The following is a 69,611-nucleotide window of genomic DNA, read 5'->3' as shown; positions in this document are numbered from 1 at the left end:
GCTGACAATCTAACCAGTCAACTTACAAACAGAGAGAAGAGGACACAACAAAAGCCATGTACATGGCTGGGGTGGCCTAGCGTGTGCCTCCAGGGCACCATGACTTAAGAAGGATGCTGGAGAAGATTTTCTAAAATCAAAGGCCAGAATCTACCTCTTACAAGGTGCAGTATCACCAAACCTAGGTGTTCAAAAATAATGAGTCAGGTGCCCAAAAATTCATGAGCTGGCACTCAGAAATGTGGAAATCTCAGCAAAGACACCAGAAATTAAACATAAGTTGTCCTGGCCACAGGGGAGAGACAGGACTTGGTTGTAATCAGTGCTTGAAGTGGTAGACAAAACAATTTAAAAAAACGGGGGGTCTCATCACCAGCAATTAATTCTCCTCCCCAAACCAATTATATCCCCCCTGTTTCACACACACACCCCCATCAATTTTGTCTTCACATCTGTTCTGCCCCCAGCCTCACCTCTGCCCCTCCTGGCTGGGGGAGAGCTCTGCTTGCCTCCTGCAGTAACCCTGATTCTCTTCCCCGGGAAGTGGGGAAAGCAACCAATCAGAAGGGGATTCTCCCCACTGCCCCAGTGAGACTGAAATGTGTGCCCATCTTCGAAATTTTATTTGTTGGATCTGTGCTCCTTCGTGACCCAACACACTTTACTCACTGGCTGTAACAGATAACAAGGGGATTCCTGCATGAGACAGGCCTCACTGTTTGCTCTGGTCCTCCAGCTCCCAGACTGACTAACAGCCCGTACTATCTAGTGTCACCAAACATTGTCTCCCTACGCCCTAGCCTGGGGTAGGCAATCATAGGAGTAATTGAGGACTCCACCTTATAAAACCCAAAGAGAGGTAGAAGAAGAGGGGGTGTGTATGATGATAGGTAGACATAGATGAGAGAGAGAGGAGTGTATGGAGATAGGTAGCAGGGGTGTAGATAGATAGAGACACAGGAGGATTGGGGGAGAGCAGCCCAAGGTTTGCTTAATTCACTTATTCGCAGCAATGGTAAATAATAATACCACTCCCAAGGGCCTGGGGGGGAATGCCGGAGGAGCAGGAAGATGACCCCCGGAAGCCGTTTGAAGGAAGACTTGCAGGAGGCAGGGGATCACCTCAGGACAGGGGGCCCCGGAGAAGGGCAGGACGAAGTAACCTTGGGGTGGGGTAACTGAGCGAAGGGCTTGGGGTGCGTGAACTCTGCCCATGCTGCAGCAGAGCGGCAGGGGAGCGTGGCACAGGGTGGGGGTCCCCAGGGTGCGAGGCCTCCTGGCAGTGCCCAGCGGCCCCCACAGGGACCCCAGCCCAGGGGTGGACGATGGGACCCAGGGCCCTTGGCCGGGCAGCTCTGCCCTTCGGGGGAGCAGGGCTCTGGTGCCCGCCCCGGTCTTGTGGAGGTTTTGTGCCCCAGCTGGTGAGGCTGCCCACAGAGCTGGGGCAAAGCAGTGGCGTTGTAAAGCTGGGCCTGTCAGTAGGGAGGCCTCCCCCAGCCCTCAGTGCTCCGGAAATGGGAGAGGAAAGAGACACGGGCCCTTTAAGAGGCCACAGGAAGGGAATGAGACACTGTCCCTTTAAGACACCCCCCCAGGCGCTGTTTCTTTAATGGCAGGGGCGGGGCCGCTAGACGTATTGCGCCTGCGCACCGGGTCTTTCAGGCCCCACGGATGGGGGGGCTTGCGCGATGACGTCATGTGCGTGTCCCTTGACGCGACGCGACGGGCGCGTATCGGGGGGCGGGGGCTCGGAGCCGGAGCGGGGGCCGCGCTGGGCCTCCCTGGCGGTGGGAGTCTCCGCGCCGCTCACCATGTTCCGCTACCAGGTGAGGGGGCCGCGCAGGCTGCGACCTTTGACCTCTGACTCCTGACCTCAGTCCCTTGGTCACTTCTACCCCCGCCCAGAGCCCCAACTTCCTCCTCGGTCACGGGGGGTGTGGCGGGCACGGGCTGGGGGGGCACGAGGTGCTGGCGGGGCTCGGGCCGGAGGGGGGTCTGGGGAGGTACGGGCCGGAGGGGGGCCTTTGTGTGGGGCATGGGGTGGGGTATGTCTTTAGGGGAGATGGGGCCGTGGTGTGTGTCTGCGGGACACAGAGTTCTCGGGTAGGGGCCCGGGTGTCTGTCGGGTGGCATAGGGCTCGCAGGGGCACAGGGTTTTGGGGGCAGGGGCTGGGTGTGTGTCTGGGCGGGCTCGGGTTGGGGGGAGTCAGAGGGGGTGCAAGGTTGGGGGGGTATGGGCCGGGAGGGTGTCTGGGGGGGTGCAGGGTTCGGGGGGTACGGGCAGGGGAAGTGTGGGGGGACATGGGCTGGGGTGTGTGTTGCGGGGGGCATAGGTGGGGGGGATGTGCTGGGGAGGGTATAGGCTGGCATGTGTGTGTCATGGGGGGAAGGGGTTCAGGGTGTGTGACTGGGGGGGTGCATAAGCTCGGTGTTTGGGGGGCATGGAGTGCTAGGGGGTCTCTGGGAGGCATGGGATGGGAGGAATTTTTGGGGAAGTATGGGCTGGAGGATCTTTGTAGGGAGGGGTGTGCAGGAGGCATGACTTAGGGATGGGTTTAGTTGTGGGGGCGATGGGCTACAGGTCCAGAGGAGCCTCTGTTGCAGGGTGCATGGTCAGTATGTGACAATGGGGGTTCTGTGTATGTGGAGAGGGTAAGGGAATGCCAAGGGCATGGGTCAGAAAGGGATGTGGGGTAGGGAGTTCTCTCTCTCAGGCTGGGGACTGTGGGATGCTTGTCTGAGGGGGACGCCCTCCCCCCTTGGAGTGGGGGTGAGTGGCTGAGAAGGTCACACTCAGTGGGTGCCCAGGAGGCCTCCCTGCGCAGGAGCTGTTTGGCGATGGAGGCTGTTTCAGAGGGGCAGAGCTAGGTATGCACTTAGCAGGCTGGTGCTTGGAATGCTTGGCTAAGGTGACTGCTTGGTATATGGGCTCTGCAGGCTAGGGGTGGGGGGCACACACATGGAGTAGGAGGCTCTGAAGTTAAATGTAAAGGATGTAGGCTGGGGAATCTCTCAGAAGGGGGCAGCATGTCGGACTGGCTGAGGCTGCCTCTATTAGATGGGGCTGCACAGAGCGTGGGCTGGAGTCAGAGACTCTGTGGTATAGGCTGGGGATGCCATGTAGGGTATGAGCCACAGCACATCCCGGATTTGATCTGTGGCTCCTTTCTTAGGGAGGTAGATATAGGATATGGCGGGGACATGTCTCTCGGAGCAGGAACTACCAGGATACGGGCCCAGGGGCAGCCTTTCTGAGTATAGTGTGCATGTGGGGTATGTGTGCCCCAGAACTAGATTCAGATGGCTACTCTGGATATGGGTGCACCAGGTTGGGATCAGACATTAGTTCGGGAGGATGCCCAGGATGTTGGCCCATCAGATTGGGCTTGATGATGGTCGATTTTATTCTGTTACATGCTATGTTATTTGAAGAGTTATGTGCCTGGCTGGTGGGGTCCTGAGAGTGGAACAGCTTGAGGGAGAACGTGATTGAATGGAAGGTATGGATGGGGTAGCCATTACGAGTTTGGGAGCTCAGGCAAGGGGCACACTTGTTTGAGGAGGGTGCATGGGAGGACTATGGGGTGTGCTTGGTCTGTCGTGGGTGGGTAGGGGAAGAAGGTTCCTTCTATCCCTTGTATTTATCTGGCTCCCATCACTCTCACAATCTTTAGTGTATTTATCCTTGTAGCACCTGTGTGAGGCAGGGCTATGCTATTATCCCCTTTGCACAGATGGTGAACAGGCCCCGAGAGACTAAGTGACTTGCCCAAGATGTTATAGTAGCAGAGCAGGGAAATTGATCCCAGACTGGCTCCCTAATCACTGGACTATTGTCCTTCCGCTCATGCTGTCAGAGGAGGTGTGCTTGAAATGGGATGTTTATATGTGGGGTGGCATTGCCTCATCTAAGGAGGCATGCTTAGTAAAGAAGGTGTGTGTAATGGGTATGTGGGAGGTGAGTGATGCCTTAGTCTATGCTTGGGCAGAAGTACCTTGTCTGATGGTCATGGGTGCAATTTGGATGTGTGGGGGTGTCCTGGGACACACTTGCTAAGGGATGACATGCCTTGTCTGAGGAGTTACATTTAGTGTGTGCTGGAGGTGATGTCTCTCTTTTTCCTCTGAAGGGCCACATTTGTGATGTGCTGGTATAGGGAAATGAGACAATCTCCAGGAACGGGTTCAGACAGACAAACTCGGCGCCCCAGCTTTGGGCATGAGGTGACTGAGAGGAGCCCACACTAGTGATGCTGGGAGGGCAACTAAAACTGGCATATCTGAAGGCCTGCTCATTGTTCTCTCTTTGCTCCTTTCCAAGTCCCTGGAGGAGTGTCCTCTGGATGAAGATGAAGATGCCTTTCAGACCCTGGGCGAGGAGGATGAAGATATCGACCAGTTCAATGACGACACGTTTGGAGCTGGTGCTATTGGTGAGAGCTGCATCTCCCATTCACTCCCCTTTCCTCCTCTCTGTGCCCAGCTCTCCTTCAGGGAATGCCATATCTGAATGGAAATCCCTTCAGTCCTGCCCTTAGCCACCCCACCCTGCAGCTCCAGTTCCGGGTTGCTCCACCCATAGCTTTGCTGATGTCCCTCAGTCCTGAGCCCCAGCTTTCCCTGCTGTTCCAGTCCAGTGGTGCCTGGGAAATGTAATTGTCTGTGGAATAAATAAGTGGCACTAAGGTACCAGCCCTGCTTCCTTTCTGTGGTTCCTTTGCAGATGACGACTGGCAGGAGGCACATGAGCGGCTCGCAGAACTGGAAGACAAGCCTGCGACAGCTAGAGAGCTGGAAGATGGGGCGGTCAGTGATGAGATGGACCTGCTGGGGCACCATGAGGAGAACCTGGCTGAGAGGCTGAGCAAGCTGGTCATCGAGAACGAGCTCGAAGATCCAGCCATCATGCAGGCTGTGCAAACCCAGCCTCCAATGCAGGTGAGTGCAATATTTGTGGGGGTGGGGGGGCAGAGCCTGGCTTCATGGAATGGATGGAAAGACAGGAGAGCCCTCTCCATGATAGTTCATCATACTCTCTTTTACAGCAGCCAGGAGGCCTCAACTCCAGCATCTGGGATGGATCTGCAGTTCTGAGGCGCATCCGAGGACCGCTTCTCACTCAGGTGCCGTGTCCTGTCTCATTATTAATCCTGCAAAGGGAGCTCAGAGTCTTTCGTGGAGCCATTTTCCTCCCATCTCAGGAATCCCTTTCCAGTGCAGAGCAGAAGCTTTTGCCATCTCCAGGAGCATAAGATTTGCCAGTTCTGTGTCCCATTGCACTGAATCAGGCCACCAGCCCTTTTGGTCTGGTGTGCTGCCTCCTATTACTCAGATGAGGCTGTTGCCCGGGGGTGCTGGTTGCAGATGCATCAGAGAAAATTGCAGTTTTCCATAATGTACTTCTTAGCTTATTGTATTGCACCCCATGCCAGGTGGGCGATTCCTTCTTGAGTTCTGTGAAAGCCAGCTTAGACCCTGAAGTATGAGACTTTATTTACTCCTGAAGAGCCATTTTGCTCTGTAAAGTGACTCTAAGATAGTATTGTGGAGGGTGGGCCAGCACTTGCTTCTTGCTGACTCTAGATCAAACGTGATCTATTCACGAGAAAGTCTTTTAGCTGCCAGCTCTGCCAATTTCATCTTGGATCTGCGAGCCAAGCTGGGTTGTTTCCTGCTTGTGTATTATCCCCAGTAACCCTGCCCCATTTGAGAGATGTTACAGGAGTAGTTAAGTTGATGTGAACTCCTCAAGATAAAAGAATCTGCCATCACAACTTGGCTAAGAATGCTGCTGCTTGAACCAGAATAGAGTCCAACTAATTCGTCTGCATCTGGGCTGGCTCTGCAGGGCTAGTCAGGCTAAAAAGTATCAACAATGTCTCTATTGCCATGAAAGGCAGCAGATGGAACAATAATACGTAGCACACAGTTCTGTTCTCCCTGAGTCTCTCAGTACTTTGCAGAGCTTGCTAGTGACAGATGTGGTGACTTGTTCTTTGCTTTGCAGTGAATCCTTGGCAGAATCCCAGATAGAACTCAGTCCAGCGTAGGGTTTCATACTCTAGGCCAGGACTCCTGCCCACTAGATTATAGCTGCAGGTGACACATTGAAGCTCCCCAGAGAGCATTTGCTTTCCTGACCATCCTCCCCCTGTTTCTCATTAGGCAGATTTCCTTGCTGTAGCTGTGCCGCGAGTGCCTCTGTTCTCACTGAGCCTCAGTGCGTGCTGGGCTTGCCACTGGCAAGCTGGTAAACTACACACAATTCAAAGTAGCTAACCACTGGCTGTTTTTTCCCCTCCTCCCGTGTGCAGGAGGTGCCCTCGGTGTCTGTGCTGGAATATGCTCTGCCTCAGAGACCACCACAGGGCCAGGAGGATGAGCGGGACCTCTCGGAGCGGGCACTGCCCAGGCGTTCGTCCTCCCCAGTCATTGGAAGCCCCCCTGTCAGGGCTGTCCCCATCGGCACCCCACCAAAGCAGGCCACCGTGCCCAACTTCAACCAGCAGGTACCTCTGCCCCTCACATTTCTCTGGCAGGAGGTGGATCTGGTCACCATGGTTTCAGGAAAGGGTGGTGTTTCCAGGAAGAAGCAGGGTAGAAATGGGAGAGAGAGACCCCAGAAGGTGAAGACCCTGAAATTTTTAGGGCAGCTTAAGGGAGCCTGCCACTAGCTTTTGCCACCACACAATCTTTAGAGTAGCAACACAGCTGAGTGCGTGCCTGGATGCTGATAGGTGGAGAAGAGATTAATGGTAGGGTGGGTAGGCTTGTCCTCTTAGCCGCTTTGTCCTTTAGGTGCCACTACTGTGCCTGGAGCCTACATGATCCTCCTTCATACGCTGCTTTCACATGCCAGCAATTGGCAGACGGGGAGGGACGTGGCATTGCTGCCTGAAACCAGATGCTATCCAGCCAGAGTCTCCTCCAGAAGAAACAGTCTGAAGATGCTGCTGCTGCTCTGTGTACTGGGGGGTTCCCCCCCTACCACAAGATGGGGGAATTCGGGGAGGTGGAGGGGCTCTACCATATGGCACACTGCAGGCTGGTCTGATAACTCTGTGGGAGGAGCTGCCTGGCAGATGTTGGCAAGGAAAGGGGAAGCTAGTTTCTAGGACTAAGACTAGTTCCCTTGTTTTGGTTTCCCCCTCCTGATAGATCCTGTGTCCGAAGCCTGTTCACATCCGGGCCCCGATGCAACAGCGTTATCCTTCCCCCTACAGCGAGAGGATGTCTCCAAACCAGCTCTGCAATGTCCCGGTACGGAGTGTCTCATGCTCTGTGTATTCCCAGCCTGACCCCTCACTCTCTAGGTCCCCCGGCCCCAATAACTGTCCCTTCTATCATCCCAAAAGTCTGTTTTCCATCAACTTCACCCCGAGCCTCTTACTCTGTCTCAATAATCCTGAAGTCCTTTCCCATAACCATCACACTTGTCCTCTGATCCCTCCTGTAATGCCATTCCCTTCCACAGATCCAGGCTTCTGGGTCTAAACTAACTTTTTCTTAAAGGGGAATCATCTGGTGTTCAATGTTCTGACCTCCATGTGTCGACTAGAGATCCCCCTTTCTGTATCTCAGCACCTCTTTCCTTTTCCCCGTTCCTCTCAGGCCCAGGTGTATCCCACGTGCTGGAAGCTCATGTGCCTATCTCTTGGCCTCCCTGTCACTGATCTGGGTGTAACTGTGGTCTCTCGTTTTCTCTCTGATCCGAATGTATCTGGAGCATGCACCTGCTGAATGTCCATGTTGGGTTGATTGGTTCTTTCTTTAGAATTAGTGTTTCCTTTTTGCTCTTCCATTTTCTTTCCCCAGAATTCCTCCCTGCTGGGCCACCCGTTCCCTCCCAGCGTCACTCCCGTTTTCACCCACCTTCAGAGAGCGCAGCTTCTAGGAGGAGCACAGGTAAAGCTCTGACTATTCCCTCTTGTTCTCAGTCTTTCCTCAACAGCATCTTGTGTGCGCTGCATTGTCCTCTGGTGTCTGTGTCGTCTATTCTGCCTTTGCATGGCTCTCTCTGTGCTGCTCCTTCTCAGACAGTTGGTGGTGGTTCCCATTGCCTGCTCCCCGGATGACTAGAGCTGTGCCACTCAGTCTTGTCTGTCCCACTCTCTCTGTCACAGTGGTAATGTTTGTGGTGGTCTCTCTCCCCCCACCGCCCCTTCACCCTCATCTCTGCAGGCTGGACGAATGTCTCCCAGCCAGTTTGCTCGTGTCTCTGGACTCGTTGGCAGCCCCCTCACATCCATGAACCCCAAGTTGCTTCAAGGCAGAGTTGGGCAGATGATGTCTCCAGCCAGTGGGTTCCGTGCCTTTTTTGGAGCGCCACCGCCCCCTGCGCCACCCCCATCCCAGCAGCAGCACCCCCCATGTCCTGGGTCCCACTTGCAGAACCTAAGGTACGACACTTATCCTCTGTCTCCCATCATTGAGCTCACCGCACCGAGTTTGAGAGTCTCTGTTGACTTTCTCCAGAGATGACAGACCTGAGGTTACAACTCTCTTCTTTAGGCCTCACCCTCAGATGTTCAGACCAGATACAACTCACCTTCACCCGCAGCATCGGCGGCTCTTACATCAGAGACAGCAGCAGAACAGGAAGTGAGTACTGGAATCGCCTGCATTCGGGGGGGGGTGTGTGTGGGGGGGGTAATGAACTCCACTGCGGGAAGAGAAGATTCACCTGGGTTCTAGTGCCAGAGAAAGAGGGTATCTCACACACACCCCCTTGGGGGTCTCCTAGGAGTTCATGCTCCCCACAGTCGGGCGTGGCCTCTCAAGAGCCATCCTGCAGTGCAGGCCATTATCAATGTGTCCTCTCCACTGTGCCCTTTCTGTATCTTCTGAATTTTTATGGATCCTCCCACCAGCCAGCACCGTAGTCTGAATGGCTCGGCAGGGGACCGAGTGGGCCACCGGAGCAGCCATCAGGAGCAGCTGCGGAAGGACCCCTATGCCAATCTCATGTTGCAGCGGGAAAAGGACTGGGTATCAAAGATCCAGATGATGCAGTTGCAAAGCACTGACCCTTACCTGGATGACTTCTACTATCAGGTAAATGCTTTGCACTCACTAATTGAGCCATCCTAACCTAGCTTCCACCTAGGGATGAGCTTGGCTGTCCCAGGGGCTGCTGGCCTAGTGTGCTAATCCCCTGTCTGCAATACCCGCACCCACCCAATAAGTGACTGCTGGGAGGGTGGCTGCAGCTGAGCTCCCAGTATGATGCTGTTAGCTGGCTTTGTAACTGCTTCAACACTCCCCCTTCACCCCCTACACCTGTGCCCCTACACTGTCTTCATCCACTCAGGCTGGCTTGTCAGCCCTATCAGCTGCGGGACCTTGTGTGATGGCACATTGGTTCTGGGGACCAAGCTGCCCCTGGTCTCTCTGTGCTGGGATCCTAACCACCACCACCTCCTCCTCCTCCTCCTCCCTTTTGTCTCAGAATTACTTCCAGAAGCTGGAGAAAGTGTCAGCGGCAGAGGAGATGCACGGCGATGGCCCCAAGAAAGAACGTACTAAACTCATCACACCCCAGGTGGCCAAGTTAGAGCATACCTACAAGCCAGGTAAATGTCCCCTCCCTCAAACCGCATCCTGGGTTGGGGAAAGGTAGGGGGGTACATGGGCCAATAGGGAATTGACAGACCTGTGGTGACGTATTGGTCGTGAAATAGTATCTCATTCCCTAACCGTAGTGCTCTTTTAATGGTTACCTGTCATGGGGCTGGAGGCAGAAGAACCGCTGTCGACTCGATCTGGAGACGGCTGGCATTGGGGACAGCTGCAGGGATTCCTTGGGGAGGACAGGGAGAGATCAAGGTTCTCTGGGGCATTGATGTGGAGGCAGGGTGAAGCTGGAGGAGACTGAGTGTAAGATTTCTCTGGGGTAGATAGAGGAGCAGAGGCTTGGGGCAATGACTCCATCCACATTCCTCTGTCCTTGCAGTGCAGTTTGAGGGCTCGCTGGGGAAGCTCACAGTCTCCAGTGTAAATAACCCCCGGAAAATGATTGACGCGGTGGTGACCTCCCGCAGTGAGGACGATGTGAGTAACAGCAGACATGGCTGCCCTGCGTAGTCTGGGCTCTTTCTTTCTACCCGGGGTTTGGTCCTCCTCTCTTCGCTCACTCCACTCCCCATCCTCTCCTTTCTGACACTGTTTTTTGTTCTGTGCTCCACCTGGGCCCGCCTTGCTCTCTTTCCCTAGGAGACGAAGGAGAAGCAGGTTCGAGACAAGAGACGTCAGACCCTTGTCACCATTGAGAAGGTGAGTGTGAGATGAGGTCCCCCCCCCCCCCGCTAGAATCAGAATATCAGGGTTGGACGGGACCTCAGGAGGTCATCTAGTCCAACCCCCTGCTCAAAGCAGGACCAATACACAATTTTTGCCCCAGATCCCTAAATGGCCCCCTCAAGGATTGAACTCTCAACCTGGGGTTTAGTAAGCCAATGCTCAAACCATTGATCTGTCCCTCCCCATCTTTGCTCCACAGCAAGAGTGAACCAAGCCAGTGCTCCAAGGGAGCTACCAAACCCACGTGCAGCGGCTACCCCTTGGGGCTGGGGATATGTTCCCAGTAAGCCATGGGAAAAGTGATTCCCTACACACCCCCTTCCCAGATCCCTGCGCTGAGTCAGGCACTGCCTTATTTCTTGCTCTAATCAAAGCTCATAATAAACAATGGAAAACCTTCCCTCTTCATTGCCTGCTTCAGCAGCCAGCCAAGGAGAGAATGGTGGCTTCTCTAGGCTGGGGCTGAGGCACACTGGCAGCTTGCTGCTGCCCTTGCTGTACCCACTCTCTACAGGGCTTGCTGATCCAGCAGCACTCTCTGGTTCCGAGTCCACTCGGAAGGCAGCGGCTTCCTGTCCTGACTAGCTGTGGGGGATAGCGGGGGTACCTGTGGCTGGCTCTGATCCGGCTGCGTGTCATGCAGACATACAGCCTCCTCCTGGATGTGGAAGACTATGAGAGGCGCTACCTCCTGAGCCTGGAGGGGGAGCGGCCAGCCCTGATGGAGGAGAGAAAGCAGAAGATCTGTGACATGTATGACAATCTGAGGGGGAAAATGCCCGGCCAAGAGAGGTGAGGAACGTGAGTCTGCTACTGCACAAATCTGTGCCACCCCCAGACTTGTTGCCCCACCCATGTGTACAGAAGGTAGAGGACTGGAATTCTTCTCTCATTTGCTTTGGGATGGGGTGAATGTCTACAGTCCATTCCCCATATCCACATGTGTGGGGCCGCCCCCGTTCTAGTAACAGGCTCACTGAAACAGCAAGGGAACTCTCCTTTGGGTGCTGCCCCCCTTCAGTTGGAAAGGTGGAGTAGGAAGAGACCGAGACACTTGGGGAGGCTTGTGCCCAGTCCTGCCTGGAATAAGGCCTCTTCCCCAGTTCATATGTGGGTCCGGTTCTCTCCCAGGAAACATGGGAGAAACTAGGGAGGAGACCAACAGGCCTGGGCTGAGGAGGAAAGTGTGACCATGGCAGCCCTCAGATCAAGGATTTTATTGCCGTGGGGCCTGCACCTTTAGTGTTTGGGGATAGTGAGCAAAGCTTTTCCTATGCAGAGAAGTTAGACATGTATTTCATGGGCATGGAGGGGTGATGCTGCACGGGCCCTGGGTGCAGGGGGGTGGGGCGGGGGGCAGTGCTGCACAGGCCCTGGGTGCAGGGGGTGGGGCGGGGGGCAGTGCTGCACGGGCCCTGGGTGCAGGGGGGTGGGGCGGGGGGCAGTGCTGCACGGGCCCTGGGTGCAGGGGGATTGGGGTGGTGCTGTGGGCCAGGGGTGTGGGGGCAGTTGCGGTGCTGCATGGGCCCAGGCTGAGTTATAACTCCTAGCAAACCATTGAAAAGTTTTCCCCCCTTGGTTGCTTCCCAGCTGTAACTAGCTCTGTAACAGGGCAGTATGGTTCTCTTCTCCTGCCTCCCTTACAAAAAACAAAGTTCACTTCTCCCCAAGCCTGGAAAACTTCAGCCTTGTAAATGATGAGCAGCTAACACATACAGGGAGGACTCAGCATGGAAGCTGTTATGCGACTTTAGCTACAGCTGTCATTATTTTGCCCGTTATTATAATCTACTGAAAGGAAGCTTGAAGGCAGGAAGAAGCTTTGTGTGATGACTTTTTTTTTTCTTTTCTCTTTCTCCCCCTCTCCTCCATGTGCTTCCCTTCAGGCCAGATCAGTGATGCTTTTGGGAAGGTGTCCTTTCTGGCTGGGGAGAGGTCACAATTAAATGCAGGCCCATGTTACAGGGGTGTGGGATTTCCTGTGAGTCCCTTGCATATACCCACTGTGAACTAGGGGGTCATTCCTATATCTGGCTATTGACAGTCCGAACGTTCTCTTGGCAGGCCGAGTGACGACCACTTTGTGCAAATCATGTGTATCCGGAAAGGGAAGCGTATGGTTGCCCGGATCCTGCCCTTTCTGTCCACGGAGCAAGCGGCCGACATACTCATGGCAACAGCCAGAAACCTGCCCTTCCTGATCAAGAAGGATGCTCAGGATGAGGTAACCAAGGAGGCTGTGGCAAAAATAACTTCCCCCTCAGGTTGTTGGTATGAGTTGTGTGTCTCTGCATCTCAGAGGTAGCGTTGTCCAACGATCAGAGTAGGGGACTGAGAATCTGAACTCATACCTTCACTCTCTGGCTCACTGTGTGAACATGGGGAAGTTTGCTTTGCATATCTGCAACTCCATGAATGGGGGTAATAACTGACTGGTCTATATGTAGTATTCCTGGCCTCATATGGGTTTGTGAGGATTTAATATTTAATTTTTGGGAAAGTGCTTTGAGATCCTTGGACAGGATGGTCCAGTTAGATATGTAGATGTCCATTGTGCGCCCATTTTCATCACACACTTAACTCCAAGAAATTCTCCCTCTAGATTGAAACTGGCCATGATTGCCCAAAGCTAGAAAGTGAAAGCTTGAGAAAAGTCCATTCAGACAGTTAGCCTATTTCTTTCCCTACTTTCTTAGGCTATGTCTATACTAGAAACAATACAGCAACATAGGTATGGTGTTGTCACTTACTATGACAAAAAGAAAAGGAGTACTTGTGGCACCTTAGAGACTAATCAATTTATTTGAGCGTGAGCTACAGCTCACTTCATAGCTCACGAAAACTCATGCTCAAATAAATTGGTTAGTCTCTAAGGTGCCACAAGTCCTCCTTTTCTTTTTGCGAATACAGACTAACACGGCTGTTACTCTGAAACCTTACTATGACACTTACTGTGGCAACAGAAGGGGTTCTTCTGTGCTGTAATTAATCAGTGAGAGCTTAGAGGTGGGAACTGAGGTAATGAAAGAATTCTTCCATTGACCTAGCAGTGCCTATGCCAGGCCTTAGGCTGGCTTATCAATGTCACACAGAGCATGACATTTTTCACAGCCCTGAGCAACGTAGTGAAACTGGTCTAACTTTGAAGTATAGACCAACCCTAATAACTATTTACCTCTTCTTGCTTTAAAGGAGATGATGGGGGAAGGAGGGATGGTGGTGGACTCGTTTCCTTGGTTACTGCTTTGTGATGTGTACAGGCAGCCTGACTATTATTTGTATTACATTAGCACTGTTAGGTTTGTTGGTCCTGTCTTTTTCTGGAAAACTCTATGGACTATAGAGAACTAGTAGGGTTATGACATAACTGGAAGGTCTTTTGGGCAGCAATCATCCTGTTTTTATGTTTATACATCTCCTAGCACAATGACCTCTGTGCTACCATGATACAGATAATAATCCTCAGTATCAAGGAAGAGGGAAAGAATTTTTGTTAAACTGAGCATTTTGTTTTAATCAATGCAAACACTTGTCAAATAATTGAGAGAGAGAGAAGTTTTTGAAAGACTCAACACCCTCATTCCCTCAACTGAGGAATGAGAGCACTCCCACTTCAGTTTTCTAGTCCTCTAAGGAGACATCTAGCAGAAACAGGAAAGACCAATATTTCTAAGGTAAAAAGACGAGCTGGAAAATTTTTTTAAAAGTAAACAAGAAGTCTTTCAGACCTTCTTCAGACTTTTTTTTTAAATAAACGAAAAAGGCATTATTCCAATCTTCATTTTCTTTTAAAATACAGTTTAATATGGAGAGATTCTCAAAAATGGCTGAACTTAAAAGGCCAGAGTTTTTTCCACCCTCTGAAGAAGTGTCAGCTGTTTTACAGGACACATGGAAAGTAGTGGAATTGAAAATTCACTTCTACTTATGCAAAGTTCACAGTTTGATCTTGGAGTTTGTTGTTTATGTGGCTGTGACGGAGAGTAAATACATAATATCACTTGATACCCTTTCTGAGGGGCTAGAGGGAGTCTCAATTTCCAGGTACCTGGTTGAAACCCTATGGAATTAATAATAGTACAGGGCTTTAATAAAGTAATAGAGACCAGAGTGAAATCACCAGTGAGGCCAGTTGTTTGTTTTTTTGCTGATTTTTTTAAAAAGGGAAATGAAAAGATCTCAAACTTTAACTTCAGTGTTGCATTTACAAGCACTCAAACGTCTGGAACTGTCAAAAAAAACAGGTCTTGGAGTAACGTTAGCCACGCTGTATGTGAGGTGCATTTCAGAGTGCTAGCAGGATCAGGTATTGAGGGCGCGTGCTGTGCTATAACCCGCTGAAAGATTCAGAGGCCAGGCTTCAGTGCAAAGAACAAAGATCAGGAAATAAATCAGAATCGGATAAAATAAGAATCCTCCCTGGACGTTGACCCAAACCCATACTGAACCAACTCTTTTTCTGAGGCTGCCTCAGAACAAAACGTCAGCAACAAATGGAATGAGGGAATATTAGTAGCATGACTCCTTTTGTATTGCAGCAGCAGCATGTAGAAGCCTTTGGTGTGATTGGGGCCCTATTGTGCTGGGTGCTGCACAAACACATAGACAGCTCCTTTCTTCAAATGGAGACAATCTACATAGACAGGATTGGGTGGGAGAACTTAATAATATGTAGCCATCCCTGTCTCATCCTGGAGGTGATGCTGTCACTTCATTCCATGCAGGCAAACATCCCATTATTACTTTCCCTTCAGTTCCTGCCTGTCTTTTCTCTCTCCTGTTTTGTTAAGCATCTCCACTCTGTGTCACCTGGATAACTGGATTTACTCAAAAAGGGAACGCCCTTGAGAGCCCTTGCCCTGCTCACCAATAGGAAATGATACCTGGATTCGGTCCGATGGCCCCTCCTGGAGTGTGGGGAGCTGCCTGCCTAGTCAGGTGTCTGTGACTCATGTTGCTCTTCTCTCCCTCAGGTGCTGCTGTGCCTGTTGAGGCCGTTCTCTCTCGTTCTCTATCATCTTCCGTCGGGGACGGTCACCAGCCTTCTGCAGCAGCTAGCGAACCTACCTCAGAGCGCCACGGCGCCAGCACCTGCCAACCTGCACCTCGCAGCTGTGCTCCAGAACAAGGTGCCTACGCCTGAGCTATTGCTGAGCACTGTGAGAGGCTGCAGCATCTGCCTACTCAGTCCCTTCACTGCTGGGACCCAATTAGGGTATAGACCCATCTGGTACCCTCAGAACGTGAGAGATGCTAGAGACACTTCCCTTGAGTCTGTCCTTTCTATTTTTAACTGGAGGGTACCCTCATTAGTCCAAACACCCCCCACCCAATAGGAGAACGAGAGAGCTGGTCCCCTTCTCCACCCAGGCGGTGTGGAACCCCCATAAATGTGATTCCTGAACCCAGGGACAGGCCAACAACTCGTTGAGAGGCCGCCCTTTCTGACCAGCAGTTTCCTTGGCAGGAGAGGTAGCGTTGAGCTAACTGGCACTGAAGTCTCCTGCGTTGAATTGCAGCAACAGGGGTGGATGAGCAAGGCGCTAAAGGAATGGGACTGACTTGGGGAAAGGGAGTAAAATCTTCCTGCAGAGCACTTCCATTATCTCCCCTCTCCTTGCACTGCACAGCCAGCTGCGGGGTGAGTAGCTTTAAATGAGCTGAGAATTGCATATCGGAGTGAAAGACACCTTAGAAGTACCACCAGTTAGACGTGCAGATGATAGGAGTCTTTCTCCTTGTGCATCTCGTCCTCACAGTAGGGTCTGTTTCTCTGGTCTTCACTGCTTTTGCTTTAATGGTAGATAAGGCTGTATAGCACTCCTGGGGCCTGCAACATATCAGTTACTTTCTTTAGGATTCATTTGGATCCAGAGGAGAATTAATGTAAAAGAATGAATCCTGGAATTATATAAGCTCAGCACCTCCAAAAGCATGCTAAACAGATTCTAGTGGCTCTCCAACCAAGGCAATTAATGTGCCAAAGCATGATGGTGCTGGCTGGCACAAAGGGTGCTGGGCAGGTTTGGGAGCAGCATGCTGTTCTGGGGCAGTGTGCTGCAAAGGAGGAACAGTGCTATGGGAATTGTAATTCAACGCAGGGGCTGTACAATCCTTGCTGAATCTGGGAATAGGCTGCTTCTGGGCAATGGGAGTGTCTGCTTTGATAAACCCAGCACAGCAAAGGAACCAGAAAAGTATAATGGGGCTATTACAGACAGGAAACCAAGAAGCACATGTCCAAAAAGCTGAAGGGAAAGAAGACATGCTGTTGTAGCAAAGCAACACCTCACGTTTCCAGTCCTACCCAGTGTCGCTCTTGCACCGTCTAAGGCTAAACATGCTAGGCAGATGGTTTGTGTCTTAATCTGACTTTTCCCTCTCTGTTATTACTAAATCTTGTATATAGGGGTCCTGGTCTATTATTAGGGCTCCCAGGTGCTGTGGTAATACAAATAATAAATGAGACTGTTGGGCTCTGGAAACAGTGCCTGTGCTGGAGTAGGTCTCGCAGATACTGGCTGCAGTCAATGGGCACAGGGAAAGTCAGAGGGCCATGAGCAGAGGCCAGAAAAGGGGAAGTGAAGGCTTCAGACCTAGGAGTGGGAACTGTGGTCGTATAGCAGCACCAGGAAGAGAGAAGAGTCTGCCTGCTGTGGGTCAGGCCCACAATCGTCCCCTCCTCCATCCACACGCTGTCTTACTACTTCTCTCTCTGCAGTTTGGCCTGTCCCTGCTGTACTTGGTCCTGAGTCGTGGGGAGGAATTGCAGAATTCCAGTGCTGCTACGGAGCTAATGCAGGACAACCAGTGGTGAGTTCCAGCTGCATCCCTTAGCTGCGTCCCCCCCCAATTTGCTGACAATGCATGTTGACCAGTGGTGAGCAGAGCATACCCTGGATCAATGTAGACACTGAGTAATATGGCCTCCTAACAACAGATGCGGTTTGGTCTAGTAGTCAGAGCATAAGATTAGGAATTGGAACAGAACCCACAACTCTCCAGCTGGAGGAGGGATCACGCTGTGAGTTGGCAGCCTGCTACAGTAATTCCAGGCTTCTTATTGGTGTCTTGCTGATGTCTGTTACTACAAAGCTCCTGTGTATCCAGGAACTGATATTCAGTGGTTCTTTCTGGGCCTTCTTTGGAGTTAGTTGTGGAGAAGGTGAGCCCCACTGAAGGAGTCTAACTTCCTCCTAGGAAGGGGGACACTTCCTGGCCGCCAGGGGAATGTTCTGCATTAGAGTCCAGAGAGCCACAGAGGCACCCCAGTGACGGTGCATAGTTTTGCTGAATGCAGTCTCCGCCTGAAACATGGGACTCCAATGGCTGAAAAGGATTTAATTTCATAGAGGGAAAACAACTGAACATGAGCTTCTAGTGTGATGCAGGAGCAAAACGGGCTAATATGATTCTTGGATATAGAAACAGCCGGGAGGTGATTTTTCCATCTTTATAAGGCATTGGTGAGACAGATAGTGGAACACTTTCTGCTCTTCTGATATCCACATTTGTAAAAAGGATGTTGAAAAATTAGAGAGTGCTAAGAAGAACCACAAAGAACTGGAGAAAATGCCTGATAGTGAGACACCTGAGGAGTTGAATCTGCTTACTTCAATCCAAAAAAGTTCAAGAGGTGACTTGATTACAGTGTATCTGCACCTTCAAGGGGAGAAGATACTGGGTGTTACAGGAGTCTGTCATCTAGTGGAGAAAGGCAGAACAAGAACCTGTGGCTAGAAGTTAAAGCCAGAAAAATTCAACTTAAGTCACAATTTTTAACAGTGCCAGTGATTAACCATTGTAACAGATGACCCAGGGAAGTGGTGGATTCTCCATCTCTTGATGTCTGTCTTCAAATCAAGACGGAAGACCTTTCTGGAAGATGCTTTAGCCAAACACAAGTTACTGAGCTCAGTACAGGGGTAACTGGGTGACATTTTTTGGTTTGTGTTATGCAGGAGGTCAGACTAGATGATCAGACTAGGGAACGGATGGCCAGGATCCCCTGGGGGACTAACTTGAAGGGGAAAGGAGTCCAGGAGAGCTGGCTGTATTTCAAGGAATCCCTGTTGAGGTTACAGGGACAAACCATCCCGATGAGTCGAAAGAATAGTAAATATGGCAGGCGACCAGCTTGGCTTAATGGTGAAATCCTAGCGGATCTTAAACATAAAAAAGAAGCTTACAAGAAGTGGAAGGTTGGACATATGACCAGGGAAGAGTATAAAAATATTGCTCGGGCATGTAGGAATGTTATCAGGAGGGCCAAATCGCACCTGGAGCTGCAGCTAGCCAGAGATGTCAAGAGTAACAAGAAGGGTTTCTTCAGGTATGTTGGCAACAAGAAGAAAGCCAAGGAATGTGTGGGCCCCTTACTGAATGAGGGAGGCAACCTAGTGACAGAGGATGTGGAAAAAGCTAATGTACTCAATGCTTTTTTTGCCTCTGTTTTCACTAACAAGGTCAGCTCTCAGACTGCTGCGCTGGGCATCACAAAATGCGGAAGAGATGGCCAGCCCTCTGTGGAGATAGAGGCGGTTAGGGACTATTTAGAAAAGCTGGACGTGCACAAGTCCATGGGGCCGGACGAGTTGCATCCGAGAGTGCTGAAGGAATTGGCGGCTGTGATTGCAGAGCCACTGGCCATTATCTTTGAAAACTCGTGGCGAACCGGGGAAGTCCCGGATGACTGGAAAAAGGCTAATGTAGTGCCAATCTTTAAAAAAGGGAAGAAGGAAGATCCTGGGAACTACAGGCCAGTCAGCCTCACCTCAGTCCCTGGAAAAATCATGGAGCAGGTCCTCAAAGAATCAATCCTGAAGCACTTGCATGAGAGGAAAGTGATCAGGAACAGCCAGCATGGATTCACCAAGGGAAGGTCATGCCTGACTAATCTAATCGCCTTTTATGATGAGATTACTGGTTCTGTGGATGAAGGGAAAGCAGTGGATGTATTGTTTCTTGACTTTAGCAAAGCTTTTGACATGGTCTCCCATAGTATTCTTGTCACCAAGTTAAGGAAGTATGGGCTGGATGAATGCACTGTAAGGTGGGTAGAAAGCTGGCTAGATTGTCGGGCTCAACGGGTAGTGATCAATGGCTCCATGTCTAGTTGGCAGCCGGTATCAAGTGGAGTGCCCCAAGGGTCGGTCCTGGGGCCGGTTTTATTCAATATCTTCATAAATGATCTGGAGGATGGTGTGGATTGCACTCTCAGCAAATTTGCGGATGATACTAAACTGGGAGGAGTGGTAGATACGCTGGAGGGGAGGGATAGGATACAGAAGGACCTAGACCAATTGGAAGATTGGGCCAAAAGGAATCTGATGAGGTTCAATAAGGATAAGTGCAGGGTCCTGCACTTAGGACAGAAGAACCCAATGCACAGCTACAGACTAGGGACCGAATGGCTAGGCAGCAGTTCTGCGGAAAAGGACCTAGGGGTGACAGTGGACGAGAAGCTGGCTATGAGTCAGCAGTGTGCCCTTGTTGCCAAGAAGGCCAATGGCTTTTTGGGATGTATAAGTAGGGGCATAGCGAGCAGATCGAGGGACGTGATCGTTCCCCTCTATTCGACATTGGTGAGGCCTCATCTGGAGTACTGTGTCCAGTTTTGGGCCCCACACTTCAAGAAGGATGTGGATAAATTGGAGAGAGTCCAGCGAAGGGCAACAAAAATGATAAGGGGACTGGAACACATGAGTTATGAGGAGAGGCTGAGGGAGCTGGGATTGTTTAGCCTGCAGAAGAGAAGAATGAGGGGGGATTTGATAGCTGCTTTCAACTACCTGAAAGGGGGTTCCAAAGAGGATGGCTCTAGACTGTTCTCAATGGTAGCAGATGACAGAACGAGGAGTAATGGTCTCAAGTTGCAGTGGGGGAGGTTTAGATTGGATATTAGGAAAAACTTTTTCACTAAGAGGGTAGTGAAACACTGGAATGCGTTACCTAGGGAGGTGGTAGAATCTCCTTCCTTAGAGGTTTTTAAGGTCAGGCTTGACAAAGCCCTGGCTGGGATGATTTAACTAGGAATTGGTCCTGCTTTGAGCAGGGGGTTGGACTAGATGACCTTCTGGGGTCCCTTCCAACCCTGATATTCTATGATTCTATGATCTCCTAGTCCCTTCTGGCCTTATCTATAAAGGGCTTCACCCACCCACCAGCCCCTGGGGTTCAGTCTGGAAATGAGAGATTGGTGGTCAATTGTTAAGGCACTGGGTGTGGCCAAAGTGGTGACCAGTCTGGACTCAGATGATTCCTAGAGTTCTTCAGAGTCAGCCACTATTCATTAGCTGACTTCTTATAGGCCAGCTAAGCTGTCTCTGGGAACTGAACTGTGGCCTGCATACCCTATTGGATCCTCATATGGGAGCATGACTGAGTGATTGCTACTTCTCAAACAGTCTCCCAGTGGCATTTCAGCCAAGTTGGTGGAGGCTTTTTGAGCTTTTTCTAGTAGGAACCATTGCTTAGGGTTTCACTATCACATGATGGTGCTTCCTTCCTGCTTCTTGACACTTACCCTCTTTCACTTTTTGTTTGGCTTTGGTTTCATTAATGGCTACGTGGCAAAAAGTTTCTTTCTGGTCTCGTTGAGTGCGTTTTACATGTCTTGGGGTAGAATGTCACCCTTCTTCCATGCTTAGACTAGGCCCTGGGCTATAGCACACTGTGTATCCGCTGTGCTAACCCAGCAGGTCCAGCTGCTTTGGACACTTGCAGTTTCTTGTCTTGGGGGCATCTGACTAGAGGTGAATAAACTGACCATCAAGCTTCCTTAAGCCAAAGTTAACAGGAGGAGATTTTAACAGGAGGAACAAAGCTTGCAGTAATTGCATCGCTTGTGTGCGTCCACATCTTTGCTACTTGTGTCGGCGGTGCACGTCCTCGCCAGGAGCACTTGCACCGATTGAAGATGGCTCCTGAAAGCCAGCAACAGCCAATGTAAGCAAGACAGTGTCTACACTGATGCTGTGTCAACCTAACTTCATTCACATTTCAGAGTAACAGCCGTGTTAGTCTGTATTTGCAAAAAGAAAAGGAGTACTTGTGGCACCTTAGAGACTAACCAATTTATTTGAGCATAAGCTTTCGTGACCTACAGCTCACTTCATCGGATGCATACCGTGGAAACTGCAGAAGACATTATATACACACAGAGACCATGAAACAATACCTCCTCCCACCCCACTGTCCTGCTGGTAATAGCTTATCTCCCCCCCCCCCCCCCCAAACTCACTCTCCTGCTGGTAAAAGCTGTAGCTCACGAAAGCTCATGCTCAAATAAATTTCCTTTTCTTTTTCATTCACATTGATTCTATGCTGCTCATGGAGGGGGAGTTATTAAGTTGTTATAGCAGACAAATTATGTTGGCGGGAGCAAAATTTTAGTGTGGACTCTTAGTTAGGTCAACATGAGCTGCCTTGTGTGGACCTCACTCTGTAGTGTAGACCACAGCTTAGTCTGGTTCCCCTGAGCAACTTTCCCTCTTTACCTCTCTTATCCTTCTTGAGAGAATCCCTTTCTAAATAGCTATAGTCCTTTTGATCTGCCATGTGCATGGGCCTCTTCCTGGTCATGATGATGTCTCTTAATGACCCTCAGTTGTTTGCAGAGGAATGGCTTATCTGGAGCCATTCTGTTTCCTTCCTGCTTGTTTTGCCTTGTCTTCTCTCTTAAACTAAACCAATATAGTCCTATAGCAAACATCCCAATAACCAGGTCAACATACAGAATTAATAAATTATTGCAGAGCGTCTTCAATTTGGTCACAACTGGATTCCTCAGTGAAACAGACCCTATATACCGTCAAAACCTTGTTGAAACTGCCAGTCTCTATCTGCTGATAGGAGGTCATCTCACAGAATCTAGCTGGGTTTAGGAGAAGCCAATTAGGCTATCAGTAGAACTCCCATTCCTGTGCTTCTTGTCATCCACCTTGACCGCTAAATCCTGCCTGGGGTTGATGCAGGGAAGCTCTGTCATCTTGCCACCTACTCACACCTTCATCTGTGCCCTTCTCCTTGGCAGGACGGAGCTGATGTTCATGGCAACCCGAGAGCTTCTGCGGATCCCTGAAGCAGCACTGGCAAAGCCAGTATCCACCCCCTCTAACCTGCTGTCCCTTTTTTCTCGCTATGTTGATCAGCAGAAGCTGAACGTGCTGGAGACAAAGTTGCAGTAAGTCCCTGTTTCTCATCTGGTTTAGTGCTGTGTTTGCTGTCCTGCTTCCCATGTGTAATAACAGGGAGGGGGGCAGGGAGTTGTGCAGTGGCAGTGAGGATTTGAGTGACACTCAGCAAGTGAGGAACAGGGAGTCAGGCTCTGTTGTCTGGAGCTGGGTGGATGTCAGATGCTTGAGGGTGGGGAGGAAGGAGTATGGCTGGGGAAGAGGTGACCAGGAGATGTGTAGAGTTAGAAGGGTGTGGAGGGGGAGATTCAGGAGTTCAGCCCTGCTCTCCACAGTTAAACCATCAGGGATTTTAGGAGAACAGAAAAGTGGGAATTGCCAATGCTGGACAGGCAGCGATGAAGACAAGTGAAGGTGGCGGGGATCTCAGTGGTGTTAGATGAGGCTTGAATGTCTGCATGTGCTCCAGCCAAGGAGGGGACACCGATCTCCATCACACCCTAGTACTGCGGCTATCTAACTCTCTCTTGTTCTTGTTTCCTCTGCCCTGCCAGGTTAGTGCAGGGGATACGGTAGGAGGTCTTGACAGGTCCTCAATGCCGGCTGCCATCCTTGCCGCCGCCGCCGCCACCACCACCAGAGGATTGCAGTGGAGGAGGGGAGGCAGTTGCTCCCCTGAAGCAAAGCCTTGTGGGATTTTTCTCTTGGATATCTGGCATGGAAGACCTCTCTTATGCTCTGTGAACTTGGTTGGGTGTGTGTTTGGTTTGTCCTCCCACCCTTCGCTGCTAGGTTGCAATTCGGCATGTCCTTGCTGTGTTCCCATTTCCCTCTGCATCTTCACAACAGCTGCTGCTTTCTCCCAACACAGCCCTGTCTTCCCCCACCTACCACATTCAGGCTACTGAGGGAGTGGTGAGGAACCCACCCTCTCCTCCTTCCTGCCCCCCTGTCAATGCAGAATCCAGATAGCCAGGGAGACCACTAGTTGTGGGGAGAATCCCCATGTGCTCTGGAAGGTGGAGTTGGGGGCCTAGAGAGACATCTGTTGCCCAATGTCTCCTAAATGTTTGGAGGGTGTGACTTTTAGATGACAGTCTCTTTCTTCAATTTTTGCTCATTGGCTAAAACGTGAGAATCTGCTGGCTACTCCCCACCCCCATCCAAGCACTGAGATTTGGTCCCACCCCTCATACTGCACAGGGTGGGCTCTCCTGTCCCAGCTTGTCTTGGGCCTCTCATTCTTTCTGAAGTTGCACAAGCTGGGCTCCCCTCTGTCACCCCTCCTAGTCCTGTGACACAGTGAACACACATCTTTGCACACTTGCCTTGTCTTCCTGAGAATCATTTTGCACCCCTCTCTCTCACACCTGCCCCTTGGGTCAGGCCCATGCTGTTAAGAGCCCTCCAAGACAATAACCAAGGGGCCTGGCTTTGATCCCTAGTGGATAGAGCCGCTAATCTGAATGAATTTTCCATACCCAACCACTGCTAGATCCTGCTGTTTTGCTCCTTTTGGAATGTGGTGGGGTTTTTAATCTTACTTTGCTTTTAACAACAAAAATATTTGCACATGTAGGTATTCTACAACCAGTAAACTCCTCCCTATTAATAACCAGCTGCCCCTCCCTCCTAAATCCGCTGCTTTCTCCTAATCCCTCTCCCCAAAGAATTCTCCCCTCCAACCAAAACCACCTCCCCATAACTACTCTCCATACCCACAGTCGCCCCCCACCCCACACCCTCCATTTCCCTCACAACCAATCGAGTGGACCGTTCTTTTATTATATTATTCCTTTTTTGTGCTTTCCCCCTCCCTCCCTCCCTGTTTTTGGTTCTGATGAAAATAAGTTTCTAAATTTACATTTTTATAGGGTATTGTAAATAAAAATGAATTGTATACTTGGGGGAGAGTAGAGTGCTTCCTTCCACTTGGTGGTCTTGTGCCTCTTCGAGCTTTTTCCATCATCCCAAAGTGCCTTCCAGACAGGCTATCAGCAAATATCTCTTACCTCTAAAGCCTGAGGTGCAGAAAAGATTTTGATAGAGGGCTCTTTAATCTAGTGGACAAAAGTATAGCAGTATCCAAGACCTGGCACTTGAAGCTAGACATTTTCTGACCTGAAAATAAAAACTTGTGCCTCAAAAATGAGGGTAATCAGCCATTGGAATCACTAGCCGAGGGCTGTGGGGGAATTCTCCATCTCTTTGTTGTTGAATCAGAATTGGACATCTTCCTAAAACAATATGCACTAGTTCAACCAAACATGGGCTTAGTGCAGGAATTGCCAGGTGCCATTCTCTGGCCAAACTGTGCAGGAGGGCAGACTAGCTGATCATAATGGTCCCTTGTTATACTCTGTCTTGATCATAGTCTTGGGAGTGGAGTGGGGGAGCTGTTTAACAGGGCATAGCACCACTACTGAAAGTTACGGCAGGATGTTAAGAACATCTCCACTGGAAATTGCAGGACTTGTCAAATCAATGTGAATCTTCAAGGCAGAACCTGACCAGGACCCCACTGTTACCATCTTGTGAACTTGCCAACTTTTGTGAAAAGTGCCAGGGAGGTTTTAACAACCAAGAAGTCTGCACTTCTGTTTCACGTCTCATTTGGAAAAGGGGACGTGTGGGCTCTTGCTACTGATTCAGAGGAAAGAACATATCCTGAATCATCAATGCTGCTCCCCTTAATAGCAGCCAACTTAACCTTTGAGGTCTCCCATCTCTGTGCTGACAATCCTGCTTAGCAGGTGCAGTTAGGCACTCTCCCCTCTTTCTGTACCTGAAGTGGAATGGCTGGATGATGAAGTTGTTCCTAATGGAATCTCAGTGCAAGCATCAGTTACCTACCAAAGGAGCAGCCTGAGAAAGTGCCAGGGCTGATATGTTCAGCACCCAGAGCTACATGTGAAATCAGATCAATCTCCGCTAAGCTGCCATTTGTACATGATATGGGTACATACTGGCAGAGCAAGAGCTGAAAAGATCACATCCCTGGGGACAGGTGGCCCTGCCACCCTGCATTGTTGAGTACGTCAGCCGCTCTGTTCTGAACCAATTGGAGTGGTTTTGTTTCAGGGGTATGCAGTCTCCTGGGCAGCTATAGATGGAAGCACCCTTTTCTCTGGGCCAGGGTTAGCCGCAAGGATTCCAGGTGAATAAGGAAGTAATGGCTCATTTTAGCAATCCAGCAGCAAGCTGCTTTCAGTGGAGAGTGATGCTATGGAGATAGGGAGTTCTTCAATGTGCTTCCATTGCCAATCACCATCTGCTCAGACCTCGATTTGGCCTCAGCAGCTGCTCTTCATTTAGGGAGTTCATCTCAACCAGCATGGGGGGGGGGGGGGGGGTGCAAAGATGATGTAAAGCTGGTTGGTGTTTCCCTGGTGCTGGCATTTTAGACCATGTTGTTCACGTAGCTCTTGAATACGGACCCAACCTCTCTCTGACCCTAAGGAACTCCGGAGGGGGAGGATCGAGTGGTCATAGTGGCACAACTGAAACCCTCTAAGTGCAATCCCACGGGCCTTTGCTGCTTGTGAGGCAGAACAGCAGGATTTCATGGTTACTGTAGAGAAGTCCAGCAATGGGAGACTGTGTAGCTAGTAGGAATGGGTAGGAAAAGGATTTCCTGTCCTTTGAGAATTTGAGGTTTCAAAGAATTTTGCCCTCCCAACTCAGGGTGATTTCTAAAATATGTATAAAGAACAGGAGGACTTGTGGCACCTTAGAGACTAACAAATTTATTTGAGCATAAGCTTTCGTGAGCTACAGCTCACTTCATCGGATGCATGCTGTGGAAAATACAGTGGGGAGATTTTATATACACAGAGAACATGAAACAGTGGGTGTTACCATACACACTGTAACGAGAGTGATCAGGTAAGGTGAGCTATTACTAGCAGGAGAGGGAAAAAAAACCTTTTGTAGTGATAATCAAGGTGGGCCATTTCCAGCAGTTGACAAGAACATCTGAGGAACAGTGGGGGGGGAGATGTGTAATCCACTCCCAGTCTTTATTCAAGCCTAATTTAATGGTGTCCAGTTTGCAAATTAATTCAAATTCAGCAGTCTCTCGTTGGAGTCTGTTTCTGAAGTTTTTTTGTTGAAGAATTGCAACTTTTAGGTCTGTAATCGAGTGACCAGAGAGATCGAAGTGTTCTCCGACTGGTTTTTGAATGTTATAATTGTTGACGTCTGATTTGTGTCCATTTATTCTTTTACGTAGAAACTGTCCGGTTTGGCCAGTATACATGGCAGAGGGGCATTGCTGGCAAATGTACATTGGCCAAACTGGGCACCTGAAGCCAATTAGAGCACCTGAAGTCACCTGATAAAAACCCCCTGCTTCAATCAGCCAGGGGAAGGAATTGGAGCAGAGTGGTTTGGAGTTGGAGCAGAGAGCAGTTTGGAGGAGTTAAAGTAGAGGAGAGTTTGGAGAAGTGCCGTGGCTGGCTAGAACACCAAAACCCCAGGTAAAGATACACCTGCCTTGTGCACAGAGAGAGGGCAGGAAGCCCCACAAGCTGAAGAGCAGGAGAGGGAAGTAGCCCATGGGAAGGAAGCACTAGTTCAAGTGGTTTGCCACTATCCCTGGGCTGGGACCTGGAGTAGAAGGCGGGCCCAGGTCCCTCCCTCTCCACTACCCTTCTCTGAGTTACTAGTGGGACAGTAGATACCCTAGTTCAGGGACAGGAAACTGTGCCCTGAACACACCTCCCCTCACCCCCTCAACACCCCCCCCACACACACACACGAAGAGGAAGTGTGGGACCCATCATCATCGTCCCAGCGATTTGCCACAATATTGAAATGGGATTTTGAAACTTTTTACCCAAATTTTTTGAGTCAGATTTGTCAAACTTGACCCTACTTGGAAACAGTTTGGGGTTTGATGAATAGGCATTTTTTATTTAAAAAAAAAATTTTTTTTTCAAGAAATTCCTGACCATCTCTTACATCTGTCAAAAACACCAACACTGTCTGTTCCACAGAATCACAGAATCATCCGTGACAGATCAGGGTGGTGGTGGTGGTGGTGGTGGGTGACTCTTGTGAGGGGGACGGAGGCACCCAGGAGGTATGCTGTGTGCCAGGGTCCCGTATTCAAGACATTACAGAGGGATTGTCGAGGATCACCACCCTTTGACTCCTGCCCCCTACTGGTCATCCATGTGTGCACTAATGATACTGCAAGGTATGACCCTGAGCAGATCAGAAGTTACTACAGGGCTCTGGGAATAAGAGTGAAGGCGCTGGAGGCGCAGGTGGTGGTCTCTTTGATCCTTCCGATCAAGGGTAGGGGGCCAGACAGAGACAGATACATCCTGGAAATGAATGCCTGGCTGTGAGGATGGTGGCGCCAGGAGGGCTTCAGCTTCCTTGACCATGGGATGCTGTTCCGGGAACTAGGATTGATAAGCAGAGATGGGATCTACCAATCAAGGCAGGGGAAGAGCATATTTGAATACAGAGTGAGGAGGGCTTTAAACTGGGTTCGACAGCAGCAGCTGACAAAAGCCCACAGGTAATTCCAAAACATGAAGACCTGGGAGAAGGGTTGGAATCTGGGTGGAGCATGGGCCATTACAGTAGGGGTAAGAGAGAACATAAGGGAGAAATCAAATCAGTATCTTAGATGTCTGTATACTAATGCAAGAAGTATGGAGAATAAGCAGGAAGAACTAATGCTAGTTAATAATACACAACTATGACATAGTTGGCATCACAGAAACTTGGTGGGATAATACACAAGACTGGAATATTGGTGTAGACGGGTACAGCTTGCTCAGAAAGGACAGGAGGGAAAAAAGGGAGGTATTGCCTGATCTATTAAAGTATACGCTTGGGCCTAGGTTAAGAAGGAAATAGACAGACTTGTTGAAAATCTCTGGGTAAGATTAAAGATTAAAAAGGGTAAAAAACAAGGGTGATGTCATGGTAGGGGTCTACTACAGACCACCTAATCAGGAAGAAGAGGTGGATGCAGCTATTTTTTTAAACTACTAACAAAATCATCCAAAGCACAGGACTTGGTGGTGATGGGGGACTTCAGCTACCCAGACATATGTTGGAAAAATAACATTGCAAGGCACAGATTATCCAACAAGTTCTTGGAAGGTATTGGAGACAGTTTATTTCAGAAGGTGGAGTAAGCCGCTAGGGGAGAGGCTGTTCTAGAACTGATTTTGACAAATAAGGAGGAACTGGTTGAGAAGTTGAAAGTGGAAGGCAGCTTAGGTGAAAGTGATCATGAAATGGTAGACTTTATGATTCTAAGGAATGGTAGGAGGGAAAACAGCACAATAAAGATAATGGATTTCAAGAAGGTAGACTTTAGCAAACTCAGGGAGGTAGTAGGTAGGATCCCATAGGAAGCAAGTCTAAGGGGAAAAACCGTTCAAGAGAGTTGGCAGTTTTTCAGAGAGACATTATTATGGGCATGAGAGCAAACTATCTTCCTGCGTAGGAAACATAGGAAGTATGGCAAGAGACCACCTTGGATTAAGATCTGAAACTCAAAAAAGAGTTCTATAAAGAGTGGAAACAAGGCAAATTACAAAGAATGAATATAAACAAATAACACCAGTATGTAGGGACAAAATTAGAAAGGCCAAGGCACAAAACAAGGATTAAACTAACTAGAGATGTAAAGGATAAGAAAAAACATTCTACACATACATTAGAAGTACAAGGAAGACCAAAGACCAGGTAGGCTCGTTACTCAGTGATGATTGGAGGGGACGGACAATAGCAGAAAATGTGGAAATGGCAGAAGTGTTAAATGACTTCTTTGTTTTGGTTTTCACCAAGAAGGTTAGTGGTGACTGGACATATAACATAGTGAATGCCAGTGAAAATAAGGTAGGATCAGAAGCTCAAATAGGGACAAGTTAAAAATTACTTTAAAAAATTAGATGTCTTCAAGTCACAAATGCCTGATGAAATACATCCTAGAATTCTCCAAGGAGCTGACTGAGGAGGTATCTGAGCCATTAGCAATTATCTTCAAAAAGTCATGGAAGACAGAAAAGATTCCAGAGGACTGTAAAAACACAAATATAGTGCCCATGTATAAAAAGGGAAATAAGGACAACCTGGGGAATTACAGACCAGTCATCTTAATGTCAGTACACGGTGGAGCAAATAATCAATTCACAAACACCTAGAAGATAACAAGGTGATAAGTAACAGAATGGATTTGTCAAGAACAAATCATGTCAAACCAACCTAATAGCTTTCTTTGACAGGATAACAAGCCTTGTGGATAGGGGGGAAGCAGTAGATGTGGGATATCTTGACTTTAATAATGCTGTTGATACGGTCTCTCATGAAGAAAAGGAGTACTTGGGGCACCTTAGAGACTAACAAATTTATTTGAGCATAAGCTTTCGTGAGCTACAACTCACTTCATTGGATGCATTCAGTGGAAAATGACTGTCTCACAAACAAACTAGGGAAATGCAACCTAGATGGAGCTACTATAAGCTGGGTGTATAACTGCTTAGAAAGCCATTCCCAGAGATTAGTTATCAGTGGCTCACAGTCAAGCTGGAAGGGCATATTGAGGGGGCCTTGCAGGGATCAGTTCTGGGTGTGGTTTTGTTCAATATCTTCATCAGTGATTTAGATCATGGCATGGAGAGTACACTTATAAAGTTTTTGGATGATAACAGTCTGGGAGGGGTTGCAAGTGCTTTGGAGCGGGGTTCTCAATCTTTTTCTTTGAGACTTACCATGCTATAAAAACTCCACAGCCCACCTGTGCCACAACAACTCTTTTTCTGCATATAAAAGGTTGGATATTCGGAAACACTATTTCACTAGGAGGGTGGTGAAGCACTGGAATGGGTTACCTAGGGAGGTGGTGGAATCTCCATCCTTGGAGGTTTTTAAGACCCAGCTTGATGAAGCCCTGGCTGGGATGATTTAGTTGGTGTTGGTCCTGCTTTGAGCAGGGGGTTGCACTAGATGACCTTCTGAGGTCTCTTTCAACCCTAATCTTCTATGATTCTAAAAGTCAGGACTGGCATTAGTAAGAAGCAAGCAGGGCAATTGCACAAGGCACCACACCACAGGGTGCCCTACGAAGCTAAGCTGCTCAGGCCTTGGCTTCAGCCCCGGTGGTGGAGCTCAGGGCAGTGTGGGCTTTCTGCCCTGGGCCCCAATGAGTCTAATGACAGCCCTGTTTGACGGACCCCCTGAAACCTGCTCACATCCCTACAGGGGGCCTCAGTCCTCTAGTTGAGAACTGCTGCTTTGGAGGATAGGATTAAAATTCAAAATGATCTGGACAAACTGGAGAAATGGTCTGAAGTAAACAGGATGAAATTCAATGACATGCAAAGTAGTCCACTTAGGAAGGAACAAATCAGTTACACGTCTACAAAATGGGAAATGACTGCCTAGGAAGGAGTACTTCAAAAAGGTATTTGGGGGTCGTAGTGGCTCACAAGCTAAATATGAATGAACATTGTAACACTGTTGCAAAAAAAGCAAATATTATTCTGGGATGTATTAGCAGGAGTATTGTAAGCAAGACACAAGAAGTAATTCTTCTGGTCTACTCCATGCTAATTAGGTCTCACTGGAGTATTGTGTCCAGTTCTGGGTGCCACATTTCAGGAAAGATGTGGACAAATTGGAGGAAGTCCAGAGAAGAGCAACAAAAATGATTAAAGATCTAGAAAACATGACCTATAAGAGAAGATTGAAAAAAAATGGGTTTGTTTAGTTTGCAGAAGACTGAGGGGGGGCATAACAGTTTTCAAGTATATAAAAGGTTGTTACAGGGAGGAGGGAGAAAAATTGTTCTCCTTAACCTGTGAGGATACGACAAGAAGCAATGGGTTTAAATTGCAGCAAGGGTGGTTAGGTGGTCATTAGGAAAAACTTCCTGTCAGGGTGGTTAAACACGAATAAATTGCCCAGAGAGGTTGTAGAATCTCTATCATTGGAGATTTTTAAGAGCAGGGTTAGAGAAACACCTTTTAGGGATGCTCTAAATAATACTTAGTCCTGCCTTGAGTGTAAGGCACTGGATTAGATGACCTCTCGAGGTCCCTTCCAGGCCTACAGTTCTATGATTCTCTGACCAGGCCCTGAAGCCTGACAGAGAAGACTAGGGTAGATGGGGTCTTCTATTCACAGGCCCTCTCTGATCTAGGAGCCTCATTGTAGAATAATATATATGTTGGGCTGGAAGGGACCTGGAGAAGTCATCAAGTTCAGCACCCTGAGCTGAGGCAGGACCAAGTAAACCTAGACCATCCCTGATAGGTGTTTATCCCACTTGTTCTTAAAAATCTCCATGATAGGGATTCCACAACCTCCCTTGGAAGCCTATTCCAAAGCTGAACTACTCCTATAGTTGGATAGTTTTTCCTCATATCTTACCTAAATCTCCCTTGCTGCAGTTTAAGCCCATTATGCCTTGGCCTACCTTCAATGGACATGGAGAACAATCGATCACTGTCCTCTTTATAAAAGCCCTTAATGTATTTGAAGACTGTTATCTGGTCCACCCTCAGTCTTCTTTTCTCAAGAGTACACATGCCCAGTATTTTTAACCTTTCTTTGTAGGTCATTTTTGTTCTCTGGACTCTCTCCAGTTTGTCCACATCTTTCCTAAATGTGGCACCAACTGTAATGGTTGCAATGCTGTTTGCCTGAACTTGCACAATGTCTGAAACGATTGCTCCTTGTGAATTGCTCCATTCATTTCAATGGCTGCTCACTCAGAGGATACTACTTCAAGATCATACTACTTCGAAGTTATGATTATTAACTATTGCACTGCTTGTTACAATAAGTAAGAAAGGAAAGTACATAAGGGCAGGTGTGTGAAAAATGTATGACCTAAACCCTGGTATAGACACTGCGAGGTTGACAGAAGAATTCTTTTGTCAACCTCATTACTGCCTCTCAGCAAAGTGGATTTACTACAGCTATATAATATGGAGCTATACCTATCTCATAGAGCTGGAAGGGACCTTGAAGGTCATCAAGTCCAGTCCTCTGCCTTCACAGCAGGACCAAGTACCATCCCTTATTTTTGCCCCAGATCCTTAAATGGTTCCCTCAAGGATTGAACTCACAACCCTGGGATTAGCAGACCAATGCTCCAACCACTGCGTTATCCCTCACGCCCTAAGAAGAACCCCCTCCAGTACTGTAGTGTCTGTGCTACAACACTACAGTGGTGCAGCTGCAGAAGTGTAGCTTAAAATTTCTAGTGTAGATATACCCTAATTTAAGAAAATCCACGTTATACTTGGAGTGACTGCTCATGCTGGTGCTACAAATGGGTAGTCTCTGGCGATACCACCGCTCCTTCCTACAATCAAAAAGAAGTGAAGTCCAGGGAGCACAGCAAGGCATCTGACTCCCACTGAAGGGATGCCATGTCCAAGGATCCATGGATGCAAGATGTTTTGTTAGAGGAAAATATTAATGTTGCAACGTGTGTGATATTTGTAATAGTTGTTGCAAAGAAATTCTAGTATAGGCTGGATAAGTGATGATGTATTTCAGTTTCAAATGATGCAATAACTTTGTATTCAATATTCCCTATTGAATATCCACCATTCTTGAACATCAACATGTAAAGACATGTTTTAAAACACAGTTTAATTCACTTTAATTAAAATACTGGCCGACTGTTAAGAATACAGAGTAGGGTTGGAGGGCTGGGAGTGCTTGGTTTGAAAAAAGGCAGCAAGGATCAGGATGAGAACCACTGCTCTAGGAAGCGATGGTTGGGCCTTGGAAAATGCCCGTCACGCCTCATGGGCCTGAGAAGGAGGCGGATTGGGTGGCAAAAGGAGATAGACACCAATCCTAGCCTATGGGAGATGGAGGGAGAGCAAAGGGTTTTTTTGGGAGGGGATTCTCATGAGTGTCTGGCTGCTGCTATGTCCCCTGGAAGGAGACAAAGAGAAGGGATGAGAAGAGAGGCTAGGAAACGTCCAAGAGCTGTCACTAGCAAAAGGAGCCAGAAAGAAGAAGGGTGGCTATTTGTTTCTAGAGGAGATGAGAACCAGTTATTTGAATCCAGACGGGATGGCTTTCAGATCAAAGATGTTATCAGTAGCAGTGGTGTTACAGCAGCCTTGCAAAGGAGGATCCAGGCTTCAGACGGTGCTGCCAGAGAAGGATCATTCCTCCTCTAGACCTCAGCCCAATTCACATTAAGGCTGGTCCAGCCTTGACAATGGGCTTAGCTTGGCTGAGAACCCAGTACAACCTAAAGAAGGAGCCAGCTGGAGAGGGGGACGGGGGGGAAGGATGTCCAGCCTCATCTGGGCCCAGCCTGTTAAGCTAAGGGAGACCACAATGACCAGGGAACTTACCCTAGCAGCAACAATTTCCATCTCCACTCCAGTGGGACAGGGTACACCTGAAAAAAATGATACATGAACAAATGATACCTGGAGTGAAGCATAATATCAAATGTGCACAGATGGGAAGGTGCTTTAAATAAATACTTATTCTATACACCTAATTAAAATGAGGCAATGCAGCCTTTGAGAATACCTGCTGCTACCCCAGCGGCTCACAAAGAAAAGCACAATTCTAAAAGTGAGCAAAGTAGTGAGAGCATCCACTGTGTGTAATTAATTAGGCAATCACCTAGTTATTGGCTTGGGCTAAGATCCTCAAAGGTACTGAGGTGCCTAACTCCCACTGATTTCAATGAGTGTGAGGTGCCTAAATACCTGTCAGGATTTGGGCCTCTCTTAGTCAGTAACAACTCCTCACAGTTACTGCAGATCAAGTGATGACTGTCTGAAGAAATCAAGGTGCACTTGAAACATGCAATGCCCATATGTACAATACACCAAATTCTTCATTATTTGTGTTAACAGTGCCGTGATCTGGTAGCAGCATCATCTAACCACACACAATTTTCTTATGCTGTTTCTAATCCCATCTTCTCAGTTGAGAGTGTGTGATGTCAGAGTCTGCATGGCATTGGATTGGGAGGTGTTTCATGGTGTATTTGGGGTTTGATCTTAGAGGAGGCTTGGAAGTTTGATTGATTTCACTGTTACACAGACAAACTGATGAAACATATTACCATCAATAATAATCAAAATGTACAGATGGGCAAAGTAAGCAAAATGCTGCTTGAGAACTTCTTAGAGTTTGATTTAAGGATATTTACTTTGTATATGTTGACATGTGACGCTGACTTCCTCTGTGACCTTGGGCAAGTCTCTGTGCCTCCATTCCCCATATGCAAAAAACAGAGATAATAGCACTGTCCTGCCTCTCAGGGCTGTTTGCAGGAGAAATACATTAAAGATTTTGAGGTGCTTTGAGATCTACTGATAAAAAGCTCTATATTATTATATTCTGCATCCATTAGTCATTGTCCAATCCTGACTGGGCGGTAAGGTGCAGTGTTTCATGACAGTGGTGCATTTGCCATCTTTTCCACACAATTATGCTTTTTGTTTTCTTCATTGCTCTTCATGGAACAGTTTTTTTCTCACAGCTGATAGGGAAATCCTTATCTTGAACTTCTTCATATTTTGGTTGTGACAAGCAGAATATACTTTTCCATCATGCTCTCTTTTCCAGGCTCTACATGTCTCCTAATTTCTGCCTCTAATTTATGGTCAACCATTTGGCCAGGGTCTGTGGATTTCCCTTAATGTAGAACAGCTTGGTGGGACAAATCCATGCAGGGATAGGGGAGCAGCCTGGCTTCAATTCACTCCTCCAGCCCTATGCCATCCTTTTCAGATGGTGGTTTAGGAGCCTGTGTGTCTGTGGGGCTTTGATCGGGGAACTCGGGTTCCGTTCCCGGCTCTGCCACAGACAGCCATGTGACGCTGGCTGAGTCCGTTGCCATCCTGAGCCCATTTGCCCAGCCATGACCTGGGGCCTCAAAGAGGCCAGACCCAGCAGATGGCGACGCTGGTAAGTCATGCTAGGGTCCTGGCGTGGGGACAGGTCAAGGGTCAGCGATTGGCAGTCCAGGGTGAGAGTAACTCAGGGTCAGGGGTCACAGGTCACCAAGGTCAGAGGTCGCCGAGACCCTGGCTTGGACACGTCCACGAGCCCTACTGCTTCCTGGATAGGTTGGCTCCTGGTTCAGCCAATCCCAACATTAAACTGGTGGAAACCCCGCCTACTGGAGCCTACCCAGTCAATCAGACACAGGATGAATCACCTCTCAGTGTGTGGCGTCGCCTTATCAGCACCTCCCCCAACCAATAACGTCTCTGCTCTACGGCGACGTTAGCTTATCCCCGCCCACATCTCCCCATTGGACGCAGATAGCGACGAACAGGCAAAACAGCCAGGGGGGAGGAGGAAGACTAGGCCAATGGGATGGCAGTGATGGCTATCGCCAGCCAATACGCTGCCAGGACCCGCCCAGCAGAGGCCGCTGTGCCAATAGGAGCGCACGGGCGGGGCCGCGGGGCTGGCGGGCGGGTCTCTTGCCCCCGGAGAGGGGTAGCGCTGCCAATGGGCAGAGCGCGGGGCGGGTGACGGCGCAGCGCACGGAGAAAGGAGGGGGGCAGGGCACTTGGGCTCCGGCGCGACGAGCTCTCGGACGCGGCGCGAGATGTCAGAGCTGCGGGCGGCGGGTCCCGGGCCCGGGACAGGCCCAGCGGCGGCGCCCGGACCCTCGGCACCGGCCGCGGGAGGCGGCGGAGGCTCCGGGCCCGGCCCGACCACCCCGCTCCCCTCGCCGGCACCGGGCGGCGGCGGGCCAGGATGCCCCGTTGGAGCGGGCCCGGGAGGGGTGACAGCCGCTTCCGGGTCGGCCAGCTCCGCTTCCGGGTCGGCCCGCGAGGGCTGGCTCTTCAAATGGACCAATTACATCAAAGGGTATCAGCGGCGCTGGTTCGTGCTGAGCAACGGGCTGCTGAGCTACTACAGGTGAGACCCCGCCCCCGGGCCGGGCCGGGCCCCGCCCCCAGCCCTCCTGCCCCATGGCAACGGGCTGCTGAGCTACTACAGGTGAGACCCCGCCCCCGGGCCGGGCCCCGCCCCCAGGCCTCCTGCCCCATGGCAACGGGCTGCTGAGCTACTACAGGTGAGACCCCGCCCCCGGGCCGGGCCGGGCCCCGCCCCCAGCCCTCCTGCCCCATGGCAACGGGCTGCTGAGCTCCTACAGGTGAGACCCCGCCCCCGGGCCGGGCCCCGCCCCCAGGCCTCCTGCCCCATGGCAACGGGCTGCTGAGCTACTACAGGTGAGACCCCGCCCCCGGGCCGGGCCGGGCCCCGCCCCCAGCCCTCCTGCCCCATGGCAACGGGCTGCTGAGCTCCTACAGGTGAGACCCCGCCGCCGGGCCGGGCCCCGCCCCCAGGCCTCCTGCCCCATGGCAACGGGCTGCTGAGCTACTACAGGTGAGACCCCGCCCCCGGGCCGGGCCGGGCCCCGCCCCCAGCCCTCCTGCCCCATGGCAACGGGCTGCTGAGCTACTACAGGTGAGACCCCGCCCCCGGGCCGGGCCCCGCCCCCAGCCCTCCTGCCCCATGGCAACGGGCTGCTGAGCTACTACAGGTGAGACCCCGCCCCCGGGCCGGGCCGGGCTCCGCCCCCAGGCCTCCTGCCCCATGGCAACGGGCTGCTGAGCTACTACAGGTGAGACCCCGCCGCCGGGCCGGGCCCCGCCCCCAGCCCTCCTGCCCCATGGCAACGGGCTGCTGAGCTACTACAGGTGAGACCCCGCCCCCGGGCCGGGCCCCGCCCCCAGCCCTCCTGCCCCATGGCAACGGGCTGCTGAGCTACTACAGGTGAGACCCCGCCCCCGGGCCGGGCCCCGCCCTCCTGCCCCATAGCGATGGGCTGCGGCGGCGCCACTACAGGTGAGACCCTGAGCTCATTTGTGCTCTGTGAGCTGACCTTCCCCAGAGCAATGGGTGCTGACCTACTACACCCCGCTGGAGATGGGTCCTGCCGACTGAGTCCCTGCCCCACCCCCAGTGGTACGTCCCAACTCCTGAGCTATGGGTGAGACCCTTCCCCTGACAGCAGTGGGGTCCTAAGCTGCTTCAAGGAAATCCCTATTTCCCTTTCTGAGCTAGACAGTCTCCTCACCACTGTGTCGTGGCCTCCCTCCCCCAAGCTACTGCAGGTCATGGGGACTGCCTCCCATTGGGACCCCATCCTAGGGAGAGTGATTTAGCTCTGCAGCTATTATCCCAACCCTTCCCTCACACTGATACTTCTCCGGGCCTGGGATGTCCCAACAAAGAGGCTCCTTTTCCCACCCAAAGCAATGGGTTCCTCGGGTACTGTATCTCTTGCTCTATATCCCCCTCCCTGTCTAGAGCTTGCTGGGAAGGGCCCCTTTTACATTCTCCTAAAGTAGCATTAAGCTGCTCAGTTCCTGTCCTCACATCAAAAGACTTATACATTAACTCAGATAGTGATTATTTCCCAGTAGGGGGAGTTCTCCCCTTCTGCCCCTCACAAGAAAGGTTGTTCTTGTAGTTAAAGGACTGGATTGGGTCATTCAGTTCCCTGCCGTGCTACAGACTCCATGTGTGACCTTGGAGAAGCCAGATGCTCTGTGCCTCATCTGTAAACTGCAAATAATATTACCCTGCCTTGCAAGGGTGTGGTGATGATGGGCCAGATAAGTACGTAAACCAACAGACTTTTTCAGGTAGCAAGGTCCCTGCCCCCACATGTGAGGAAGACTCAAAACCCCTAGGGAAAGAGAGAGGACCCCCTTGCTTATGCCCTGAACAGTGGGCTTATCTGCTGCTACAGGTACCTACCCTTAGGAAGAGACACCAGTCATGCCCCCCCCCACCTTTGCAATGAGCTCCTCAGTTACAGGTACTGGTGGCAACCCCTGCAGAGAGAGTTTCCCAAGAGCACCAGGTTCCATGGTTGCTGTAAATATCAGGGATCTTCCTGTACAACAAGACCCCTGTAGAGAGAGATAGTAGCAGAACTAGAGGGAGTTCAGAGAAAGGTGATGAATATGATCAAGGCCTGGATAACTCTCCCAGGCAGAGAGATTGAAAAGACTGGGATTGGTACTTTAGAGAAAAGGTAAATGAGAAGGGTCATGGTAAAAATCTATAAAATAATCACTGGTTTTGAAAAGGGGAGATTGGGAGCTTCTGTTCTCCGTGTTTTCTAACACTAGACCAAGGGACATTCAAAGTCAATACTTTTTTCACACCAGTGTGGTATTAGCCTGTGGAACTCACTGCCACATGAAGTCACTGAGGTTCAGAATTTAGCAAGATTCAAAAAGGGATTGGACAGCTATATGGAGATTAAGAACATCCCGATTAATTAAAGATTTTTGGAAGGGATATTAAAGATTGGCTTAAGTCTGAAATTTATTAGGATGAGAGGTTTCAGAGTAGCAGCCGTGTTAGTCTGTATTTGCAAAAAGAAAAGGAGTACTTGTGGCACCTTAGAGACTAACCAATTTATTTGAGCATAAGCTTTCGTGAGCTACAGCTCACTTCATCAGGAATGCATCCGATGAAGTGAGCTGTAGCTCACGAAAGCTTATGCTCAAATAAATTGGTTAGTCTCTAAGGTGCCACAAGTACTCCTTTTCTTATTAGGATGAGAGGAGGCCTAAGGTAGGAGACAGATTATCCCTCTCCTGCCATGGCAGCGTTCTTACATCTTCTTGTGTGCTGACCACTGGTTGAAACAGAGTATGGGACTAGATGGACCTTGGACCTGATCCAGTCTGGCAGTTCCTATCCTTACCCCCAGAGCAGTCAGCTACTGGGGATGACTAACCAGAAACCCCCTCTGTCCTTGTTACAAATTCCAGCAAATAGATCCTCTTCCAGGAGATTCCATCCCATCCCCATCTCTTGGTAGCTATGGGCTTTTCAGCTAACACTGGCACTGGAAAACCTAACTGAGGCTCCTGTGGGAGAGATCTACTCCCATCCCCTTTTCTGTGCAAAGAGCTTCTAACTAACAGAGATACAATGATCTTACCTCCTGAGCATCTGTGGAAGGAGACACACGTCCAGACTAGTGGGTTCCTTAGCTACTACAAACACATGGGCAACCAGATGCCCAAACAGAGCAGCAGACTCCTCATCTACCGTAGGTATTTGGGCATGGGAACTCCCTCCCCTGCCTGCCCTCCAAGGGAAAGACAAACCCTTCCATATCTCCACCCAGCACAATGGGCTGATGGTCTGTTATAAATATGGGGGCGACCAGGGCCACTCACTCCACTTATTCCCTGGGACTGCCACCCTCCCCCATCCAAACCCAGAGCAACAGGTTGCTGAGCTATTCCAGCTACAAGCAGAGCAGTGTTGCCTAGTGGATAGAGCACTGGACAGGGACTCAGGAGACCTAGGTTCTCTACCCAGCTCTGCTACTGGCCTGCTGGACCACCTTGGGCAAATCATTTCCCCTCTGTTTCCCCCATCGGTAAAATGTGGGTAATGATACTGACCACTTTTGTAAAGCACTTTGAGATCTACTGATGAAATTACTAGATAAGAGCTTGGTACAACAACTGGCTCAGCCCTGTCCCAGGGAGAGACCCCCTCCTCCCCCAAAGATCAATGGGCTTCTCAGCTGCTAAAGATAACTCCAGCAAGAGAGATGTCTTTTGTCCTGGGGACATTCTTCTCATGAAAAGCAATGAGCATTCAGAGTGCTGAGATACTTAGGTAGAGAGATGCCTGCCCAAACTCTTGCTGGATAGAGATCTCCCATCCCCCTGCTGAGTCTGCTCCCTCCCCCCAGCACTCACCCAGCCAGAGTTACTGAGCAAAGGTACAGGGGCTGCCCTGCCCAGTCACCTTAACTGGGCTCGCTGGACAAATGGTTCCTAAGTTATTGCAGAGACTGGGGTTCCCTCTTGCTCAGAGTCACCTCCCTCCTCCTCACTGAGCTACTGCCGGGGCCAGAATTTCCCCTCACTCAGTGGGGAGATTCCCCCATGTTATCCCTTCCTTGGAGCAATGCTGCTACAGATGAGGGGTTCACTGCCAGTCGCTGCCCCATCTGAACTCTCCTCCTCTCTCACTCAATCATAACCCCTATGTACTGAGGCCTTCTCTTCCTGATGTTCCCTCTGAGGCCCAGCTGGCTGAGTAGAGCCCCAAGAATTCGGTAAAGTAGCGGGAGGGTGACTCCATTGTTCTTTTGGTTGGTGGCTGGTGCCCGTTAGGAAACTTCAGGGCCAGGAGGCCAACTCTAAGTCTGTGCACTCGCTCAACACCGTTCTGCTATTTGGCCGGTAGAGAATTGAGCAGACATCATTCACATTCCCTTGTTCAGCTCAGTTTTGGGGCATCCTGAGCTGCTGGAAAACCCTCCTGCTGCCAGCCTGTAATTCCCCTTCCCCAAACTGGGAGATGGCACCTCGTTTCCATACCTAAACTGGGTTACACACACACACTGAGCTAGTGACCTATAAGTAGCACTGGCAGCTGCTAACCCTAAGCCTCTTGCAGCCCATTGTACGTTGCCCTGCATCCCCTAGGTTGACACCCTACCCAGAATCACAGGCTACGCACAGCAGCCCCCGGCATGGCAGTTGGTCCATAACACGTCTCCTGGGTTCCTTCCCCACTCTGGGGACTAATCTGAGCTTTAAACAAAATATTTCTTGTTCTAAGTGCGTGGATCAGTGAGGTGTAAGCTCAGGGGATGTGTGGTCAGTCCAGCCCTCTAGTGCCTTGCACCAGGAGGGAAGTGGAAAGCAACCTCTCTGTTTGGGTGAGTGGGGTAGCAAGGGCATCGCCCACCCAGCCAGAGGGGCCATGTGCACCTCCTGCCCCCTCTGACTTTTGGAACTCTGAGGCAGCTCCAGTCTGCTCCTTGTGTAACAGTGCTGCTCAGTCTGGCTGTTTGTGGGTACCTAGGCAGTAAAGTGCTACCGTGTGGGTGGAGGGATTCTGTGCTCTGGGCCCTCCAAGATGCTGGGGTGGGAATAAGGACTGCTCTCCTGTACCAGGGTGAGCAAGTTAGAACCTTCTGTAAAAACCCACTGAAATCTTTCTCCAGTGCCGTCTTCCCTGAAGGATCTCAAAGTGGTGTTTAGATTGGATTCAGGGATCACTGAATTGGAGTTGGCCAACATGCCCAGGTTCTGGTGGGGAGTGTGATAAGATTTGAATCACCAAGGCCATTTACATCAGCACTTTGTGCAGCCCCGTATCCACCACCACACTGGGGCCTTGAGTCACTATTTCCTCCAGGGCATGCCTTCCTGAATTGCTCACACTACTGTTTGTGGTGCAGGGGTTCTGAAACTGGGGGTTGGGACCCCTCAGGGGGTCACGAGGTTATTACATGGGGGGGTCGCGAGCTGTCAGCTTCCACCCCAAAACCTGCTTTTCCGCCAGCATTTATAAAGATGTTAAATATATAAAAAAGTGTTTTTAATGGTGTTGCACTTAGAGGCTTGCTATGTGAAAGGGGTCACCAGTACAAAAGTGTGAGAACCACTGTTGTAGCACCTCAGGGTTCGCTGAACATCTCCCATCTGACCTGGCTTTGCATGCTTAGGTTTGGGCAGCCAGGAAGTAATTTCATTGCCACCTGCATAGTAAATATTTTCAGGTAGAACAAAACTGTTTGCACACCCTGCCTGTAGCTGACATCTGAGCCCCAGAGTCTCCACAAGGGTTAAAAACTTTACCAGGGGCCTGGATTGGAGAGAGAGGGAGGGGGTGGTTCTTCCTGCCAAGCCCGGCCCTACCCCCCCTCTTCCATCTCCTGACTGTTGGGCTCTCAGTACTCTGCTCTACCCCAGCCTCCTAGCTGCTTCAGGTGTGAGTGTATGGGGCTATGGGTACACTACACATGCTACAGCTGTGGCTACCCCGCTGTAGCACTGTACTGTAGAGGGGGCTTTGCAGCTGCAGCTACCCCACTGTATAGGGTGACCATATGTCCCAATTTGGCCAGGGCAGTCCCCTTTTTCAAATCTGTCCCAGCCGTCCCTACTTTTTCACCAAAACTGGGCTCTTGTCCCAGCTGCAAGGCAGAGCAGAGAGCAGCGGCTGCTGCTCGGGGTTCAGCTGAAGGCAGCGTAACCCTCCAGCAGCAGTGGAGAAACGTGATGCTGGCAGGCAGTGCTGCCTTCAGAGCTGACCCCTCCTCCCCGCCCAGGCTGCACAGAGCTCAGCAGGTCAGCCCCAGCTGCTGGCGGCACAGGGCTTGGCAGGCTAGCCCCTGGTGGCATGGGGAGGGTGGCTCTGGGGACAGCTCGGGCGAGCCCTGTGGGTGGGGGCAGCTCTGGCAAGCCCTGGCCATCCTGTTTTTACTTTAAGAAATATGGTCACCCTATCGCTGTAGCCCTGGACTCGAGAGGGGGGTTTGCAGCTGCAGCTACTCTGCTGTAGCCCTGGACTCGAGAAGGGGGTTTTCCTTTGAGGTAGGAAATTCACATCCCCTAGAGGTGGCAACTAGGTCCATGGAAGAATTCTTCTATTAGCCTAGCTGCATCTACCCCAGAAGGTTAGGTTGACCTAACTGCAACAGTAGACATGGAACTTAACAGCCCTGAGTGACGTAGCCAGATTGATGTAATTTTTAGGTGTAGACCAGTCTGCTGCTTTATTGCTTTGGGTCCTCCTGAGGGCCTGCCACAAGGCCTGCTTCTGCTCATATCTTTCCTCAGCAGCAGCCTAAGGGAGAAGGACAATCCAGTGGTCAGAGCACTAGCCTGATACTTGAAAGACATAGGTTCAAATCCTGGCTCTACCACAGACTCCCTGTGTGACCTGGAGCAAGTCACGATGCATCGGTGAAGTGAGCTGTAGCTCACGAAAGCTTATGCTCAAATAAATTTGTTAGTCTCTAAGGTGCCACAAGTATTCCTTTTCTTTCTGCAAATACAGACTAACACGGCTGCTGCTCTGAAGTCTGTGTGTGTGTCTCTATTTTACAGATGTCAGAGTGGCACTGCCCAGCTTCTCCGGGGTGTAGTGGGAATGTTAGATTGTGAAGTGCTCAGATGGTGATGTAAGTGCAAGTAGCTGAGACAGATTCTTGAGACCCTCACTGTGGTCCAGAGGGCTGGGAATGGCAGCTATGAAACTGACAGGTTTCAGAGCAGCAGCCTGTTAGTCTGTATTCGCAAAAAGAAAAGGAGGACTTGTGGCACCTTAGAGACTAACCAGTTTATTTGAGCATAAGCATCCGATGAAGTGAGCTGTAGCTCAGGAAAGCTTATGCTCAAATAAATTGATTAGTCTCTAAGGTGCCACAAGTACTCCTTTTCTTTTAGCTATGAAACTGACCAGCATCTTGTTATGTCACTCTGCTGATGCTCAGGAAAGCCATGAGCAGAGACACTGCAGCCTCAGGAAGGCAGCCCTGCATTTGGTCATGTTGGGAGGATTTTCTTCCCAACCTTAAGGGCTAGAAACATCATTTCGTAAATAAATGAAAGCTTAAATCCTCAGAAGGCGGTGACTTATCCTCCCCACCCTTGACACCAGGTCTATGGCATCTCAGAAAAGTCCCAGGAAAATGGTTCAGGAGTTATGTCTCAGGCAGGCATCTTGATTATAAACTGTTTAAAGTGACAACACAGAGGAAGGGCGCCCAGCCTGGCTGAACCCAGGGTGGGGTGGCTGCTTGTTAGCTGTTCTCCTCTAGGTAGCCCTGTATTATTCATAGAGTAACTAGAGCCTGGAGGGTAAGAATAGCTGGCAACACAAGCTCATGTTACACAGCTGGGGGTGTGGGAGGGCAGAATGCACAGTTCCCCTCCCCCAGCCTTCTTGTCTGATGCTCTCGAGCAAAGACTTCCAGGGTTTAGAGAGTGCTCAGGAAAAGTGGCAGCCCCTGAGATAAAGCAGCTCACCCCCATGTTGTCTTCTCCCCCATCTCCAAGAGGGTGACCTACATCAGCTTCCTTGGTGTGCCAGCTGTAAGCTGCCAAGGCCAGGGGGAAGGTGTGAGTGTGTGCCAGCCCTTGGCTGCCTAGGTGTTGCTTGGTTATGCAGGCAGGGAGATGGCCCCGCATTGTACCACAGCGATACAGTGGGAACTTTGAACTCATCCTGAGCTGGGGTGGGGGAGGGAAAGGTTGCAGCGTGAATAACTAGATTGGCTGCTGAAGAGCTCATGTGACCTTCAGGGCAGGGAGGCTGTGTGTTCTTGCTAAAAGTGAAGTTGAGCCAGCAGGGGGCATATGGAGGGGGGGAAGGGAGATCCCTTGACCTTAATGGGGGGGGGGGCAAGAGAGGACCCACCCTTCCAGCCATGCTAATTCTGCCATGGCTATTTGGGGGCCTTTCTCTTCCCATCACTATTACCCAATCAGTGAGATCAAAGGACAGGATCTAGCAGGGACATCTCCCCTGGCCAGCTCTGGAATTTCCTGCTGGGTGGTGGGTGTTCTGTGCATGCTCCGCTCCCTGCATTACTGGGCATGTTGACAGCAGTGTGTGATGTGGCTGGCCGGAAATTCACTAGTCCACTTGGTTAATATTTACTTTGGGGGCGGAAGACTGTTGTGTGAACTCTGTGAAGCCACATCCACCTGGGGCTTAACACCCCCAAAAGCTCGCCAGTCTGGCCGAGTCCCAGCAGTGAACATAAAATCCCCAAAAAGAAAAGGAGTACTTGTGGCACCTTAGAGACTAACCAATTTATTAGAGCATAAGCTTTCGTGAGCTACAGCTCACTTCCTCAGATGCATATCGTGGAAACTGCAGCAGGCTTTATATATACACAGAGAATATGAAACAATACCTCCTCCCACCCCACTGTCCTGCTGGTAATAGCTTATCTAAAGTGATCATCAGGTGGGCCATTTCCAGCACAAATCCAGGTTTTCTCACCCTCCACCCCCCCACACAAATTCACTCTCCTGCTGGTGATAGCCCATCCAAAGTGACAACTCTTTACACAATGTGCATGACAATCAAGTTGGGCTATTTCCTGCACAAATCCAGGTTTTCTCACATGTATGTATGGGGGTGGGGGGGATGTGAGAAAACCTGGATTTGTGCAGGAAATAGCCCAACTTGATTGTCATGCACATTGTGTAAAGAGTTGTCACTTTGGATGGGCTATCACCAGCAGGAGAGTGAATTTGTGGGGGGGGGGGGTGGAGGGTGAGAAAACCTGGATTTGTGCTGGAAATGGCCCACCTGATGATCACTTTAGATAAGCTATTACCAGCAGGACAGTGGGGTGGGAGGAGGAATTGGTTCATATTCTCTCTGTATATATAAAGTCTGCTGCAGTTTCCACGATATGCATCTGAGGAAGTGAGCTGTAGCTCACGAAAGCTTATGCTCTAATAAATTGGTTAGTCTCTAAGGTGCCACAAGTACTCCTTTTCTTTTTGTGAATACAGACTAACACGGCTGTTACTCTGAAACCTGTCATAAAATCCCCAGCCATCTGGCTTGACTAGTGTGCGGCTGGCTGGCTGGGCTAAATTATCAGGCCGTTCTATGAAGTTCAAGATGTTGCCCTATTAATAGAAATGCCTGCCAGTGTAGAGATCACATGAGCATAGAAAAGCCTCCCCACCCAGACTCTTAAAAGGGGATAGGCCTGGCCCATTAATAGAACAAACTGGGAGCCACTGCCAATGTGGGGGGTGGCATGGGAGGCGGAGAGAAATGCCTCTGGAGCTTGCCATATGCTAGTGAAAGCTGGCAGAGAAGAGACCTGGTTAATAATGTCCACATAGCAGGGAGCTCAAATCAGAATAAACCACCAGCATATGGGGTGCCCGGCACTCCACAACCACCTCTCTCGCTGATTCTGGGGTGAAGCTGCTAAGGTCTCAAAACCCCCACCTTCTCCTCCTTGGCTGGAGTTCTGTCTAGGAAAGAGGATGGGATGCTGGGGGAACAGGTGGCTGCTGAGATGGTGCCATGTCATAAGAACAGATATGTTGGGTCAGACCAATGGTCCAGCTAGCCCACTATCCTGTCTGCCAACAGTGGCTGGCACCAGATGCTTCAGATGGGGTGAACAGAACAATGCCAATTATCAAGTGAACCATCCAGTCCCAGCTGTTGGCAGTCAGAGGCTTAGGACGCCCAAACCATTGGGTTGTGTCCTTGACTATCTTGGCTAGTAGCCATTGATGGACCTATCCTCCAGGAACTTATCTAATTTTTCTTGAACCAGATTATACTTTTGTCCATCACAACTTCCCCTGGCAAAGAGTTCCACAGGTTGACTGTGCATTGTGTGAAGAAGTTCTTCCTTTTGTTTGTTTTAAATCTGCTGCCTATTTATTTCATTGGGTGACCCCTGGTTGTTGAGTTATGTGAAGGAATAAATACTTCCTTATTCGCTTTCTCCACACCATTCATGATTTTATAGACCTCTGTCGTCTCCCCTCTTAGTCCTCTCTTTCCCAAGCTGAACAGCCCATGTCTTTTTAATCTCTCCTCATATGGAAGTTGTTCCAGACCCTTAGTCATTTTTGTTACCCTTCTCTGTACTTTTCCCAATTCTAATCTATCTTTTTTGAGATGAGGCGATCAGACATGCACTCTTTATTCAAGGTGCAGGTGTACCATGGATTTATATAGTGACATTATGATATTTTCTGTCTTACTATATCGCCCTTTCCTAATGGTTCCTAACATTGTTAGCTTTTTCTACTGCCGGTGCACATTGAGCAGATGTTTTCAGAGAACTATCCACAATACCTGCAAGATCTCTTTTTTAAGTGGGAACAGCTAATCTAGACCCCATTGTTTTGTATGTATAGTTGAGATTGTTTTCCAGTGTGCATTAGTTTTCACTTACCTACACTGAAATTCATCTGCCATTTTGTTACCCACCTGCCCAGTTTTGTGAGAGCCCTTTATAACTCTTCAGTCAGCTTTGTACTTAACCATCTTGAATAATTTTTTGTCTACAAACTTTGCCACCTCACTGTTTACCCTTTTTTCCCAAACCATTTATGAATATGTTGAACAGCTCTGGTCCCAGTACAGATCCTTGGGAGAACCCACTGTTTACCTCTTTCCAGTGTGAAAACTGATGATTTATTCCTACCCTTTGTTTCCTATCTTTAACCCAGTTACCGGTCCATGAGAGGACTTTCCTCTTATCCCATGACTGCTTGGCTTGCTTAGGAGCTTTTGGTGAGGGACCTTGTCAATGGCTTTCTGAAAATCCAAATACACTGTATCCACTAGATCACCCTTGCCCACGTGTTTGACCCCCATCAAAGAAGTTTAATAGATTGGTGAGGCATGATTTCCTTTACAGAAGGATTCTTCCCCAATATATTGTGTTCGTCTATGTGTCTAATAATTTTGTTCTTTACTATAGTCTCCACAAATTTGCCTGGTACTGAAGTTAGGCTTAGTGGGCTACAATTGCCAGGACCAGCTCTGAAGCCTTTTTAAAAGTCAGTGTTACATTAGCTATCCTCCAGTCACCTGGCACAGAGGCAGATTTAAGTGATAGGTTACAGACTACCGCTATGGCTTAGTGTGGGAATCTCCTTCTCATGCTCTCCGGTGAAGACTGATGCAAAGAATTCATGTAGTTTCTCTGCAATGGCCTTGTCTTCCTTGCATGCTGCTTCAGCGCCTGGATCATCCCGTGGCCCCACAGAGAGTCTGGCAGGGTCCCTGCTTCCCCTGCACTTCCCCCCCCCCCAAAAAAAAGTTGCTGTTTAGTTTTTGAATCTTTTGCTAGTTGCTCTTCAAATTCTGTTCAGCCCAGGGGTGGCCACCCTGAGCCTGAGAAGGAGCCAGAATTTACCAATGCACATCGCCAAAGAGCCACCGTAATATGTCAGCAGCCCCCCCTCCGCTCCCAGAGCCACCTTCCCGATCCGCTGTTTCCTGGCATGCAGGAGGAGGGGGGAGGAGCAGGGCATAGCAGGCTCAGTGGAGGGGGCGGGAAGGGCTGGAGTGGGGGCAGGGCCTGTGGCAGAGCCAGGGGTTGAGCAGTGAGCGAACACACACCCGCCCCCCCCCCCCGCCCCCCAGTGGAAAGTTGGCGCCTGGAGCTCCAGCCCCAGAGTCGGTGCCTGTACAAGGAGCGCATAATAACTTCTGAAGAGCTGCATGCGGCTCCAGAGCCACAGGTTGGCCACCCCGGTTTAGCCTGCCTAATTATACTTTTACATTTGACTTGCCGGAGTTTGTTCCTTTCTGTTTTCCTCAGAAGGATTTGACTTCCAATTTTTAAAAGGTGTCTTTTTGTCTCTAACCAACTCTTTTACTACTGTTTAGCCATGGTGGCATTGTTTTTGTTTGGTCCTCTCACTGTTTCTGTTGTTTGGGGTATACATGTAGTTTGAGCCTCTATTATGATGTTTTTAAGAAGTTTCCATGCAGTGTGCAGGCATTTCACTCTTGTAACTGTTCCTTTTAATATCCATTTAACTATCTTCCTTATTTTTGTGTAATTTTCTTTTTGAAGTTAAATGCTACTGTGGCTTGTTGTTTTGGTATTTTTCCCCCTACGAGGAGGTTAAATTTAATTACGCCATGGTTGCTATTACCTAGTGGTTCAGCTATGTTCACCTCTTGAACCAGATCCTGTGCTCCATTTAGTTCTAAATCAAGAATTGCATCTCCCCCCTTGCGGGTTCCAGGACTAGCTGCTCCAAGAAGCAGTCATTTATAGTGTCTAGAAATTTTATCTCTGCATCCCATCCGGAGGTGACATGTTCCCAGTCAATATGGGGACAGTTGAAATTCCCCATTATTATTGGGTTTTCTGTTTCTGCAGCCTCTCTAGTTTCCCTGGGTATTTCACAAGCACCGTCAGCATCCTGGTCACATGGTCAGTAGTTTATTCCTATTGCTATACTCTGATTAGTCAAACATGGAATTTCTATCCATAGAGATTCTATAGTACAGTTTGATTCATTTAGGATTTTTACTTTATTTCAGTCTGCTTTCTTTCACATATAAAACCACTCCCCCACTAGCATGACCTGTCGGCTTTCCCCCAGCCCTTAGTTTAAAAACTCCTCTGACTGTCTTAATTTTACATGCCAGCAGTCTGGTTCTGTGATGCCCATCTCAGTGTTGACTTGGGTTACCCATTGTTTGCCTTTGTTCCCCAACCTTCTCCACCATAATTGCAGATCGAAAGCGGAGATGCGTCACACCTGTCGTGGGACCATTAACCTAGCCACAGCCAACATCACTGTGGAGGACTCCTGCAACTTCATCATCTCCAACGGTGGGGCACAGACCTACCACTTGAAGGCCAGCTCAGAGGTGGAGCGGCAGCGCTGGGTCACGGCCCTGGAGCTGGCCAAGGCCAAGGCTGTCAAGATGCTGGCTGAATCAGGTAAGTGGTGCCATGCGCGGCTTCTCCGAGGGAGCTCTGTGGAAGAGGAGGGAGGGACCCAGTGGTGGTGCAGTGCAGAGGACTTGGGGGAAGCTAGGAATGCGTGAACATGAAGACTGAATTCCCTTCCTCTCAGGGGAGGGAGTGCTCTCCTAGGTGGGGCTTAGGGTCCCAGGGTGCAGTGCTGTGTGTCAGGAGGCGGGATCTGAGACCCCTAAGTAATTGGATCTCCCAACTCCTTTAGCTACCTGCTCGGAGCTCTCTTGGGAGCTGCAGATGATGAGAACCTCGCACCTGAAAGCAGCACCAAACGCTTCACCCCAAGATACCAATCACCTTTCCATTTTAGGGATGTGATGTGTAGCGTGGGGGTCGATACAATTTTACAATTGGGATTCCTGGCATGTTTCGTTCCATCCTATTTAGATTTTCAGCTCCTCGGGGCAAAGACCACGCGTCTCCAGCCTTCCCCAGCACCAAGCCCATGGTTCTCCAGTCACTGCTCAGTGCTGAACTGCGTGCCCGATGCCCCATGGCAACACACGGCCTGGGGGCTCGTTGCCTTCCAGTTTGCTTTAGCATAAGGGGCAGATGGACCCTGCTTTACCCAGTAGGCTGTTCAATCTCTGGTAGAGCTGTATCTCCACAACTACACCCTGTTTCTGTATCGTAAATCTGCCTGGCTCCCCATCCCATGGCTAAGCTGCTGTGTTCTGCAGCAAGAGGCGTTTGAGGCCGTTCTTCCCCCTGGGCTGATGTATTTAGCTCCACTGAATTTTATTTCCCATGGGAACACGGGGGTCTGACTGTGGCTCAGCTACCGCCTCGCGCTGTCTGGGGCTGTGGCATGAATGCACATAAAGATCTGCTCATGCACTTACATTGGCTCTCCACACTCAGGCAGCCGCTGCTTGGAATGTTCAGGAAAGTGAAATCAGCACCCTTGGTAGGTGTCCAGCCATACCCAGGGGCTGAGTTTTGTGTGTGACAATCGGAGTTGTCTCTGAACCTCTCTAATAGTGTCAGCTGTTACCTCCCTTAATACAAAATCCCAGGTCTTCTCTGACTGCTGCTTGAATGGCAGCTGTCACTTTCGCACCATGTAACGTAGAACAAATGATGGAACAGGTCTGGAAAATGAAAGATTACTTGCAGTTTTGAGGCGGGGGGAGAATATCCCAATTTTTCTATACCTTTTCCAGATTAGCCCCTATGGACATAGCAAATGATTAGCTATATCTGTTTGGGACAGTATGTACAGCTGCCAGCACAGTGAGGTATCATTCCTGAGTAGTGCCTTTGGGAGCGACCCCCAATACAGTTATTTAATGTAGCTCTGCGTTGGCCTGCTTGGGATTTCTGGACCTCTTTTTTTTTTTTTCTTTTTTCAGGACAACGTAGACCACTAAAAGATCAGCTGTCATGTCTTTACTGACTTTGACAATGCTAAGTCTTGATTACAATCTCTGCCATCTCTAACCGTGAATTCCAAGATTCGGGGCTCTGGTATTCCTGAAATGTCTTTGTTTTCTGAGTTCTAATATATACCCTAGTGTTGACTCTCATACAAGATGTGTGTTAAACAGCAAGCTAGCCACATGGTCAGATCAGATCTTTCCCTTAAGATTTCCTGGCTTGATCTGTTCTGATAGTGTATTGGACTTGGATAGTGTCTTGGATAGACTTCTTGGAGCCACTTATGCAGTGAACAGCCCTGCCCATTACTGTCATCCTGGCTTTAGAATAATCATTTCAGATTCTGTTTTGAAATAGAGGAGAGCGCAACAAATAGCCTGTCTGGAGTAAAAATATTCTCCGTCTTTAACTCCAAATCCATGCCCCTTCTCAGCTGTCTGGGGAGCAAGGTGAGCTTTACGCTATGGCCTGTGGGTGAGCAGACATGTGCTGTTAGACCAAGGAAGGAAGCTCAAAAGCTCCTGTCTGCTGAAGCTCTGCCCTAACAGTTCAACCAGGGCTCCAGGACTTCAGCTGCTGAGATGTCACATGGGTGGAAAAGGCAGCGTCCAGTCTGCTCCGAGGGTAGAACCGGGAGCTGAGACATGTTGGTAGCTGGCACGGAGCATAGGTGTAATAATTCTTGCCAAGCAATTGGGCTGCTGCATTGAGCGCTAGCTGAAGTTTTGTGATGTGGCTTATGTAGATTGCAGTACGGGAGCCCAGCTGCCAGCATGGATGGGTCACTAGCAGTGGTTCTGTAACCCACAGCCACTCAGCCTGGCACTCTGTGCCCACCAGCGGTGGCTGGGCCACAGATGGAGCCATGGCTAACAGAGCTGGCTCTTTTAGTCCAGGTAGGAGTGGCTTATGGTTTGAGAACCGATGAAGTGAGCTGTAGCTCACGAAAGCTTATGCTCAGATAAATTTGTTAGTCTCTAAGGTGCCACAAGTCCTCCTTTTCTTTTTGCGAATACAGACTGAGACGGCTGGTACTCTGAAAAGAGGTCCTAGGGTCAGTCCCCACTGCTGAGGCCCCAGCCAGGTGCTATAATTCCAACCTGAGCAGCCATTGGATGACAGCTGCTGTCAATCATTACTGACCTCCAGCTGGATTGGACAGGATGAGGCACCATTTCCCCTGAGCTGTCCAATCCACTACCATCACTTTGTGGAGACAGAATGTAGGAAGCGCTGACCGTGTGTGGGGAGCAGGGGAGGGTTTGGTAACACACTTGGCTGGTCGGTGCTGAGTATCCCTTCCTGGCTGGATGTGATGTGGCTTGTCCTTGACCCCCCCTCCCCCCCCAGATGAGTCGGGTGATGAAGAGTCCGTATCACAGACAGACAAGACGGAGCTGCAGAACACACTGCGCACCCTGTCCAGCAAAGTGGAGGACCTGAGCACGTGCAACGACCTGATTGCCAAGCATGGCACGGCGCTGCAGCGCTCCCTCAGCGAGCTGGAGACCCTCAAGCTGCCCGCCGAGAGCAACGAGAAGATCAAGCAGGTCAACGAGCGAGCCACACTCTTCCGCATCACCTCCAACGCCATGATCAACGTGAGTGTGGCCAGCTGCGGGGGGTGGAGCACATGGGAACTGCAGGGATTACACACCCCAGCGTGCACTGCTCCAGATTGGAGAGGCTTCTCAGATCAGTGCAGAACTGTGCATGCTGGATCATGTGCTGTGTGGGGCAAGCAGCCATGGCCTGGGTCTGTGCAACACAATAAGGCCCTGATCACTATTGCAGTGAAGGCGATCTCTGGAGCAGGGGGCAGATGTATTGTCCTCTGTAAATCAGTACAGGTAAACTACGGGTTCCTGCATTGCCATCGGAGCCCTCTGTTGGGCAAAACACGAGCACCTGTGGCCTACGTGCCCTCCCTGTTATGGTGAATGCCCTGCGGTGCCTATCTAGGGCTTCTGTGGCTATTGCGATCAGCCCCTGCCACAGCACATTGAATTGGGTCACCTGGTGGGCAGAGAAGAGGTGTAAAAGGATGTAAATCCCTTGCACCCTTTTACACCTCTTCTCTGCCCACCAGGCAGCCTGATACAGTGTGCCACGCTGGGGGTTGATCGCAGTAGGACGTAGGAAGGGATGGGGATGGGGCAGGATTCCACATGGAGAACGGTTCCAGCTCAGCTCTGTGATTTTCTAAGAGGCCAGTGAAGGCATGGTTCAGTGATCGCTCATCTGGCCATAGAGGGTTGAGGTATCACCGCCCTGGTGTCAGAGGGAGATGGGGAACCCAGTTATAGGATGTGGGGTGTGGGAAGTTCCCAATATGGGCTGGTCCCCAGAAGGGAGCTGGGGCTGTGAGGGAAATGTGGATCTATGCTCGCTCAAATGACTGATCCAACGGTGGCTTCAGCTGGGAGCCCCCTCCATTTCTCTGCCTGCTGTCCCAGCTTTGTAAGCTGCCAAGCACTTGCCAGGGAGTCTCTGGCCTCAGAGCTGCCTCTAGTCTTCAGAACCTCAGCACAGGGGCTCACAAGGAAGATGTTGTCTTGACTGGCCAGAAGGAATTATCGTCTGGGTGGCTACAAGGCCACTTGAGCTGGGGTGGTGGCTGGGACACTGCCAATGGCTTGAAAATTCCCCTGCAGCTCTTGTTTGTCCACAAGGGGGCAGCATTGCCCCGGGTGGGAATAAGAGGCATCTGGAGCCTACCAACGCATGCTGAGCAGACCCCTCTAAGGCAGCGCTTCCGGGGCAGGGTGGAGTACAGAGCTGTGGCAGTGACCTGTGCTCTTCCTTGCAGGCCTGCCGAGACTTCCTGATGCTGGCGCAGACGCACAGCAAGAAGTGGCAGAAGTCCCTTCAGTACGAGCGAGACCAGCGCATCCGTCTGGAGGAGACTCTGGAGCAACTGGCCAAGCAGCACAATCATCTAGAGAGAGCCTTCCGAGGGGCCACCGTGCTGCCAGCCAGCACTCCCCGCAGCGGGGGCTCCGCTAAAGGTCAGAGGGCAGGGCTCCTTCCCCGAGGCTGCACTACAGCTGTCTGCTGTTGCTCTTGCTGGGTGATGCAAGGACTGGTGGGATTGGGAGCTCTCTCTCAGGCATCTCCATCGTTATGCACTGCTCCCTTCTAGAGCTCCCCCTGCTGAGAGAGGCTGGGACTGGAGTAGCCAGGAGCTTCTGCCACAGCAAGTGATCCTGCCCTGCTCCTGCTGGAAGAGATCAGGACTGAAGTAGCTGGGAGCTCACCCCAAAAGCAGCACTGCTGCCCCGCTCCCAACAGTGCCCTCTGGTCTGGTGGGAGAGGCTGGGGCTGGAATAACTGGGAGCTCCCCTATAGCCAGCACTCCTGCCCTGCTCCTTGTAGCACCCCCTGCTGGGAGAGGCCAGGACTGGAATAGCTGGGAGGTCCCCACACAGCCAGCACTGCTGCCCTGCTTCCCATAGCACCTCCTGCTGGGCTCCAGGCAGATGGAGACTGAAGACTCTCGTGTATAGCTTGCCACCATTCCCTCTTGCAGATGAATGCTGCCCAGGGAAAGGAGACCTGAGCGACGAAGATGATGATAATGAGTTCTTTGATGCACCGGAGATCATCACCATGCCGGAGAGCATGGGCCACAAGTGAGTGATCTCGGGCTGAGTCTTGGGCATCGTTCTCCCTACTCCTCTGCCTAGCAGGGAGGATGCCCCTTCCCTACGCGTACATCTGTGGATGATCATGTAGCTCTGCTTCTGCTGGTAAGCACCATACTGTAGGTTACTGTGATGAAGAGGGGTAGCTATCAGCATGGCCTGGGCCTCTCCACCTCCCTGCCATGTCCTGTACCATTCCTTTGCTCTTCAATGCGCATCAGACTGAGAAAAGCCTCTGATGGCTTGGGGGAGGGAGGGCATTGAGGGGTGCAATGTGCTGACTTTTGTTTTCTCTACTTCCTGTAGACGCACCGGCAGCAATATCAGCGGCGCCAGCAGTGACATCAGCCTCGACGAGCAGGTAGTTCTGTACCCAGGGCAGGTACAGTCTTGTTGCTGATGGAAGCCCCCAGAGAGAGAGAGAAGCTGTCTGGGGGACATGGGCAGATATCCCAAGGAATGTTCCTGGCACTGTTGACTTGAGCTTGCTGGGTGCTTTAAGCAGGCATGAAGCCAAGGGCCTGACAGGCAGGGCTGTGGGTATGGGAGTGCATGAAAGCTGAGTGGGGGAAGAACTAGGCCTTCTGGGAGTGGAGTGGGAGGAGATCTGGTGGACTTGGTCAAGCAGGGTGTCCCAGGCATAGGAAGCTGCATGGAAGGAGGCTGGAGGTAGAGAGAGGGACATGAAGGGAGGGAAGGAGTCAAGACTGAGAAGAAGTCATGCAGGGCCAGGAAAGCCTGCAGACTGGCTTTCCCTTGGTCATGCCAGCATGGTCTTGCCCTCAGTACAAACATCAGCCAGAGGACACAAAAAAGGAGAAGAGAACTCGGATTCCCAACAAGCCGAACTACAGCCTCAACCTGTGGAGCATCATGAAGAACTGCATTGGGAAGGAGCTCTCCAAGATCCCCATGCCGGTGAGTCCCCCAGCCTGCGGGGGTGCTCTGGGGCTAATCCTTTGAAAGAGGGTGACCTCCAGTTTTCTGAGGAACAGCTGGGACTGAGGCTGCAAATTGATGAGCCCCATTGATCTAAGGTTGTTAGGTTCCCAGTGCTGCGGCTCCCTGGGCAGCCAAGATCCTGGGCTCCTCTCCTGTCTCTGACTCCTCTCTCCTGCTGCCAGGTGAACTTCAACGAGCCTCTGTCCATGCTGCAGCGCCTCACCGAGGACCTGGAGTACCATGAGCTGCTGGACCGAGCAGCCAAGTGCGAGAGCTCCCTGGAGCAGCTCTGCTACGTGGCCGCCTTCACAGTCTCCTCTTATTCCACCACCGTCTTCCGCACCAGCAAGCCATTCAACCCTCTCCTGGGGGAGACCTTCGAGCTGGACCGGCTGGAGGAGAACGGCTACCGCTCCCTCTGCGAGCAGGTGTGAACAGCCTCTGCCCTAGAGGGCAAGCCAGGCTGCCATGCCGTCTGTGCTGGGGCTCCTTAGAGATCTCCTCCAGCTGGAGCTCCTGGTGCTGCCATCCCTCTCTACCCAACCCCAGGGCCCCACAGTTGTGTCTCTTAGAGAGAGCCAGGTGCTGGGCTTGGGAGTGGCAAGTAATGGCACAGGTCCCTTGGCAACTATCTCGTTCTCTCCCTTATCTCTCCCAGGTAAGCCACCACCCTCCCGCTGCTGCCCACCATGCTCACTCCAAGCACGGCTGGACGCTTCGCCAGGAGATCAAAATCACCAGCAAATTCCGTGGCAAATACATATCCATCATGCCCCTCGGTGAGTCCTGGCCACCAGCATCCCTACTGCTAGGCACTAGGGAGGGTTCCTCGAGCCATGGCAGAGTGTCCCAGGCCCCTTAGTGGGGGTTTCTATCTCCACTCCCCTTGCTGTTACCCTATGTGCCAGCGAGGGTCTCCAGCCCCTCCTGTAGTGTTGTCAGCTGCCCAGGAAGGAGGATGGTAGAGTGTGGTGAAGATGATGCCCCCTCTCCTCTCCCAGCTCAGTGCTCCTTCTGCCCCAGCCCATCGCAGGAACATGCACTGGAGAGCCAGATTTCTGGGATCCATTTCCACTCCACCACTGCCTTGCAGAGTGATCTTGAGCAAGCCACCCAGCTGCCATGCCTCAGTTTCCATAGTGGGAATGGCCTGAGCTGGTGGGGAGCTTGGAAAGCACGAAGCAAGTGCCACTGCAGCAGGCTAACCCCAGCCACACAACTAAGGTGACATTTATAACACCTAGCTCTGACCTAGAGCTTTTCAGCCATAGAGATCAGGGTCACAACCCCTATTTTACAGGGGGGAACTGAGGCACAGAGAAGGGATGTGACTTATACAAGATCACCCTGCTGACTGGGGCACAGCTGGGAGCTAAGCTTTCTCTAAGCTGCGCAACCATGCAGCAAGCTATAAAAGGGCCACGCAGGCGGGGAGAGGCGCCCCTCGCCCAGCCCAGCCCTGCTGCAGCTGCCAGTCCAGGGAGAGGCGCCCCTCCCCCAGCCACTAGCTGCTGCGGTGAGAGAGGGCTGGGGGAAGTCCTCTCTCCCCGTTGCAGCCCTGGGGCAGCCTGCACCTCAAACCTGTCATCCCTGGCTGCACCCTCTGCCCCAGCCCTGAGCCTGAACCCCTCATCCCCGGCCCCACCCCGGAGCCTGCACCCCCAGCCAGAGCCCTCACTTCCCCACACTCCAACCCTCTGCCCCACCTCTGAGCCCCTCGGCCCCACGCCCGCCGCACATCACTTCCATATTGGTGCACATAACAAACTTCATTCTGCACATGGATGTAAAAAATTAGAGGGAACATTGGCTGGGATTAGAACCCAGGTGCCCTGACTCTCAGCCCGGTCCAGTAGGCCACGTTGTCTGAGTTTCTTTGCCAGTGGAAGGAACAGTGAATATCATGGGTCTGAGGGCGTTCTAGTCAATTGGATGGTAACCCCAGAGTGGTGGGGGATTGGTTGTACAATTGGAGATCTGGAAAGCTGCTTATAAGCTGTTGAGAAATAGGCGTCTGCAGTATTTGTTGGAGAGTGTCTTGCTCTTTTATACCCCTTGTGCAAGAAATCAGACATGCTCTGGGACCCGTCCTTCAGCCCCCTGGCTGCTGCTCGTGTGCTGCTTCCTGGAATTGGTTACATGGCACAAGCATCTGTCCAGAAACCGTGTTAGACATAACGGCAAATACACACATCGGGCTGAAACCACCAAAGTAAAGGGAAGTGCCGCTGCGTGAACGCAGTTGGTCACCTCTGAGGAGATTGGAAAACAAATGAGCCCGGCAGTGTTATGGCTCCTGCAGGGACATCCTCAAATCCAGTGCTTTCCCCATCCCCCGCTCCCTACAGTGCTCTCTTCTGGGAGAGGCTGGGGCTGGAGTAGCTGGGAGCTCCCCACACAGCCAGCTTGGTACTTCCTAATTGCATGGCGCATGTGACTGTAGGATAAAAGCAGATTGGGTTGCTGTTAAGTGTTGGGCTGGGTGAAGTCAGGTTCGTGTTGCATTGGGGGCTCTTCTAGAGATGGGCGGGAGGCCTGGATGGGCGCAGGTGTGTGCTGTCTGCAGCATTGTAAGGCAGCCGCTGGGGTTAGACTGGCCATTCCCTTCCCCCATTTTTACTGCTTCTGCAGCGTGGGTGGGTGGAGTTCGTCCTGTCCCAGCGCGGAGGGGGTGTCTGCTAACGGCTGTTCCAACCTCCACCTCCCTGTCTCTAGGTACCATCCACTGCATCTTCCACTCCTCCGGCAATCACTACACATGGAAGAAGGTGACCACCACAGTGCACAACATCATAGTGGGCAAGCTATGGATAGACCAGGTGAGCAGGCGGGTTTGGGAACATGTTCACGTGGCAGCACTGGGAGGCAGGATTCCTGGGTTCTGTTCCCAGTCCTGCAGCAGCGTGGATGGGAACAGGGGCAAGTAAGTCCAGGAACGGGTTGTACAGCAGCAGCCAGGACCCCTGGGTTCTATTCCCAGCCGTGTGACTTGGGCTAGGCACCTAACAGCCATGGCTTAGTTTCCCCATCACTACCATGGGGGTGGGGGCTTGGAAAGTGCATCGTGAGTGCTGCTGAGCCTAGTTAACCCAAACCTTACTCCCCTGCAGTCTGGTGAGATCGAAATCATCAATCACAAGACGGGCGACAAGTGCAATCTCAAGTTTGTTCCTTACAGCTACTTTTCCCGGGATGTGGCCAGGAAGGTAAGAGGGGGATTCATGGCTCATCCTCATCCCGAGTCTCCTCCCCCACCCCCGAGCAGGGTGCAGTGCTCATCGGGGCAGTGCAGGAGAGGGGCTTGGGGGATAGAGGAGGGGAGAGAACAAAAGGGCCAGGTGCTGTGGGGCAGAGGGGGAGACAGGATGGGAAAGGACCTGTGTGAGCTGCTGCCCCATGACAGGTGAAGGAGAGGGCAGCACGTGGGGTGTGACATGGCAGCTACATCTGGGGAGTGACCTGCCCAACCAGCCCTGTATTGCTGGCTCAGCTCCAGTCCCAACTAGCTGTTCCTCTGGGGTCAGGAGCGCGGAGATAACGGGGCTGGGGGTAGATGGGATCTGGGGAATCCATGGAGGGCGCAGTGGGTCTGGGGCGAGGAATCTGGTGAACTCCTGAGCAGAATGATGGGTTAATGGAGAGGAAGGGGGTGGAATATGGTGAATTTCTGGCTCCTGCAGCTGGCTTTGGCTGCTGGGAGTGGCACTAGAGGCTCATATGGGAACTTCCCCATCTCTCTGCTCCTGTGCTGGGTGGCTGGGGAGACAGCTGCACCCAGTGCCACACTTTGTACTTTCCATCCCGGCAGGTGACAGGGGAGGTGACAGACCTCTCGGGGAAAGTGCACTTTGTCCTGCTGGGCACCTGGGATGAGAAGATGGACTGCTTCAAGGTGCTGCCAGGCAGTGGGGAGAACGGTGCTGAGGGGAGGCAGAGAGCCGAGGAGAGTCGGGTCCTGCTGTGGAAAAGGAACCCCCTCCCGTGAGTGAGGGCTGCTGGGCTGGGGGTGTGGCGGAGACACTGGGGGCTAGATGGTCCAGCATAGCCCCGGCTTCCTTCTGGGCTGTCTGAGATGCAGGTGCCGGCTCACGCCTTGCCATCTCTGCCCTCCAGTGCAGAGATCAGGGATTCCCATGGGACAGGGAACCGCTTCCCCACAGGCGGAGCAGGCCGCAGGGCTGGAGGGAGGACGCCATGCTGGCAGGATCTTCAGGGGTCGCGTACCCCGGCCGTGTCTCACCCTTGTCCCTCGGCACAGGAAGAACGCGGAGAACATGTACTACTTCTCTGAGCTGGCTCTGACGCTCAACGCCCTCGAGAGCGGCACCGCCCCCACTGACAGCCGGCTGCGGCCTGACCAGAGGCTGATGGAGAACGGGCGCTGGGATGAGGCCAACGCCGAGAAGCAGCGGCTGGAGGAGAAACAGCGCATCTCCCGCAAGAAGCGCGAGGCCGAGGCTATGAAGGCCACGGAGGATGGTAAGGAAACTCTTGGCTCCCTGCCCCTCTCCTCGCCCCAGGCGGCGCTGGTGTGTCTGACACCCCTCCCGCCAATCTTCCTTCCCCCTCCAGGCGCTCCCTACGACCCCTACAAGGCTCTGTGGTTCGAGCGGAAGAAGGACCCTGTTACAAAGGAGTTGGCGCACGTGTACCGGGGAGGATACTGGGAGAGCAAAGAGAAGCAGGACTGGAGCTCGTGTCCGGACATTTTCTGAGCTGGAAGTGGCAGGATCAGCAGCAGGAGGAAGAGAAGGAAAGAGGATGGAGGTTGAAGGGAAGCAGCCGATCATGTGACTTCCTTGCCTAGCGCTTTCCTCGAGTGTCTGTCTGTCTTAACCAATCGCTCGTTCCGAATCAATCACCACAAGCAAAAGCCAGTGGCGGTGATTGGCTGGGTTGCCTTAGCTGATTGACACTGACATTGATGTCTAGATCCCCGGGGCTGGTGCTCTGTGCCCCAGGTGGCCGTGTCCCCCAGCTCCCTTACGCGGCTGTCTGTCTGTCCAGCTTGGCTCAGCCCGACTCCTCCGGGAGCTGTGGGAGGGAAGAGCTCTGGAGCTGTTAGAAAAGGACTGGCCCTTGTTAACACCCTTAGACAAGGGGATGCACACAATGGGGCTGTGGGACAGAACAGAAGCCTCCCAATGTACTTCCCATGGGGTGGGGGGCTGTTTGCGGGAGCTGGGGATATCCTGTATCTCATTATTGTGGTGGGGAGGGGTCAGTCTCTCCTCCCTTAGGCAGGAGCTAGGGGCACCCAAGTGGCTGGGGGAGCCTGGTGAGTGCCCATGGAGACGGAGGGATGTTGTGGCAGGCAATGCAGAGCCATAGCTCCTCTTCCATCCCGGAGCAGGGGATGAGGCTGTGACTGGCCTTGCTCTCCGAGAACCCTGTCTGGGGCAGTGTCTGCTGAACTTTCTGTCTGATTTCAGAGAGGGCTGTGGGCAATGAGACCCCCACCCCCTCTGCTCTCCCCTCCTCTCCCGCCAAGAGGCACCCACCCCACTGTCTTCCCCCTCCCCATGTGCACTCTGGAAGGTGGGGAGCTGCGGTGGGGGTGGAGCATCCCTCTGGCCAAGCGAGCGCCTGTTATATAGCTGTATATTATATATATGTAGAGAGAGCTAATATTTTGTTTGATTTCTGCCCCCTCCTCCCACAGTGGGTCTCATTTTTGTAACACCCACATCTCATGTCTCCTGCACAGTGAGTACCCATGCTCTGTAGAGCTCCCACCCAGCCCCTCAGGCACAGCACTGGTCTGGGGGAGAGGGGGAGGAGGTGCTTGGGCCCAGAGCCATACTGGCTTTGGGCTAGGGCCCTGCTGACTTGGGATAGCATCCCTCCTTCTCCACTTGGCCACTCCCCCCCCATGTTAGTCACCTGCCCCTTCCAGCAGGAAGGATGGAGGCACTGATAGCGGCCACAGTTGGATCCTGAGGTTCAGAGGTGCTGCCAAAGCAGGAGAGGATCGGGCAGGGCCAGGAAACAGGCCAGCCCCAAAATCAGAGGGGCGTCTCTCTGCAGCCCTGAACCTGGCTGAGAATCACACACTGAGGTGCCTTCCTTGTATGTTTCATTCTGGGTTCGTTCTTTTCCCCCCTTGACTCCACCACCTCTGCCAACCGGGTGAGGGGGCAGTGTTCGTATAGACTGCTGGCTGGACGGGGCAGGTCCCCTCTCGCCGGCTGGGTGAGATGAGGCCAAGCCCAGTGCTAGCTGATCCCTGCTTGTTGGGGCAGGAGGAGGCACAGAGGGGGCATGGGCCCTGGATTCCCATGGGAGGGACACTGGTAGATTTAAAAAAAACTAAAACAAATCCCTCCACTTCTAGTTTTGGGTTTTTTGCCTTACTGTTTTTTTTCTCTTTTTTTTTTTTTTTCCAAGAAAACAACTAAATTAAAAAAACCTGAAAGCCCCACGGGGGTGTGTGTGTCACTGCCAGCTGATTCACTGAAGAGACCAGCTCCTGGCTGGGTTGGTATGTAGACCTGCTCCTGCCCAGCTGGGATGCTGGGGCTGAACTGGTCCCTGGCTTGGGGCTGTCTCTGTGGCTGGCTGCTTCTGCACAGGGACTGGCAATCAGGATGTTGGTCCCAAAGTCCCCTCCCCCTCTGGTTATAGTAGGTTCATCTGTGTACCTGGAGCAAGAGGCCCTGGAATGAGTGAAGACAGCCACCCCCCTGCTTTTCCTCCCTGACTTGTGTAGGTGTCTCTCTCCCCCTCTTCAGCATGCAGGCCTTCAGGCAGGCTGTATATGGTGACAGAGGCCTGCAACGCTAGGATGTGCTCCCTTCAAGCCACTGCCCAGCAGAGTTGGCGTAGGCTCAATGGAAAGATTGAGGGTGTGGGTATGATTTTGCAATGAGGGGGTCACAGGCAGAGGGTAATGAACCTTCTGCCCCGCCCCCCCCCCCCTTTCCTTCTCCATCATAGATGCACTTGGCTTCCCTAGGACCCCCACTTCCTGGCTTTTGCCAGTCCTTCCTATGCTGGTTAGAGATAGGCCAGGTCCAGTCCATACCCCTTGGTTCCCTCTAGTCAAAGCAGTGGTGGACAGCTGTCCCCTGGTTCAAACAGGGCCACACAGTGTCAGGGGGTGAGGGGCATTAAGTGCTGGCCTGGCAATGTTTTAACAAGGCCCTCCTTTCAAAAAATCTTCTGTCACTGGCCCATGGGCTACTCCATGGCAGGGGGGGCATTCCCCTTCCCTCTGCCCCCAGAATGCCCTGTTGTCCCCTCTCCCACACATCCCCCCCTTTCACACTCTGGCTGTGCTCATGTTAGCAGCATGCACACAGCCCTGGTTAGAAGCTGTTCCTTGAAGCACTGGTGGAGGTGGGCCTGTGGTCACTAGTTGTGGGGGTGATGGACCCTCTCTGGGTTGGGGGGTTAGGTGGGGAATCTAGGGAACCCCCCCCAGTGTCCCCACCAGCATAGGAGAGAAATAGAGCTCCCTAGGCTGATGGGTGGGTGGGGCATGGCTCCAGCCTCCTCTCTCAGCTCTGTAGGTGCTGGTGCAGAGGGGTTTGCAGCACCCTAAGTCCCCAAATCCTCTTGCACTGGAGGAAGGCAGCGGTGTGTCCTAGGACCTGTAGGGGGTAGAAGTGGGAAGTTCCCCATTGCAGCAGCACCAGATAACAGCAGGGGGGGCTCTCAGAGGAGTGAGCAGCTTACCAAGCTAAGCTAGCCCTAGCCCTAGGGTGTAAAGCCAATTATTCTCTGCTTCCCCTTCTTCCACTAACCAATTTTGCTCCATGCTACACCCCTGCGTGTCCCCTAGAGTCAGTTTCAGACCATAATACTACATGCTTCCCCTGCCCACCCTGGCTAGAGGACTGGGAGTGGGAGGCGCAGGGCAGGGATCCTCAGGGATAATCACCAAAATAAACTGACTCTCATAATGCATTGAGGGGAGCAGGGGGAGGAATTGCACCCCTGTAGCCTCCTGCTGCAGAAGCAGCATGCGAGGGGGTGATCCTTCCTGGCTTAGCCCTCCCTTTGCACCAATTTATGGTGCAAGGAAAGAGTGAGATTCATCCTGCTACTCAACCCTCCTGCTTCAGTGTGACTGCTACATATCTTCCGCCCAGAACGCTGCAGCCTCCTGCAAGCTGAAAGGTTGGGGCAAAGCTGCCTTCAGAAATAATGACACCTAGTGCTAGTTCATCAGCAGAGCAGGGTTATCCCTGTTCTAGAGTGGGGGAAACTGAGGCACCTACATAGCACTGGTAGGAATTAGCCACTGGCCTGCAGGGTGACATTGGGCAAGCTGGGACTAGAACCTGACTATCGTGTGCCCATCCACTGATCTATCCAGTAGACTATGCCATCCACCATGTATTTAATTAAACACATACAGCCCTGGGTGAATGCAACTGGAGCTGCTGCAAAAGCAGGGCACTCACTGCAGGACCAGGGCTGGCTGGCAGAGGGACACCCCCTCCAGCCTGGTTTATGGCTACCAGCCTAGCCCAACTGTAGTGTTGCCAAGTCTCAAGGAGGAAAAAAACCCAGCACTGCCTCTCAAACCACACAAAATCCATTTCAGAGGGAGGGGAATGGGATCAGGGCTTAATTTGTAGTGAAAAGGCTGCCCCCGCACAAATTAAGCCCTGCATAAACACCAAAGGGGGCAGGAACAGTGGGAGATTTTCCTCCTCCAGCTTCGAAAGGAAAAACTCAAATGTTTGCAACAGGGTTTAGCAAGATGGGGGAGGGGGAGAGATGACACACACGCGCCTCTGTCTTTCCATAGTCAACAGCCAACACTGACTAGGAAAGGTCTTCCCCACCCTTCAGCCTGAAGCCTCCTTGAGGATGAGTGGGGTGAGCACTAAGCTCTGCTAGCACATGGAGGGAGAGCCAGACAGTGAGCGAGGGGCAGGGGATGGCCCTAGGACACCCAAGGGAGGGAGCGAGGAGTGGGAGGTGGTGCCAGGGCCATTCTCTGGGTGACTGACCCCAGCCAGCGGGACGGAGGAGGCTGCGGCAGGAGGTGGGGTCGGCAGCACATGTCCTGGTTGACGGCAGCACTGCATTGGGCTCATGGACCTGGGGGTGGCCGGCCAGGCCCCTATGTAATGGGCTGGGACCGCTCCAAGCTTGCCGCTCGACTCCCCTTGCAGTGCCCTGCGGAGAGAGGAGCAGAGGCAGGTTCTGCGCCAGCAAGGGCTGGCTGGGTTCCCATCCTGCTTTCTGGCTAGAACTGCCACTTCGTCATGGGTCTCAGGGCCTATTGTGGCCTCCTGGCACTGCCCTCTCCCCCCCCCCCCGGGCACCCCTGCTTCCTACAGCAGCTCTCAGTGCCTGGAAGCCCAGCTGGGGGAGCCACAGCTGCGGGCACCAGAGCCCCCAGGGCGGAGCATCTGGTTGGGGCAGAATCCTGCACTCTCCCCAAGGTCAGCCTGACATCCCCATGCAGGGGGCTCTCCTAGGGGCAGCAAGAGGGTGCGGGGGGAGACCCTGCTTGCCACCCTATCTCCGGGGCAATGGATCCCAGGGGAACAAGGCAGGGGAGTCCCTGCCACTGCCTCCCCATCCTTGCATGCTGTGGTGTACAGCCACCCTCACTTCTCGCTGCTGCTGGCAGCGGGCTGCTGCCTTCAGAGCCGGGCGGCTGGCGAGCGGGTGGCTGCTGGCTGGGCTCCCAGCAGCACAGAAGTGAGGTGCCTATTGCATAGAAAGCCCAAATAAGCAATCTCCCAATAAAAGCAGCGCAAAACCCTGCGGGCCGTGGCGCCTCAGAAATTAAAGAGACTTTAAAAAGCCCAATTCTGCCTATTAGGGCCTGACACCCCTGAGCTAGGGGCTGCAGTTGTCCAAGGCCTTCTGCAGCAGCGCTGCAATGGCCGCTGCCGGGCGCCAGAGACCACTGCGGAGTCACTCGGCTGGTCCTGGCTGGAGCCCAGAGCCGCGGAGCCACAGGTGGCAGCCTGGGGAGAGACCAGCTCCGCCCTCGCCCCCTGCTCCCCCAGACCACGTGCAGTACTGATCCGCCCGGCCCCCTCCCTCCAGCGGCCAGCCGGGGCCCAGACTTCTCTTCAGCCACTGACCCCACCACCCCCAGCTTCCCATAGACCCCCGGCCTCACCCACTTGACTGTCCAGCAGCCAGCTGCTCCCCCCACCTCTCCCCTGAGAGACCCTCCTGGGGCCCCCCATCTGGCCCCACCCACTCTCCCTAGACAGCCCCTTTTTGCATCTCCCCAGCACCCCATTACTCAGCCCTGCCCCCACCTAACATCCCAGACAACCATCCACTCCCCTTTGAGCCAGCCTCCCCTGATACCCTGCAACCTTCACTCACCTACCACTGACCCCGCGCTTAATCCAGCCCTCCCCCAGACCCTCCCCCCCCCCCACTAGCACTCCCCCCGTTCTGTGCAGCACTGTCTCCTAGCCCTTGCACTGCCTGGGGGCAGGGTGCGTTGTTCACGCAGGTAGGGTGCTGGAGGTGGTGGTGGCCTAGTGGGTATTGCACTGGGCTAGGATTCAGCCCTGCCTTCCAGTCTCAGCCTGGCCAGGTGACTCTGAGTTATGATTACCTTCACCTCAGTTTCCCCATCTGTGAAATGGAGGCAGTGACCTTGCCATCCTCTGTAAAGCTATGTGAGAGCTACCGATTAAAGAGTGGTAGCTAAACACGTGGCATTATTATATACCAATTATTTTAGTCACTCTATAACGGGCGCAAATGGGAGCAGCAACAGAGGGGGAGCATTTCTGGACATGGCTGGTTTTTCTAGGGTGCACACAGCTGGCTGGCATTCACCATAGCTCTGGGATCCTTCCCATCCCCACTTCCCCAGCCCCATGCACGCAGACTTCGCACCCTTCTTGGGGAAGCAGCTGGTCATAGTGAGTGATCTGCAAGCAACCACCGCACTGACCCTAGCTGTGTGGTTTCCTGCAGCCAGGCAGGTGCTCTGAGCACTGGGCAAGGTGAACTCCCAGCATCTCCTGGGCCTGTCCACAGCAGCTGTGTTCCTCCCAACTGCTGTATGACCCCTGGCCTGCAAGAAGGGGAGCCACCCTACAGAAGATGGTTTCATAGTGTAGTGGTTATCACATCTGCTTTACACGCAGAAGGTCCTGGGTTCAAGCCCCAGTGGAACCAACTGTGGCTCATTTTACAGGCAGCAGTGAATAATGCTAGTGAGCCCTATGTACCTCTCCTCAAGAGTTGATTTTATCCCCCAGCAGGGGAGAGGTGGTGTCACCCACTGTTTCTACCAGTTGCCCCTGATTGAACATACTACATCCAGCCCTGGGAGTGCAGGGCTCTGTCATTTCACTAGGGACTGGCAAAGGTCCCAGCACCAGCCCCCACTCCAAGCAGGGCAAAAGGGATCAGTAGAATCCCCACCACCACTCCCAGGGGTGATCAGAGGGAGGAGCCAATTGCCCCCTCACAGGTGTCTGCTCCTGAACCCTGACCCTGCTGGTGACATTCCCTCCTGGGAGAAGAATGTAACTGCCCCTGGAGAGAGAGACAGAGAGAGCAGTGCCAGAGGACTGGAGTAGATAGGTAAGGGCCAGAGGGCGGCTGGGGTAGGTGGTCAAAGGGTCACTTGGTCCTGGCCGTTTCCCAGAACCACCCCATGGTCTGCAGCCTCTGTACGTCTAGGTGAGGCAAGGAGATGGGGGATAAAAAGTCATTGGTATCACCCAAACAGGGACTTGAACCATGGACCCTCAGATTAAAAGTCTGATGCTCTGCCAGCTGAGCTACCCAGGCAGCCACCTGCTGTCTTTTCCCACAGCTGAGAATCACTAATCCAAGCAATTGTATTAGCTGCAGTTCCGATGCATTTGTAGCCACATCTGCATGTTCATTTAAACAACACGGGACGTCCAAAACCTGGGGAGAAAACATACAAGCAAGCAAGCAAGCAAGCAAGAAAGAAAGCGACAAAGCAGCAGCTCTTAGATAAACTAAATTATATCAGAAGCAGGAGCTTGAACCTGGCTACCCCCCAAAAAAATTATTATACCTAACCCTGGCCTGCATTGTGCTTATCTTCCAGTTACCTTTTAACCACCCCTGGAGTCCTAGGGCTTTGCCCCTTCCTCCATCTCTCCCCAAAAGGCTGTCGTGGATGCAGGAAAACTCCCTGGTGGCTGCATGTGGACACAGTGGCCACATCTGAGAAATGCTAACCCTGCATTCCCTTTGTGAAACTTCCCTGGGTCCTGTTTATCGGGCACACACTGAGCAGCGCCCTGAGCTCGAGCATGCCACCCAGGTGTAGAGCAAATTGCACTCTGTTCTAATGCATTATTTGAGAAATAGGGTATGATCTGCTAAATTCATATGCCCTAGTGTGTTTGAGACACACCAGTTCAACCGAGGTGATGCCCAGCCACACGCAACCACTGAGATTACCTTCTTCACCTGGGGGACTTGGTCCCATCACTCTCTTACAAACTGTTACACTGGCTCCCCATTTGCCATCACAGCAACATTAAGCTAACCCTCCTTCTCCCACATTGTGGGGGCGGGTGGGAAACCAGGAGTTCCCAGTCTCACCACACTCTCCTGCTGGGGTAGGGAAAGCTAGATAAAGAGCCACCCCCAAGGTGGGTGTAATGCAGACATGATGACCATTGAGTACATTCTCTTCTGGACTCCATAGGAGATGAATGCTTCAGAAGGGATGGGATGGATCATAGCTAAGCAGGAAAGCAATGGAGCTCAGAGTGGCCCCAGAGGGCTTGAGGTAGAGAAGAGGGAACATCTGCTTGTCCTCACAGCTCCCCACCAGGCTGCTGAAAAGACATGAAAACCCGCAATGAGAGAATCCTTATTCCTCAAAGCAAAGCTCACTATAGCAAAAACAGCAATAGGGCACTCACCAGACCAGTGGGCCTTAAGCGCCAACGGATGTGTACCTGCCTAGGTTCATGTCCCACTTTTGGTAAAAGTGATCCTTTTCCTGCTCTCAAATCCTCTGTTCAGCATAGAGGTCACAGATCACAGGATTCAGATCTCTTCTCGGAAATCGCTCGGGCTGAGCCAAAAGCAAGCAGCCCTCCAACCACTAACAAAGGACAGCAGAATTCAAGGCCAAGTCATGTCAGGAAAGACCCAACCATTGAAAGAATAAAGTGTTCCTCATGAGACTCACAGCACGTAGGTTAGGGTCCCATCCTCACCACCAGTTGTATCTTTTGCTCTTTAAACCCCCCACCCTCCCAAAAAATGAAGCCTGGCACAGCTGAGTCCCCCAAAAAAAACAATTTACTAAATGCTCATAAACAAGCTAGGCCTGGCTATTCACCAGTGGCAACTCATTACTTTTTCGAGATGTGAGGCACAAGTCACAAATAATTATTTTCACTCCCACCCAATGTATAATTTATTAGCTATTAAAAGCTGGCATTTATAGTGAAGCAGCAGCAGGTGGACCAGTCATCAGCTACAGCTTCTTGCGCTTATGCACCATGGGGCCTCCATCCCCATCCCCTGCAGCATAGATTTAAAGGCTACAATCCTGCCGTGGCCGCACTAAGCCATGGCTACCACAACACCACCATTAGAAAGGGATTCCTGGGCATGGTAAATTGCCATGGTAACAAGGCAGCTTCATGAGGCACTCTTAGCTATACCAACGTTTGGGCCTCCCACAGCATGGCATGCTTCAAACTTCCCAGTGGTGCATTTCACTGCTGGAGAGAGTGAGTTTTGACATTTTAATCAAATCACAATTTGTCCTTAAATCAGTATATATTTATCAGTTAAATGACAAAAGAATATGCCAAATGTATTCGGGAGCTTTTGGAACTTCTTGGTTCGGCTGTGCCTCACTTGCCTGGACTGATGAGCCCACCCGCCCCGCTGCTTACCCACCACTACTCTAAGAACATAAGAACAGCCAAACTGGGTCAGACCAATGTTCCTTCTCGCCCAGTATCCTGTCTTCTGACAGTGGCCAACGCA

At 51.5% G+C, this 69,611-nt stretch overlaps 2 protein-coding genes across 7 annotated transcripts; both read left to right on the top strand.

Annotated features, from left to right (window-relative positions):
- Positions 1-1,721: 1,721 nt before the first annotated feature.
- Positions 1,722-24,302, top strand: PATL1 (PAT1 homolog 1, processing body mRNA decay factor). 4 transcript variants are annotated; one of them, XM_084630847.1, is made up of 19 exons: positions 1,722-1,826; positions 4,322-4,433; positions 4,724-4,938; positions 5,049-5,123; positions 6,315-6,509; positions 7,159-7,260; positions 7,816-7,905; positions 8,182-8,399; positions 8,512-8,601; positions 8,871-9,054; positions 9,449-9,572; positions 9,953-10,050; positions 10,213-10,272; positions 10,943-11,091; positions 12,364-12,523; positions 15,273-15,428; positions 17,021-17,112; positions 22,334-22,483; positions 22,988-24,302. In XM_084630847.1, exons 1-19 carry the CDS (start codon positions 1,812-1,814, stop codon positions 23,007-23,009), a joined length of 2,307 nt encoding a protein of 768 aa, XP_084486973.1. In that variant the 5' UTR covers positions 1,722-1,811; the 3' UTR covers positions 23,010-24,302. The 4 variants fall into 4 exon arrangements, with proteins under 4 accessions (XP_084486973.1, XP_084486972.1, XP_084486974.1 ...); XM_084630846.1 differs by having other exon boundaries at positions 5,046-5,123; positions 22,988-24,301; XM_084630849.1 differs by lacking the exon at positions 1,722-1,826 and adding an exon at positions 2,730-2,868 and having other exon boundaries at positions 5,046-5,123; positions 22,988-24,301.
- An 11,591-nt stretch (positions 24,303-35,893) lies between these two features.
- OSBP (oxysterol binding protein) lies at positions 35,894-62,091 on the top strand. Of its 3 annotated transcripts, none has more exons than XM_084631897.1 (14): positions 35,897-36,332; positions 49,460-49,668; positions 52,435-52,685; positions 53,894-54,092; positions 54,614-54,716; positions 55,035-55,089; positions 55,515-55,646; positions 55,853-56,098; positions 56,329-56,449; positions 58,386-58,489; positions 58,781-58,876; positions 59,479-59,651; positions 59,929-60,149; positions 60,243-62,091. In XM_084631897.1, exons 1-14 carry the CDS (start codon positions 36,016-36,018, stop codon positions 60,383-60,385), a joined length of 2,370 nt encoding a protein of 789 aa, XP_084488023.1. In that variant the 5' UTR covers positions 35,897-36,015; the 3' UTR covers positions 60,386-62,091. The 3 variants fall into 3 exon arrangements, with proteins under 3 accessions (XP_084488022.1, XP_084488023.1, XP_084488024.1); XM_084631898.1 differs by lacking the exon at positions 35,897-36,332 and adding an exon at positions 37,144-37,193; XM_084631896.1 differs by having other exon boundaries at positions 35,894-36,332; positions 59,929-62,091.
- The last annotated feature ends 7,520 nt before the right edge of the window (positions 62,092-69,611 follow it).

Source organism: Lepidochelys olivacea, assembly GCF_965140295.1.
Source record: "Lepidochelys olivacea isolate rLepOli2 genome assembly, chromosome: 6".
Taxonomy (NCBI): Eukaryota; Metazoa; Chordata; order Testudines; family Cheloniidae; genus Lepidochelys; species Lepidochelys olivacea.
Note: the sequence above shows the minus strand (reverse complement) of the source record. Positions and strands in the feature narration are given on the sequence as shown.

Coding starts and splice junctions, on each gene's coding strand:
- OSBP (XM_084631896.1), top strand. CDS start 36,016: ATGTCAGAGCTGCGGGCGGCGGGTCCCGGGCCCGGGACAGGCCCAGCG. Junction 36,333..49,459: donor GGGCTGCTGAGCTACTACAG/GTGAGACCCCGC, acceptor CCATAATTGCAG/ATCGAAAGCGGAGATGCGTC. Junction 52,686..53,893: donor CCTCCAACGCCATGATCAAC/GTGAGTGTGGCC, acceptor TCTTCCTTGCAG/GCCTGCCGAGACTTCCTGAT.
- PATL1 (XM_084630846.1), top strand. Junction 7,261..7,815: donor ACCAGCTCTGCAATGTCCCG/GTACGGAGTGTC, acceptor TTCTTTCCCCAG/AATTCCTCCCTGCTGGGCCA. Junction 22,484..22,987: donor GTGCTGGAGACAAAGTTGCA/GTAAGTCCCTGT, acceptor CTGCCCTGCCAG/GTTAGTGCAGGGGATACGGT.